The sequence below is a fragment of the Mobula hypostoma genome, chromosome 7, assembly GCF_963921235.1.
Source record: "Mobula hypostoma chromosome 7, sMobHyp1.1, whole genome shotgun sequence".
Classification (NCBI taxonomy): Eukaryota; Metazoa; Chordata; class Chondrichthyes; order Myliobatiformes; family Myliobatidae; genus Mobula; species Mobula hypostoma.
Window position 1 is genome coordinate 22,062,452 of NC_086103.1, and position 72,089 is coordinate 22,134,540.

Sequence of the window (72,089 nt, forward strand, 5' to 3'; positions counted from 1 at the left end):
TTGTAGGCTTGTCAAGTGGTGGGGAGCTTTTGCATTATACAATGCCACATCTAATTATACTTTACATTTTACAATGCCTTTCTATATTCTACAATACAATCACTATTCTACCATGGCTATTGACCTCCATCAGTATCAACATCTTAGAACTTTTATAACGAATTGGTGTGAATGACATTGCCTAAACTTAGAGACACTGAGGTTAAAAGAACAATCAACCACAGGAACACCTAAATTAAATACAATCAAACCAAGTGCTATGAACCATAAACCTTTATCTTTGAATTTTGTTTTGGTATTCATTTATTTTAAATATGCATCAGTGACAACAAAAATTGAACACAATATCCTCCCATCCACAAGGCAAATAAAGTGCTATTATTTCAGATATATCTGCACTATATTAGATTTACTGATACATTTCTTGACTTTTCTGATTGTCTCTTTTTTAAAAACCTTACTGAATGGTGCAGTGGATTCTGGAGTTACAAGATAAATATTAACATCCTGTTTGAATATTCTGTTTGGTAATGGCAAAACCAGTTTCACAGGTGTGTGAGTTTATTATTTGTAAGCTCCTTTACAAATTAAAGGAGCCAGTTAAAATTTACACTTCATAGTTTGCATAGAAATCACAGACTGCATAAAAAACTGAAGATGCTTTCTGTGTATCACAGGTAAACTGCAAGAATATTTATAACCACCATCGATATTACAAGCCATCTTCCCAAAGATAATAAAACTTCTCTTATAAATCCAACCAATAGTCCAACTCGTGCTGGATTTTTAATACGCACACAGCAATCTATAGTGGCTGTGGTCCCAAAAAAAGCTTAAGTTAAAGACCCAGAACATTCTGCATGAGGAAATGAAACCTACAAACATCTTATGAAATTGATCTAAACAGAAGTATTTATTGTAACTATAATTATGATAAAGAGTGTTTTGAGGAGCCTAACTGTAATTGCATAGAACTCTGTGGAGACTCCATCAGGAAAAGCACATCTTAAATCTAGTCTCCCTACCCAAGGAATAATACACATGCAAGAAAAGTTTATCAGATTGATTCCTGTAATGGAGGCAAGCATCATCTGTGATGGGAAATGGATAGTTAATGTGGATTGAAAGAGTGGAGGGGAGATAAGCAGTATAAAGAGAGTGAGTGGAGCAAGAGCTGGGTGGACGGAGGAGGGAAGAGTAGCAATAGTGACAGAGGTTAGGAGGTGATAGGTGGAGGGTGTGGGTTGCAAATCCTGGTGAGAACAATGGTGTCCTGCTTCAGGAGAGAGGTAAAGAGAGTAGTGTGTCTTTCAAATCCTCTACTAAATCCACCATCTCTACCACCAGTAAGGCCAAGGGCAGTGTGCACATGTGAAATATATTACTGTTCTTTCACCATCACTACATCTCTACCAACATGTCAGAAGTATCTAGGACAGAAACAGGTGGGTAACAGATACTGGGCTTGGAGTGAGTCACGGATCCTGAATATTGAATAAGTAAATAAATAAACCTCAGGCTTTGCTGCTGAGGTAAAGAACCACCTATCATCATACTGAGTGACAGAGGGGCAGCAGCAGAGCTTGACTCCCTTACAGCTATATTCATTTCTCATATTCTTATAAATAATGATTTTGATACATCAAGATTTGGCCTATTATTTAAAATTGTGTTTTCCTTACAAATTGTCTAGTGATTAAACATTAATTTGTATCCCAGTTTTCACTGTGTAATATTCAGGAATTTCACTTATGGATATCATTTTCTCCACAGCAGATGAATATGCAATTCTCATCCACCATTTTGCCAGCTCTGAAGGTCCTTATTGAATAAAACTGCATGAATTATAAAACCAATGTCATGATCTATACACTTGCTGTTGATCGCAAAGACCAACTGTTCTGAACAACAAACTAAAATAAACTCAGGTTAGTTTTTTTGTAATGTCAGTATGACCGCTTGCATCAAGGAAGACAAGTCTCACTAAGTAGCACAAACTGTTGCCATTTTGACAAAACCAATACATTTTCCAGGTATCTGAAACTGTGTGAAAATATAACAGCAACCAGCTTTTAATAAGTCATTCCAGTGGCAAGATCTGCAGCATTTTCTTTTCACAAGGAAGTGTGGATCATATTAGATAAAGTTCATCTGTTCCTTCTTCCAAATTTGTTCTTCTAAACAGGTTCACCTGAGGAATGGCAATGCATTAGTAATGTATCCTTTAAAGATACAGTGCAACATTTCTTTTAAAATTCACCTATGGCTTATAATTAGCTCAGCTCCTGAATCCACTGACACAACCGGAGACCAAGCTTGCTGAGGTAGATACTTTCAGCTTCTTTCAGACAATATAAAAAGGTTTTTTTTTAAGTTCTGTGATAAAGCTCCTGCTTGTCCATTGATCACTGTCACGTTAGTGATGTTCCTTTTGACTCTGAGTGAAGATGCCCCCATGAAATCTCCCCAGGACGCGAGCCATCTCCACTTTGCAGTTTCCAGACCAATTCTTCCTTCTCATGAAAAAGTCTCTCCTTCATCATAGCTTCCTTCTCCAAAGCCTGCTGCAGGGCCTCATGTTCCATGGATAATTTCCTAAAGTATAATATGTACAATAAGGCATCTGTTAATTAATTATATGTATTCTTTGCTATTCTTTTATCACACTACTTATTGCTAACTTGTAGTCATTGGCTTTGGCTTTGCACTGTACTGCTGCCACAAAACAAATTTCATGACACGTCAGTGATAATAAACCTGATTCAGAAAATTATTATGAAGTTAATTGCATTTTATTTTTTTAAATCACTGACTCACACGTGCAACAGCATGGAATACCCTCTTTATGGTTCCTTTGGATTTCCCGCTTCTTCTCTGGAGGAAGTCCCAATGGTGTCATTAGCTATTGGTTGCCTCAACCATAACACGTGTTATTAAATTCAAAACAATTCGCCTTTCTGTTGGAAGCTGCTCCTAAATTGTTCATTGAATTTATTCACAACCTTAGCTTTATGACTTCCAGTTTTAGATTCCCTGCAATGGAAACAATTCATCGCCATCTGCTCTCTTGATTTCTCCTCAACTTTTTACTTACCTCTTGAATTAGCTGCGACTTCTGCCTCATAATAAAGGAAAAACTCCCAAGACCTTCAGCAATTTTAGGTTCTTGTCTCATTTCAGTTCAAATACCATTCTAAATTTTTTATCTTTGCAAACTCCTATCAATTTATCATTGAATAGATTTCTTGCTTTCTACAGGACCTAAAAACATGACCTGTTTCAAAGTAACCAGTGCTTTAGAAAGGACTAGATAAGGTGGATGTGGAGAGGATGTTTCCTATGATGGGGTTATCCAGAACTAGAGGGCACAGCCTCAAAATTGAGGGTGACCTTTTAGAACAGAAGTAAGGAGGAATTTTTTAGTCAGAGAGTAATGAATCTGTGGAATGCTCTGCCACAGACAGTGGTGGAGGCCAAGTCCGCAGGTATATTTAAGGCGGAAGTTGATAGTTTCCTGATTGGTTAGGGCATCTAAGGATATGGTGAGGAGACAGGTGTATGGGGTTGAGTGGGATCCGGGATCAGCCATGATGGAATGGCAGAGCAGACTCAATGGGCTGAATGGCCTAATTCTGCTCCTATGTCTTATGGTCTTAAGTGCTTCATTATGGTCTGCCCTGCTCCTGTACCATCCGAATACTGATAATGCCAAGTCCAACAGATACATTATCTAACAATGAGCAATACTAGTACCTTGCAAAGGCCTGTTGGTTTTTCAGGCGAACTTTCAAGTCTTCATTTTCTTGCTGAAGTGTTTTAACTTTCTCCTCAAGTAAGAGGTTCCCTTCAACCTTATAGGACAATCAAGGGAAAGAAAGGTAAATCTTTGTTTTAGTAATGAAAATGAAACACAGCAAAATCAAGGAGACAGTGCTTGTGAATGTAATTCGATCAGTATTGACAGATGAATGTACCAGATTCTTCATCTGTAACACTTGCTTGTCCAGCTGATGAATCTTCTCATTCTTCATCTCCACCACAAAGTGTAAGCTCTCCAGTTCCTGAACCCAGAATAGTGTTGGTGGTCGCAAATTCTGAAATTTAAAGTACAAAGTGTGAGCTGCTCATTTACCTGTTCCTAATCTATTCAGAAAAATATTGTGAAACAGATTTGTTTATTGTATGCGCGCATCTTTGGAGAAGCACAAAAATCCTTAACTACTCAGCATCGGATTCAGATTTAATATTGTTGCATTTGCTAATATTATAAACTCTATTCTGCACTCTGACCTTTTACTTACTCTCACCTGCCTATTACTTCCCCTGGGTCCCCTCCTCTTTCCCTTTCTCCTATGGTCAACTCTCACCTCCTATCAGATTCGATCTTCTCTAGCCCTTGACCTTTCCCACTTGCCTGGCTCCACCTATCACCTTCCAGCTAGCCTCTTTCTCCTCCCCACAACATTTTCATGCTGGCATCTTCCCTGTTCCTTCTCAGTCTTGTAGAAGGGCCTTGGCCCGAAAGGTCGACTGTTTATTCATTTCCATTGATGCTGCCTAAACTGCTGAGATTCTCCAGCATTTTGTATGTGTCAGTCTGGATTTCCAGAATCTGTAGAATCTCTTGTGATAAGGCATTCTGTATGCATCTTTGGCAGTTTGCTTGTCTGTCTAATGTAAGAAAAATCCAGGCAGCGCAATCTCAGAACAGAGACACAAGAGACGGCAGACAATGGAATCTGAAGCAAAAAAAAATACACATTGCTGAAGATACATGACTGGTCGAGCAGCATCCATGGAGGCAGAGGAATGGTTAATATTTCAGGTTGAGATCCTGCAGTCCAAGAGTTATTATTTTGCTGTTGCAGGCAACAGCACACCTTTGCTTCTTTGCAAAGGGAATTCCATGGATGCTAGTGAACTTACTGGCAATGATAATGATAGGAATACAGGAAATGCTGGGCAAAATTTACAGAGATGGTTCAAATTCATGTTCTACTATTCTGGTAGTCACAGGATTCAATAATAATGTTGGTGGTTCATTGCAATGAACCCCCCCTCAATTAGATGATGGAAGTAGTACAGCACGGTATAGGCCCTTCAGCCCATGAGGCTGTGCTGCCACATGATTGCCTGATTAGATATTGTATTAATGAACAGGTGTACCTAATAAAATGGCCACTAAATATATCATCTTGTACACCTCTGCCAAGTCACCCCTCATCCTCCTTCATTCTAAAAAGAAATAAACAGGAAATTCTTATTCTACCAGAGCCTGCCGCATTTAAGATACGATATTCATATTCTCTATCAAAATGAAACATTGATTGGATCGATACTAACTCAAATCATGAAGCTGCTCCGTAAGCTCACTGGAATATTAGTTTCGAACCTATTGCCCCTCGAAGTGCTGGGTGTATTGCTCAATTGTCCACTTCCGTATTTGTGCAGAAGTTAAATCAGCCCGTCACTTATTCCTCGAGTATTCCAAACAAAATCACAACGTTTCCGTAGACTTTCTTGTTACAAGCGAGTATACATCAGAATTACATTCTCAGTTTGTAGAAGTCCAAATTTAAAAAAAATCACTGTAAAGAAAATGAGTGCATCCTGCTGGTAATATACAGGCACTTATTTGTACATGATTGGAGCATTATAGTTATATACAGACTGGGCTTGTTTTCTCTGGAATGGAGGAGGTTGATAAAAGTTTATAAAATGAGGGGGCAAAGAAAGGTATTCAGTAAAAATATTTATCCCTTGGGGTGGTGGTGGTGGGGGGGGGGGAGTGAGCATAGGTTTAAGTTGAGAGGAAGGAAATTTGGAAAGGAGTTGGGGAGGTGGGTTGGGATGGTGGAATCTTTCCAGGAAGGGGTGGTTGAAGAGTGGAATGCACTGCTTGAAGACGTGGTGGATGCTGACACCCTCAAAAGACATTTCAGAAGCACTTAGACAAGTACTTGAAAAACCAAGGCATAGAAGGCTACAGAGCTAATGAGGGTACATGGGATAAGTGTGCATAGATGCAATGGCTGGCACAGAGATGGTGGGCTGAAGGGCCAGTTTCTGCGCTATACAGCTCTCTGACTCCAAAATGTGCAGATCAGAAATTTGACACCAAAACGTAACACTGGTTTTAGTCAGAACTACAAACCGAAGCATTAATAAATCCACATACCCTATCATCTCTGTTGAGACCTCTTCTTGATATTGCATCCTCAATTTTCTTCGTCTTCATTTGGAACGCGTTGACCTGGGTTGTAAGCTCCTCTATTCTTTCCTTATTAGAACAGCAACAGCAAATTAGGTCAGCATAACCAGAGATATATTCAGATTCCTATGTATTTATCTATCACATATACATCGAAATATACAGTGAATACATCGATTGCACTAACAACCAGCACAACCCAAGGAAGAGTTGGGAGTCACACATTTCGGCACAGTGTTCAGCAGAACAACACAAGCAACAGATACAAAAACAGAAGGAACGGGAACAAACACACACACACACACACACACACACACACACACACTCACAGTTCTCCAACCCCAGGACAGGCCACACCTGGGCCTTCTGCCTACAGTGGACCCCTGGACACTGGGCCTCTGACTTCTGCAGTGGACTCACAGACTCAGGACCTCAGCCGTTGGCCCTCTACTTCCAGGTGTGCCAACTTCAGCCAAGCCCAGCACCAACTCTAATCCCATTCTGCCACCCCCAGTCCTCACAGTTATGCACGAGAAACTCATCCAGGGGAGAGGTGAATGACATAGCCCAAGAAAGAAGCCAATTACACAGGAGATCCTGCAGGAAATCCAGAATATACACAAAAAATGCTGGAGGAACTTAGGAGGTCAGGCAGCATCTATGGAAACGAATAAGTAGTCGGCATTTCTGGGCAAGTTATCAGGCAGCCAGTTTTCTGATCTTATCTGACCACTGCTAGATCTTACGATTGCCCTGAATGCACTCTGTATTGAATTGAGGGTGTTAATATAATCCAAAATTTCTACTCTTAATTACTACCTATGATTCCCCTGGATGAGTGCACGTGTCTGCTTTCAGGGCATAATCTGTCCTTTGATTCCTCCGTGAACATCTGGTCTTTCCATGCTCACTGCCCGAGTTCACACAGGAATAACAGGAACCATGATAAAGAGCCTGCGCTCCTGGAGGGTAATCCAACAAGAAACCACCTTCTCCAGGAGAAGGCGGCAAGACAGAGCCAGACTTGACAGGGGTGGATAAGACAGATGAAACACGAGCTCACCTTAAGGCAGTTGTTGGCTTTCTCAAAGGATTCAGTCAATGACTCTATCTCCAGTTTGTGCTGTTCTACAAGCTCTAGAACAAGAAAATACAGACTCCTCAGATTAGGGGTGAGCAATAGTACAAGTAAAACTTGAAATTTGCACACAATTGATTCATTCTATAACATATGTAAAATATCAATAAAATTGAAATTGTTTTATTAGTTTTATTTATTTATTGAGATACATGCAGAATAGGCCCTTTGGGCCTATCAAGCCACGCTGCCCTGCAATCCCCAAGTTTAAAATCCTAGCCTAATCACAGGACAATTTACAATGACCAATTAACCTACCAACTGGACCATCTTTGGACTGTGGGAGGAAACCAGAGCACCCAGAGGAAACCCATGTGGTCATGGGGAGAAGGTACAAACTCATTACAGGCAGTAGCAGGAATTGAACAGAGGTCACCTGTACTGTAAAGTGTTGTGCTAACCACTATACTACCATGTCACATGTACAGTGAAAAGCACATCTTGCATACTGTTCAAACAGATCAATTCTTTGCAAATTGCATTGTGGCCGTACAAGGTAAAACAAGAACAGAATGTAGAATAAAGTACAACAGCTACAGAAAAAGAGCAGGTGGACAACAGGGTGCAAGATCATAACGAGATAGACCACGAGTTAACACTCCACCTTGTTATTACTGGGGAATCATTCAATAGTGTGGTAGAAACTGTACTTGAGACTGGTTGGACATACTTTAAAGATTTTACATCTTATGCCTGATGGGAGATGGAAGAAGAGAGAATGTCTGGTGAGGGTGAGGTCTCTGATTTAGTAAGCTAGGCTTTTAGTTTGATTTCAGCCACATGAAGAAGATGCCAACTTCTTTATCAAGCCCCATCTAATAGAAAGTTAAACCCATGTCCCCAACCTGGAAACCTAATACCATCTGTCTTCCAGTATAATGGAGATGAAAAACTTTGTCTTTTAAGAACATTAAGTTCAGAACAACTGTATTCAGCCTAGACACTATTACAGGGTACTGACATTAGGTGTTCCATATGAATAAATTAATTAGTAGTTTCAAGAGGTAACAGAGTATGCTTTGGGAATTTGCAGAAAATAAATTACAATAAATGTTCAGTGGATTTTAGGGCAACTGTCTCCTGGCTGTTTTATCTCATTTATAACGCTGAAACATTGTTTATTGAAGCAGAATTACAGAAACGGCACGGCAGTGGTGCGGTTTGCTCAAGGAACTCAGCAGGTCAGGCAGCATCCAACAGGAGGAATAAATAGCTGATGTTTCAAGCCGAGACCCTTCATTAAGACTGGAAAGGGACAGAGAATGGAGCCAGAATAAGGGGGAGGGGGGTCAGAGAAGGATTACAAGATTGAAGGTATTTGGTGAAGTCAGGTGGGTGGGGGAGGGGGATGAAGTGAGAAACTGGCCTCTTTACTGGGAGCTCCTCTTCCTTTTCTGCTCTCTAAGATTGGTAGACAAGACCTTAAACCTATTATTAAACATACATTAAGAATTTGGTTTCAGTTTCGCAGATTTTTTGAATTATATAATTTTGTCCTTTCTAAAATATACCATAATATTTTTTTAAACCATCAATTTTAGATCAGGCTTCTTTTTAATTTGGAAAACCAAAGGAATAATAACTTTTTTGGATTTCAGCTATTTTTTTCAGAACCTTGGATTTGATCAGAGTCTCTCTTCTCTTGGTTTTTCTCTCAGGATGGACTGCCCAGTCTTTTTTTTCTGTTTAGAATAGTGTTTTTTTTAAATATATAAAAATTTCTAATAGTCCTTCTTTTCTTCATAAATTGATAAAAGGAGAATGAATTACATTCTTTTTTTCTCTCTATATTATACATTCTACATCAAATTTATACTTTGTAGGTCAACACTATGCGTGGTTCTGATATTGTTTATTTTACCTTCTGTATGTACTGTTACTGACATATATACCAGAGATATTCTCCTCTTGTTTGTATACACACTTTTTAAAAAAAAATCAATAAAAAGATTGAAAAAAGAAAGAAAGAAGCTGGGAGGTGATAGTTGAAAAAGATAAAGAGCTGAAGAATGGTTCTGATAGGACAGGAGAGTGGACCATGGGAGAAAGGACGGGGGGGGGCGGAAATCAAAGGGTGATGATGAGCGGGTGAGGAGAAGAAAAGGGGTAAGAGATGATCCAGACTGGGGGATGGATAAAGAGTGAAGGGGGATGGGGAGAAATTACCTGAAGTTAGAGAAATCAATGTCATTCTGTCAAAATGGAGGCTACCCAAACAGAGTATGAGGTGTCGCTCCTCCAACCTGAGAGTGGCCTCATCGTGGTAGAAGAGGAGGCCATGGACTGACATGTTGGAATGGTTCAGTCAGTCAGCCAAGACTTACTGATCCAAGGGAACTTCCTGGAATAATCTCACTAGAGACGAGAATCAGTTGCTGAACTGGGGCCGTAGTGCTGCACCCCCCTCAGTGGCAAACATACTTGATATTCTTGAGGCTCACCTCCGGGAGCAAGATCTCTCAAAATCAGCCCCAGTAAGGGCTTAGTTGTTTGGTAATAGAATAAAAATAGAAATTAATACAGTGCAACTCAGCATGTACAGTGTATGTGCTGTTACTAACCTTCCATCTTTATGTACAGTTGTAAAAGCTCTTTTATTATCCAAATATCCATTGGCTTTATGCCAGTTCTTGTTTCGGCATATCTATTTCAAGTGCTCGTGTTCATTTTCAACTTGTGTTTAAAGGGTCTCTGACTCCTTGCATTCCAAAGTCTAATTTAGCTGCATTGTGTGAGTGATGGAGTGCTTGAGGATTACTGTGTCCCCAGTTGTTCTGTTTTGTACAAACGTACAATTTGTCTGCATTTCCCTCTTAACTTGCAGCACTGTAAGTGCTAGGGTGCCTAACACTGCAGAAATTTTATGAATTGCACTGTACCACTGCCACAAAAGAAAATACATTTCATGACATATGTGAGTGATGACAAACCCATTCCTGATATGGGTTTCTGCTAGGGACTGAGAGTGGGAAGGGGGCAGGGAGAAGAGAATCATGGTTGGGAAAAGGGGAAGGGAGAAGAGAGGAAGAGAAATTCTGTAATGATCAATAAACTAATTGTTTGGAATCAAATAGCCTTGCCTGATGTCTCAGGGCTGGGTGTGTTTGCACCAGTGCCATCCCCACCCCCCACCCTGCCCCGGCACTCCTCTTCTGCCATCTGTCCCACACACCTCCTGCGGCACTCCACCCTTGCTGAGTACGGAGGGGAAAATTGATTCAGCCATGATGAAATGGCAGAGCAGACTTGATGGGTTAAATGGCCTAATTCTGCTCCTATATCTTACAGTCTTATATTGCAAGTCTTATATTACAGTCTTATATTAGGCTTATGTCAAATTATCAGCTATTTTACTTCTCTTTGTTTCTCTTAATTTTGTAATCAGAAACTTTTGCCATGGAGATAATTTTTGCATTTGCAGTTTGGGCATTAAATCAGTCATTACAGCAGTCATCCAGAGGTTACGGGCCAATTATCTGCCTTGTAAAGTGCTAGTGTCATTGAAACACACTACTATAAATGGTGTTCAAGTCCCAAAATAACTGTTCATTCCCCTCCATAGATGATGCTTGACCTGCTGAGTTCTGTTCTTTCCCCCTCAATACTTATTGTCTCGCTGACTTTTTTTTCCTGATTACTTTGACCCTAAGGGGATTCAAGGACCCATTTTTTAACGTTGGTGGGATACCAATCCATTATGTGTTCTGGATTATTACCTTTAATAGTTGCTTTTATAGAATTTCCTCTGGGTCTTACTTTCGATACTTTAATTTGGGTGTTAAGAAGCTCATTTGCGAAAGCTAATCTCTATGTAGAGTGGAGCTCGAGAGACCGGAAATGTCCCAGGTTTACTCCCTGCTCCGCACTAAATTAGCTGTTACATGTAGAATAAAACGTGTTCTATAAATGCCCCCCATAACTGGGTGGAGTTAAGATGGCGACATGTGGCTTCCCCTTCAAGCTCATCTGCGGAAACAGTTAAATTCCTCTTTTTAATGTCTCTTTTTTCTCTTGGGCACGTGGCCAAGTGGTTAAGGCAATTGGACGAGCGACCTGAAGGTCGTGAGTTCGAGCCACAGCCGAGGCAACGTGTTGCGTCCTTGAGCAAGGCACTTAATCTGCGATGACACTGGTACCAAGCTGTTTGGGTCCTAATGCCCTTCCCTTGGACAACATTGGTGTCGTGGAGAGGGGAGACTTGCAGCATGGGCAACTGCCGGTCTTCCATACAACCTTGGCCAGGCCTGCGCCCTGGAGAATGAAGACTTTCCAGGCGCAGATCCATGGTCTCGCAAGACTAATGGATGCCTTTACTTTACTTTTTCTCCCCTTTTCAAGGTGGTTGGGGTTCTATTGAGGTCCTGATCTGTAAGTAGCTCTCAAACTGCGTTTTTTTAAAATAGCGGATGAGTTCCCGTTTCTGGAGCTCGCCGATTGACAGTTTTCCGACATTCTCCAGCACGGAAGATGGTGCCTCCGGGGTGCAGCCCTGTGGACAACTGATTCCAGGCTGGTGTGGCCAACTGAGGCTCTGTGGGAGATGGAACATCAGAATTTTGCTGCGGCAGATGTATGGACAGAGTTCTCTGTAGTCAAGTGGTTGCACACTCTCTCTCTCGATGGCGGAGACAGTTTACTGCCGGTTCTCGACTTGGAGAATCGTAACAGCAATTGTCAGTCTCCTCTTCTGCTGTGAAAATGACTAATATCTCTCTCTCTCTCCCTGCCCCCCCACCCTTGTTTGCAGTTGCTTGGTAGTGGTGGGTGCTAACACTTTTTGCTGAAAGAGGCGGGGGTGGGAAGTGGGGAGGTTAATAGAACATAGAAGTTTGCTGCTGCTTCTGTGGGCTGGCGGGTAAAGAGGGAGTTCTGAGGTTCTAACATTTCTCTGTCATCCGTTCACTTGGTGTTCTTCTGTTTTTTGTGGATGTCTGTAAAGAGCAAAACTTTCAGGTTGTGTACTGTATACACTCTCTGATAATAAACGGAACCATTTGAACATTAAAATATGCAATGGAAGAGCCAACAGGGTTTGTTGTCGATCTTTGACATTTTCGGATCCCTGCATGTGTGTGCATTGATGCCGAGAAGAGTTTAGTCTCATTCACAACCCAGGACTGCTCTGTTACTATATTGAGTCACACTGCGTGAAGGATGATAAAGGCAATGTTCCGGAGTATCTGAAGCTCACGTGTCTGGGCCCCTGTAAATTTGGGAGAATTTGTTCGTTACGTGCCATGTCATATGACATGGGCGATCATGGTCTTTCCATGACCTTAACTGTTCTTGGCAAATTCTTCTGGGCAGTGTCCTTACGGGACAGGTGACCCCAGCCATTATCAATACTCTTCTGCGATTGTCTGCCCAGCAACAGTGGTCACATAACCAGAACTTGTGATATATATCAGCCGCTCGATGGCTTCACTTGACCCTAATGATGGGGGGGGGGGGGTGGGGGGGGTGGAAGACTAAGCGGGTGCTACATCTTGCCCATGGGTGACCTGCAGGCTAGCAGAGAGAAGGTGCACCTCACACCTCCTTCGGTAGAGATGCATCTCCATCCCCCCCACCCAGTGGAAGGATTACAATTTTTGAAGCAGCAAAATTGTGTTGCACAAATTGTTGGCCTGATGGCAGGTGTTCTGAGCCTGGTTTACTGTATGATGGAAACATGCATAGTGTTTGTCCCTTCTCATAAGCTGTGGTTAGAACTTGCCAAAGAATGGCTTTTACCATTTGTGCATCTGATCTGCTACCCCAGCACTGATGGCAATTAGCAGCTTTGGAGTAATTAAAACCAAGTGCCAGATCTCTTGTACTGCTCATGTTGCAAGTTTTAATCTCTGATGTTTGGGGTTGAAAACAAAAAGCATACACTGTAAACAGATTAGTGATTTGTAACTGCCACAACTTCTATTTACTCGGTCCCTTGAGGCTTTTAATTTAGGCCACTGTTATGAAACTCATTTGCAAAAACTCATCTCTGGGTGGGGTAGAGTCTGAGAGACCAGAAATACCCCAGGCTACTCCCTGCTCTGCACTGAATTAGCTGTCAACAGGCTTCATAAATCATAATCAATTAAATTTTGGAGCTAAGTGTAAGGAGATATTGAGGCAGACATCCAAAAGCCTGGTTAGAGACTTTTGATTTGTTGAGCCTCTTTGAGGATGTGAGAGAAGAAGAGGGTCTTTTCAGAGTGAAGGACATTGTCACTTGAAAGCAATAGTAGACATTGGTCAAGAATTTACATCTGCAGATTACCTAGAGGCCAGTATTAAGAGTCTGGGGCAGAAAACAAGGATAAAGGGCCACTATGGTAACAAATGGCATAACACTCGACAGCACCAGCATTAGGTGTTCAATGCCCCTTGCTGTCTGAAGGATCTTTGTGACTGTGTGGGTTTCCAGTAGCACGAGAGTGTAGGACCAGAGGGCGCAGCCTCAGGATTGAGGGATATCCCTCTACAATAGAGATGAGGAGGAATTTCTTTAGACAAAGGGTGTACATCTGTGGAATTCATTGCCACAAACGACTGCGAAGGCCAAGTCATTGGGTATATTTAAACAGGGATAGTGTCGTGATTTATAATGGCATCAAAGGTTATGGGGAGGAGGTAGGAGAATGGGATTGAGAGGGATAATAGGTTACTCATGATGGAATGGCGGAGCAGACTTGATGGGCCAAATGGACTAATTCTGCTCATCTGTCTTACAGTCACACTTGTTCAGAGACAATACAAAGAACTGAGCTTTCAGCCTGTCGGCAAAGTGCACAGTGAAACGACCATGTTTCCGTTGACTTCAATGTTGATTGAGAAGTTCCTAGAACTGGCGAGCAGGACCTCCCTATGTTAGTAATCGCATGTTTCTACAGGAAGGAAAATGGGGAAAGTAACGGGAAACAAAGTAGGGTCAGCACAGTTCCGGTTGCTCACGTCTTTAAACAGGGACTCCCAACCTGGGGCCCACGGACTGCTCCGTTAATGGTAGGGGTCCATGGCATAAAACAAAAGGTTGGGAACCCCAGTCTTAAAGGGACACAACCTTAAAATACAGTTACTACCTTTTAGAAACAATGGGATGGGTATGAAATAAACATTAAAATGGGATGACTTCATTTAACAGATTCATTAGAAATATTAGAAACATATTCTGAGCCAAGTATTACATTTGCTGAGTCTCATATTGGCTTCAGCACACTCACAGTCCAGAGGAAAACAACAAGGTTTTTTGGACGCTGTGGTGAAGATGAATTTGAACAGAAAAATGTATTTATACTGAAGGGAAGCCTAAAGGAAAGTTCAGTGCCAGTGGAATCATCAAGTTGACAATGTTGGCAGATAGATTCCATCGAAACATCCCTGGGAACATGCAAAGAGTCTGAGTATACAAGGCTTTGGACAGGATGGGACTGACCTTTACCTCAGCCGAGCAAGGTCTCAAAGGTTACAAAGCAAACCTGTCTCAGAGGAACTGGATTGAAAGAGGGTCAGCTCAGGGCAAGCTGTAAAAGGACAACAATGTTGGCAAGGATTTGGGGAGAAAAAACTGAAACTCTATGCCAATTTAATACTGATCAGGAAACTTCTTTGAAAAAACTGTACAGGCCTGACTTGTTAGTGAATGGAACTTTAACAGATGTATATTACTATGGAAACTGTTGCTAAAACAGCTTTTAGTAACCAGGATTATATGAATAGGTGTTTGCCTTTCACAGCTTTCCTTTTTCAGTTTATTCCATGTGGAAGAAGTCTTTCCTATTGATTTTATTAAATGGACATTAGGCATCCATCTGAATCTTTAAATTATCTGCAAAATGTAAATAAATACTTTTATGGATTGCACGTCTTTTTTTAAGATGGATAAGAGGTAAAGACACACATGCTCAGAATAAGTTTTATTCAAACAGAACACAAAAGTACATTACCTGCTAATGCAGTTTCACGTTCTTCCCTGAGAGACTTGACGTACTTGCTGTGGCTGGCTTTCAGTTCCACTATTCTGGAGTCCAACAACTCTCCTTCTTTCTAACAATAACAACAAATCATTACTCATAAACTTTTAAATAAGTATTTCCCCATTGCCAAAATATAAATCCAGTATCTACATTATCTAAGTATCTAGGTACCAGATAGAGATCTGAATCTCAGAAGGCGAGCCAAGGACGTGTTATGTACTGATTGAGAAACTATCTAAATCCCAGTAGTTCCTCAGACAATACTCAAATGTCCAACAGTTCATTTTATTATCAAACTATACAGCTCTGAATCTGTGAAACCAAGAAAAAAAAAGGCATCACGATCATCAACTCTCAAAATAACACCTCCCCGCAAAAAAAAAACAAACAAAAACAGGACAGGCACATCGACCCCCAAAAGATCAGGTAAACAAACACAGAATATAAAAACTAAAAGACTGACTCTATAGTCCAAAATCCAAATTCAAAACGCAGAATAAACCAGGAAAATATTCAAGTTGCTGGTGAACGCAGCAGGCCAGGCAGCATCTCTAGGAAGAGGTACAGTCGACGTTTCAGGCCGAGACCCTTCGTCAGGACTGCAGAATTCCTGTTGTTTGCGTCTGGAAAATATTCTCTGGCCTGGATGGAGCAGCAGGCTTTCTCCTCTCCAGTACTAAGCAACTGATCAAAAGACAGGCAGCCAGCCTTCACCCCCTGCACTCGCTTCGATGCTTCAGTCTCCCTCGTCGCTTTAACCGCGGAACAATGAGAGCTTTAATCGGTGAAATGAAGCCAAACATCAGCTTGCGCCCTGTGCTGCAGCCTGCCCGTTACGAGGTTCGCGCACGCTGCCTCTTGGAATCCTCCCAGAGATTGCAGAGTGCTGGAACACCCAAATGATCTCCAAACTTCTGCACTGGCCTTGATGTTCCAATCACCCTCGTCGCTTTAACCGGTGAACGATGGAAGCTCCAATCGCCGAAATAGGGTCTAACATGGGCTGGCGCACTATCCTGTAGCATCCCCACCACGAGGTTCGTTCACGCTGCCGCTGCATCCCAGAATCCTCTCAGAGGCCTGCAGAGTGCTGAAGCACCCAAACGATCTCCAAACAGCAAAACCTGGGCTCTAACAGTTCCAGAATCACATTCAAGACAAGGAACAAATGTAAAAGACAAAAGAAGTGGAAAAAAAAATGGTTTCACAATCTATTCAGAAAATGTCGACAAAAGGAGCATTGTATGTATGCGCCATCTTGACTGGAAGTTTTGTCTTTCTCTTGCACTAATGTCATTATGTTTATTTCACCAAGTAAGTTAGGCATAATTTACGTTCCTCATCCTTCTTTTGTGCCTGAGTCCTCGATGTCCTTATCTTAGCCCACCGCTCGAATGACTGTGTGGCTAACCACCATCTATAAATTGACAGACGACATCACTGTAAAATAGGGATGAAGAGGTGCACAGGAGTGAGATAAATTGGCTGGCTGAGTGGTGTCACAACAATAACTTTGCTCTCAATGTCAGCAAAACCAAAAAAATTAATTGTGTACTTCCAGTAGAGGAAGTCAGGAGAACACAGATTAGTCCTCATTGGTGGGGGCTCAACAGTGAAATTGTTGAGTGGCTTCAAGTTTCTGATTAGACCACAAGATATAGGAGCAGAATTCGGCCATTTGGCCCATCGAGTCTGCTCTGCCATTTCATCATGGCTGATCCATTTTTCCTTTCAGCCACAATCTCCTGCCTCCCCCCATATCCCTTCATGCCCTGACCAATCAAGCATCTTTCAACCTCTGCCTTAAATAAACATAAAGACTTGGCCTCCACAGCTGCCTGTGGTGAAGAATTCCACAGATTCACCACTCTCTGGCTAAAGAAATTTCTCCTCATCTCCATTCTAAAAGGACACCCCTCTGTTTTGAGAGTGTCCTCTGGCCTTCGAATCTTCCAACATAAGAAACATCCTTTCCACATCCACTCTATCAAGACTAGTCTTCCAGACCCATTCCAGGATCTAGTGATTAACATAGAAACATAGAAAATAGGTGCAGGAGAAGGCCATTCAGCCCTTCGAGCCTGCACCGCCATTTATTATGATCATGGCTGATCATCCAACTCAGAACCCCGCCCCAGCCTTCCCTCCATACCCCCTGACCCCTGTAGCCACAAGGGCCATATCTAACTCCCTCTTAAATATAGCCAATGAACTGGCCTCAACAGTTTGCTGTGGCAGAGAATTCCACAGATTCACCACTCTCTGTGTGAAGAAGTTTTTCCTAATCTCGGTCCTAAAAGGCTTCCCCTCTATCCTCAAACTGTGACCTTGAACTGTGATTCTTGAAAGGTCACTACGAATGCATCCACAGTCTCTTCAGCCACCTCTTTCAGAACCATGGGGTGTTCATCATCTGGCCCAGGTGACTTCACCATCTTCAGACCTTCCAGTTTCCTAAGAATCTTCTCCCTACTAATGTTAACCTCACACACTTCATGACTCCTGACACCTGGGACTTCCACCATACTGCTAATGCCTTCCACAGTGAAGACTGGTGCAAAATACTTATTCAGTTTGTCTGCCACTTCCTTGTCCCCTATTACTACCTCTTCAGTATCGTTTTCCAGCAGTCCGATACCCACTCTCGCCTCTCTTTTATTCTTTACGTATCTGAAGAAACTTTTGGTCTCCTCCTTAATATTATAGGCTAGCTTACTTTCATATTCCATCTTTACCTTCTTAATGACTTCTTAAGTTGCCTTCTGTTTGTGCTTGAAAGCTTCCCAATCCTCTAACTTCCTACTAATGTTTCCTATTTAAGGTATTTTTGTCTTAGCACTATACTGCTTCTGTAAAACTATAAAATTCACATCATGTATGAGTGATAACAAACCTGATTCTGAGTCTCTGAATACAAGTTCAAGTTTGTCATGTTTGTAAAGTGTTGTGCTATTGCTGATAAAACTAAAGCTAATTTCCATCGCATTAATACTCTGCGTATGTCTGCCTACGACAATAAAACTTGACCAATTAAATGCTTGATCAAAACCATGTACCTTTATCTTAGAAATTCACATCACGAGTTGAATTATTCTATAGTGTAGATGTAATAAAGAACTTATTTTCAAAATATGCAATGGAACACTGTTTCCGAGTTTGTTCCTTACTTCTTAGGGATAATGGATCAGGAAAGCGGAATAAATAATCTCAGGAATGAGTCCTCTGTATATTGACGGGACACTAATACACAGGATTGTAGAGTACTGGTACATTCGCCCAGTCAATATCTTTTAATTCCTTACTTCTGTAGTCCATACCATTTTGACTGACCTTCTTTACTCCTTCCTTAGCTAACTGACATAGTCAATGCAACTCTAGAATTGCCGTTTGCCGGTAGCTCCTTTGAGATTGACAGGTTAGCTCACTTCCCATATCTGTGCATTGCATTGTACAAGTCAGAAATAAACTGGAGATCAGACACTGGCACACTTGACCTTGGGACATCACCACTGGCCTCATTATTTAGTCCAGAGACTGCAAAGAAATGCCTTGCACTGAAGGGCCAGACGCACTTCATACTCTGAGGATCTGCTTTATAGCACTAATGGCTGGTCTGTGAGGCATGAATCCTTTCATTTAACTGAAAACTTACATGCAGGTATGGCAAAACACTGTTTATTCAGTGTGCCCTGAAGGTGCTGGACTCGTAGGTTTTCAAAACCTCTGCATGTTATTCCAATTAATACTTCAGTACGTTTTAAATTTAGTTTTGAAAAGAATTTACACAATTGTACAATATGTTTTCTGGCAAACCCCGTAAGTTTCATGAGAATTGAGGCCTCCAGTGCATTAAGGAGAGTCAGCATCTTAGGATTCAGATACCAAACCATCAGATAGCAGTTTAAAGCTTTTTTTTCTTTTATCTATATTGCTTTATTTTTGTCTTAAGTATATGTCTATTAACTTTTGTTTCTTGACATACTAATTTTTTCATTATTTAACTCAATTTGAATAGTTTTTATAATAGTTTTAAAGCTATTGAATGCCTTAAGTAGCAGTGAGCTGTCAAAAGGCATCAGGGCAGTCTAGGGCAGGACGTCAGGATGTCAGGATCCACCTTCTGAGGCCTGGCAGCTGCACACAGACTACTTAGAACCACGGGATAGCTGGAGAATCGAGGCTTTGAGATTGTTCGGAACTGCACAAAACAGCTGTGGGGAAAGCATGCGAGGGAAACTGGTGGGAGCCTAGATTTAACTAGTCTGGCCGATGGCTTTGCTCCAATGTGCCCGCACACATTCATGAGGGAATTTCTCAGTATGTTGATGAGTATTCACCTCTCAATCAGATTAACTGGGTCATCATCACGCTGCCCTTTGTGATTAGCAACAAACCTATCACGCCAAAAAACTCCATTTCTGTCTTTACAGTGGCAGATTACATATCAAATATTCAATCACCCAGAATTTCTCTCATAGAAACATTTGATATAAGTGAGTACAGAAATCACAACGCTCCGTCTGCACAGCACCCAAATCTCTGCCTGCTGTAAGACAAATCGGCTTTACTCAATGCACACAAATGCTGGAAGCCCTTGGCAGGTTAGCCAGCAGCTATGGAATAATGAAGGTTCTCAGTCCAAAACATTCAATTGTTTACTTCCCTCCACAGCTGCCTGCCTGACCTGTTGAGCTCCTCCAGCACTTGTGCGTCCTGCTCAATAGTTCCGATACTATCCGAATTAAATTTTAGTCCTTGGGGACTGAGCAGAGAGTACACCCTTTTCGGCCTCCATTTTCCACTTGCACATCAGTCACAACTTATTGAAAAATGAAATGATTAGCCAGCACTTATCCTGCTTTCAAGGTTCATACCTTTTGCTGGTCCTTTTTCAGTTTCTCAACGGCCTCTGTGTGGAGATGTTGAAGCTGTTGCTTCTCCGTGTTGTGCGTTGACCACAGGTCTTCCCTGAGTTGTGCAAGTTCCTTCTCGTGCTCCTCCCTGATCCTTTCCACCTCTTTCTCATGTAGTTCCAGAGCGACAGTCTCTGCCCCCTGCAGCAGATTACAAGCAGCTCCAGGCAAAGCTGAAAAAAAAAAGAGAGAGGGAAGAAATACAATTATTTAGTACTGGAAAGCGTAAAGGCTAGATATTCTAACAGATGGAAAATCACAGCCTGTAGGTTAGTGCGACACTGTTACAGGTCGGGGTATCGGAGCTCAGAGCTCAGTTCTGGTGCCGTCTGTAAGAAGTCTCTGTACGACCTCCCTGTGGAATTCATGGGTTTTCCCTGGGTGCTCTCCTTTTCTCCCACAGTCCAAGAGCGTACCAGGTAGGTTAATTGGTCATTATAAATTGTCCCATGATTAGGTTGTTGGGTGCTGCTGGGGCTGAGTGACTCGAAGGGCAGCAGGGCCTATTCCGTGCTGTATCTCTACATAAATAAGTAAATGAAACTCACAAAATACTACAGGAAATCAGCAGGCTAGGTAGCATCTATGGAGAGGAATAAACAGTTAGTGTTTCCGGCTCAGACCCTTGATCAGGACTGGAAAGGAAAGGGGAAAGAGGCCAGAATAAGGAGGTTGGGGGGGAGGGGATGGAGTACAAGATGGCAGGTGATAAGTGAAACCAGCTGATAGGGTAGTAGGTGGGTGGGTAGGTGAGGGAGGGAGAGAGGAAGAGAGGATGAAATAAAAAGCTGGGAGGTGATAGGTAGAAGACAAAGTGCTGAAGAACAAGGAATCTAATAGGAGAGGAGAGTGAACCATGGCAGAAAGGGAAGGAGGAGGGGAACCAGTGGCAGATGATAGGCAGGAGAAGGGAAGGGAATGGATAAATAGGGAGCCAGAATAGGGAATTGAAAAAGAGCGGGGGGAGGGGGCGCTATTACCAGAAGTTAGAGAAATCAATGTTAATGTGAGGTTGCAGGCTAACCAGATGGAATATGAGGTATTGCTGCTCCAACCTGAGAGTGGTCTCATGTTAGTTTTATGGTCTTGAAATCGTTGCAGTGGATAAGGTCATGGGCCAACATGTCATTATTTAATTGATATTATTTTCAATTCCCATTATGTCAAAGAAACCTTTTGACAAATTTGCCTTTGTAGATCAAATATTGAGTATAGGATCTGGGATGTTCTGTTGAAGCTCATAAGATGTTGGTGAGGTCTAATTTGGAGTATTGTATGTAGTTTTGTCACCTACCTACAAGACAGGTGCAAGCAAGATTGAAAGAGTAAAGAGAAAGTTTACAAGGATGTTGTTGAGACTGGAGAACCTGAGTTATAAGGAAAGATTAAACGGGTTAGAATTTTGTTCCCTAGAATGTAGAAGACTGAGAGGAGATTTGATAGAGGTACACACATAATGAGGGATAAGGGGTATGGATAGGGTGAATGCAAGCAGGCTATTTCCACCGAGGTTGGGTGGGAGTACAACTAGAGGTCATAGGCTAAGGGTGAAAGGTGACATGTTTAAGGGGAACATGAGGGGAAACTTCTTCACTCCGAGGGTCATGAGAGGCTGGAATGAGTTGCCAGTCCAAGTGGTGGATGCCAGTTCAATATTTAAGAGAAGTTTGGATAAGTATACGGATAGGAGGAATATGGAGGGCTATGGTCCGGGTGCAGGTCGAAGAAACTGGGCAGATTAAATGGTTCAGCATGGACTAAGTGGGCCGAAGGGCCTGATTCTGTTCTGTGGTTTTTTTAGGACTCTAAATATGCACAGCAGCTTGCTGGTGCTCAGCCAAACCTCTCATTAAAAAATCATCCAGCCGTTATGGTAACTAAGCAGCGAATCGCAGGGCACGTTATAAACGTTTCAGTGATAAAGACAAAGGTTTCAGTCATGTTCCCATATACCAGGGATCAGTTCTTGGATATAGATTCTAACACTTGTCATCCATTAAAGATTAGATGTCACACACAAACCACTAATGCTGAAATTACAATAGGTGCTTTGCCAGCAAAGATCCACACTTTGGCTGTGCTAAACCTCCAGATGTCAGATGTTGTTTCTCTAAAGCCAGAAAGTTGAGTGTCTATATCCCTCTAGAGAATTGAACTTGAAAATCCAGGCTGACATTCTAGAATTAAAACAGTAGTGGACTGTTGCAGGTTGTGTGTTACAATGAAACATTAAACCAATACTGCACCCCTTTTATATCCCCTACTCTTGCTCTTTCAGATAGATCAGTCCGTTTACTACAACACGAACAAAAGAGGTTTTGCAGACGCTGGAAAAATTCAGAGCAACACACACACACAAAATGCTGGAGGAATTTAGTGGGTCAGACAGCATCTATGGAGAGGAATTAAGAGTCAACGTTCAAAGTTCAAAGTACATACAAGTCACCACATACAACTCTGAGATTCAATTACTTGTGGGCGCACTCAGTAAATCCAATCACCAGAACAGAATCAACGAAAGACTGAACCAATAGGGTCGACAGCCAGTGTACAATAGACAATAAACTGTATAAATACAAAAAGAAAGAAAAAATAATAATTAAATAAGTATTGAGAACATGAGATGAAGAGTCCTTGAAATTGAGTCCATAGTTGTGGGAACAGTTCAGTGATGAGGCGAGTGAAGTTGAGTGATGTCACCCCCTCTGGTTCGAAAGCCTGATTGTTGAGGGGTAATCGTAAACACAAAATACTCTGCAGATGCTGGGGTCAAAGCAACACTCACAACACACTGGAGGAACTCAGCAGGTCGGGCAGCATCCGTGGAGACGATCAGTCAATGTTTTGGGCCGGAACCCTTCATCAGGATTGAAGAGGGAAGGAGCAGAGGCATCTACATTGGTGAAACCTGACGCAGGTTGGGGGACCGCTTCGTCGAGCACCTCCACTCCGTCCGCCACAACATACAGGATCTCCCGGTTGCCACCCACTTCAACACTACTTCACATTCCCATTCGGATATGTCCATACGTGGCCTCCTCTACTGCCATGATGAGGCTAAACTCAGGTTGGAGGAGCAACACCTCATATACCACCTGGGTAGTCTCCAGCCCCTTGGTATGAACATAGAATTCTCCAACTTCCGGTAATTCCCTCCCCCTCCCTTCCCCCATCCCAGTTTCAGTCTGCCCCCTCCCCCAGCTGCCTATCACCTCCCTCATGGTTCAGCCTCCTTCTACTACCCATTGTGTTTTCCCCTTTTCCTTCTTCACCTTTCCTGCCTATCACCTCCCTGCCTCCCCTCCCACACCCCTTTATCTTTCCCCTTACTGGTTTTTCACCTGGAACCTACCAGCCTTCTCCTTCCCATCCTCCCCCCACCTTCTTTATAGGGCCTCTCCCCCTTCCCCCTACGGTCCTGGCGAAGGGTTCTGGCCAAAGCCTGGCCATCTTAGTTGATTTTAACTCCTGAATCAATGTCACCAACTCTGAGCTGGTACTATGATTGCTGTGGGAGCTTGCTTTGTACAATTCAAACCCTGAGTTTCCTGCATAACAAGTGTAACCCCTCTTTGTACTTTAGATGCTGAAATACACCTAGGAAAGTCCTCAAGGTCTCTGCATCAGTGGAAAAAAATAGTTAGAGGATTATGATATGCAGGATTTAATATTTCCTTACAGATCTAGTGCAGTTACAGGCCCTTCCGGCACAACAAGACCAACGCTGCACAAATACATCCATTTGACCAATTAACCTACTAACCGCATGTCATTGGAATGTGGGAGGAAACTAGAGCTCCCAGAGGAAGCCCACACGGGCAGGGGATGAACGTATAAACTCCTGACAGACATTGGTGGAATTAAACCAAAGTTGCTGGCACTGTATTAGTGCTACGCAGTTAAAAGATGATGGGATTGACTAGATTTCTCGGCCAGGAGACTGTCCCCAGCTCAAGGGGCTGATTGGCCTCATATTATGTTGTGAAATTTCTACAACTCAGCATCCATAAGACCATAGGAACAGGACTGAGGACATTTGGCCTCTTGTCTTTGCTCCTCTATTCTATCCTGGATGAATCATTATCCCCATCAATCCCATTCTCCTGTCTTTTCCCCATAACCTTTGACACCTTTACCAATCAAGATTCCAACAACTGCTGCTTTAAATATACCCAATGACTTGGCCTGCAAATGAATTCCACAGAATCATCACTCTCTAGCTAAAGAAATTCCTCACTGCTGTTCTAAAGCAACGTCCTTGTATTCTGAGGCAGTGCCCTCTGGTCCTCGACTCCACCACTATAGGAAACATCCCCTCCAAATCCACTTTATCTAGGTCTTTTAATATTCGATAGATATCAATGAAATCCCCCTTCCCCCGCATCAAGCCATAGGACAAATTAGTTCGCTTTCCTGCTGATCCTGACTGTACATCTCACAAAACCTCACTATCAACACAATTCGGAGAGCTGCACCATGTGTTTGGGTTAGTGAAGTAACAGGAGTAAACAGAGTCTGCAGTTGTTGTGATAATGAGAGTCTAAAACGTAAACACGTGCCAGCTGCCTCGGCCAGCAGGCTGCACGTGACCTCTGTACACATTTTCAACCTTCTGGCACCGTCTTAGTTTCACTTCTTTTTAAAAACTAAGCAGGCAATATAAACACGGACTGTTATGTAATTATTTGATGCAAAATGGAGTTATTGGCCATTTCAGAATCTTCACCTCCCAAGATCAAGGGAAGGCTGTGGAGATGAAAAGGACAAGATGGGAAGAAAAGGGAGGGTAATGGACAAACAGAAAGGAACTTTATACTGGCTTGCTGTGTGGACAAACTGTGAAGTGAAAGCTGCTTGAAACAACAATGGAATAGGGACTCATTGCCCTTCTGTGCAAAGAGAACACACTGGGTGCTTGTCCACCTTCATTTGTGTGTAGTTTTTCACTGACTCTGTTGTGTTTCGTTGTACCTCCTATGAATGCCTGCAAAAGGATGAATCTCAGCGTAGTACAAGGTGACATATGTGTACTTTGATCATATTAAATTTACTCCTGCTCGGAAAATGATCAAATACAGAAAAGCAAAAGGTATCAGCTGTCACATGATTCTATTAAAGCTTCACTGTCCTGGCACAGACTGTTAAATTTAATTTAGTGATCTTTATACATTGCCTTCCCCCACCCCAGCCACATTGCCGTGTATTTTACTGGTGCCGGACGGTGTGGCAACACTAGCGGGCTGCCCCAGCATATCCTTCGGTGTACTGGCTGTTAACGCAGACACATTTTACTGTACAGCATAGAGCAATGAATAGACAACAACACAACATAGAAACAGGCCCTTCAGCCCACAATGTTGTGCTGAACCAATAATATTAGTATTGTAATCAAATGGCCAACTAAACTAATCTCTTCTGCCTATACAAAGTCCATATCCTTCCATTTTCCCCATATTCATGTACCTATTTAAACATCTCTTAAAAATCCCTGATGTATCTGCCTTTACCACCAACCCAGGCAGGGTATCCCAGGCACCCGCTACTCTGTGTGTGAAAAACTTACTTCTCACATCTCCTTTGAAATTATCCCCTCTTACCCTAAACGCTATACCTCTCTATAAGTGTGATGAACCAGTATCAGATTTGATACTTCCATTAAGTTTAAATTAAATTGCAATTCTAAAATTTAAAAACTTCACATGCATTTAAAATGAATAACGATCCATCTTGAAAATAAGTTTTTGCTTGAGAAATCAGCAGTCACACCTTTGGTTAAAATTAAAACATGGTGTCTCAAAAGAACAAAAAATTTTAATTGGACTTGCCCAGATTGAGACAAGTCAAATTAAAAAGGACACTGGAAATATTTATCTAAGGGGACTGATACTTAAAGTAATGATTCCATACTCAAAAGGACAGTCTGTAGTTTTCAGTATTACCTTTGAGGGCTATTTATTACTGTTTGAGACAATTCCATAAATAATACATTTCGTAAACATAATATTCTGTAGACGCTGGAAATCCAGCAAAAACACACACACAATGCTGGACCAACTCAGCAGGTCAAGCAGCAGCTTTGGAGAGGAATGATGACTCCACACCGATGGAAAGTTTATTTCCACAGGTACTGCCTGACGTGCAGAGTCCCTCCAGCACATTGTGAATAATATTCTTTTTTTCCAGTTCTGTTGTTAATTGTACTGTCTGATTATTCTCATTGTCTGAAAACCAGAAAAATCAAAACTCACTGAGAATAAAGAGTATAATAGCAAGTAGAATCAGCTTCAATTTAATGTTAGACATTTATACAGAATGATAGTGCAATGAACACAAAAAGTTTAATGAAAGTGACCAGCAATGCTGTCTTGAGTTTCACTGTCACAAATTAATTTTCAAAGACAATTCTCCTCTGCCAGCTGACGCAGAGGCCTGTACCCATTAGAGACACTACCAGCTTCCAAGATCTCATAGGAAATTTGATCATTAGCACTCCATTTAACTTAAGAGAATAGACTTTCTGTAAAGATCTAATGCTCTACAACGATAGTGCAAAATTAGCAATTAAATTTGCTGGTATCAATGAATGAAATAGCAAAGAGAAAGCTCTTCTGGTCATTCACTGCAATACATTACTGATTTGTTAGTAATTGTGAGCTGATTAATTCTTCTTTTAAATGTTAAACTCTACACAAGCTTTGCTCTCTTAATCAAGTCACATTCTGGTCAAATGATGAAACATTAATTGTGAACTAACTTTGCCACCTTTCTCACTACATAAACTCAGTGACCACCTTGTTAAATACCTTCTCTACCTAATAAAGTCATTACTGAGTGTATGCTTGTGGTCTTTTGCAACCGTAGCCCATCTGCTTCAAGGTTTGAAGTGTTGTGAGTTCGGAAATGCTCTCCTGCACACCAATGTTGTAATGGATGAGTTACTGTCACCCTCCTGTTACGTTGAACCAGTCTGGCCATTCTCATCTGATCTCTCTCATTAACAAGGCATTTTCACCCACAGACCTGCTGCTGACTGGATGCTTTTCTGCTTTTATTTGCACCCATCTCTGTAACCTCTAGAGACTGTTGTGTGGAGAACAGGAGATCAGCAGTTTCTGAGATACTCAAATTACCCTGTCTGGCACCCACAATCATTCCAAGGTCAAAGTCATTTAATCACATTTCTTCCCCATTCTGATGTTTGGTCTGATCAACAGCTGAACCGCTTCACCGTGTCTGGATGCTTTTAGGCACTGAGTTGCTGCCACGTGATTGGCTGATTAGATATTTGCAGTAATGAGCAGGTGTACAAGTGTACCTAATAAAGTGGCCACCGAGAGCATCTATAGCTTTCAAACTAACAGAGCTAAAGACTTGAAGACAGGTTGTGCTCCAAAATTTGATTTCATCTTTTGAACAGAATTCAATTTTGGAAGAGAACTACAATACAAGATTGCGAGGGGCACCTGAAGGAGTAAACAGCTGATACCTCCCCCCCACCCCCCAACCCCCGGTCAAAATGTGGGGGCAAGTTCATAGGAGATTCAGATTTATTTGTCACAAATAAATCAAAACATTAAGTGAAATGCAATGTTTGCGTCAACCGCCAGCACACCCAAGGATGTGCTGGGGGCAGCCTGTAATAGTTGCCACACTTTCTGACCCCAACACAGCACGCCACAATGTTCAGCAGAACGACACAAGCAGCAACAACACAACAACAGCAGAACAAGCCCCCTTTTCCAACCCTCCTAGCTAACACCCCCCCCCACTCATATACACAGACAGAATGTCCTCCAAACCCAGGAGACACCACCCCCAGTCTTTGTCCCCAGAATATCAGATATTATGTGAACAACTTCATCCCAGAATGTCCAACAGGGGAATGATGTGGGAAAGGCAGGTTTTTTTTTAAAATATACAGAATGTGATGAGTGCTCGGAGCATGTTGCCAGAGGTGACAGTGGAGGCAGGAGTGCTACAAGGAGGCATTTGAGAGCCTCTTAGAGAGGCTCATGCATATGCAGAGAGTGGAGGGATATGAATATTGTGCATGCAGAAGGGATCAGTTTATTTAGTCATTTAATCACTAGTTTAATTAGTTCAGTGCAACACAGTGAGCTGAGAGGCCTGTCCCTGCGTGTGTCGTTCTATATTCTATGTTAACATTCATTCGCTAGCCTGTCAGCTGAATATGAGTTTCAGCCTCGCTAGCATGATCCTTCAGTGCACTGTGAAGACAATTTAAGACTTGGTCCATAATAGTTTAACTTTGTTTCGTTACAAATTTAGCAGGTGGAGTAAGTTACCCACCATCTTATGATAATTTACAATTCATGAGAAGTCTTCTCACCATGAATTGCTGGCTAATTTTCACGTTGATAATGTCACATATCAATCGGAACACTTCTAGTTTCTCCTCTGTATCACACCCTACAGTGAAACAAATAAAAAAAAGATAGGATGGCAGAGTACTTTCTAATGGATTGATGGCTATTGTCACTTTTTTTTTGTTTTTGCAGTACTTGTTTTAACTAATTAATACACATACTTACTGAAATTCAGTTTATTTTCTCTATTTATCATGTATTGATTGCAGTTTACTGCTACTGACAAAGTTAACAAATTCCACAACATATGCCGGTGATATATAATCTGACTGATTCTCAAAGAAAGGTTGTGCCATTGTGCAGGAAAGAAAGTACCCCGACAAACAGTATCACCATTACAGAACAGAAGACTGCCACTTGGGTCTTGCTCAACAGCCTTTTCAGCCCCATTAAAAATTGGCACAGATTGATTTCTTTAATAAGATCATGCCAGTAGACAGCTCATGGAACCCAAAAATGGAATGTGCATAACTAGTTTATGCACAGCAAATAACAGCTTCCATTTCATAACATCAGCATATTTGAATAATAACAGAATTGTTTAATAAATGTCAAGAGTGTTCACTTATGGAGAAGCAGTTCCACATGACTTCAATAAACACAAAATATATCAAATAGATAGTTCCCGCAAGATACTTGTCCAGGTTTTGGTGTAGATAGAATATTGGCTGTCTAATTGGAAACAGAGTTGTCGTAAATGGGCACACATCAGACTGGCAAGGTGTCATAGCCATATTTTATTGATCCCAGGGGAAATTGGTTTTCGTTACAGTTGCACCATAAATAATAAATAGTAATAAAACCATAAGTAGTTAAATAGTAATATGTAAATGATGCCAGGAAATAAGTCCAGGACCAGCCTATTGGCTCAGGGTGTCTGACCCTCCAAGGGAGGAGTTGTAATGTTTGATGGCCACAGGCAGGAATGACTTCCTATGACGCTCTGTGTTGCATCTCGGTGGAATGAGTCTCTGGCTGAATGTACTCCTGTGCCCACCCAGTACATTATGTAGTGGATGGGAGACATTGTCCAAGAAGGCATGCATGCCATCTTGGCATCCCCGTGTAATGAGGGGATTGCCATATGATGATGGCTTTTCAATGTTTTATACTTTACATGATGAAAGCGCTGAAGCTATGGTTACTAAATTTTTTGCTGACACAATGAGAGGTGGCAAATAAGATTGAGCTGGCAGTAATGAGACTACAAAGAAATATAGTTAGGTTATGTTGATGTGTATGGGGTGTCAGGGAGGGGTAGCACCTCCAATGGGGGAACATGTCGCGTCCTTTTCAAGGTGGTTAGTCCACCTTTGGTCCCCACCTGGCTCTCATCTCTCACCTGTGGCTCCCCATAGCTGTTTTCATGCGACAGCGGCCTCACCCCGGGCAACGGCTTCGACAAGCCGGCTAAACCAGGTGAGGGTAGTCGACGGGTCTCAAACCCTCGGTGAGATAGGGAGTTGTCTATCCCAGCATGTGAAGACAGACTCCGGCGGATTGAGCGGACGCGACCAATGGAAGGTCCAACGGTCAAGAAGGCGGTCTCTGCAAGGTCGTGGAACGTGTAGAGCAGGACAAGACACAGAAGACGTCCTGGTCATCCACTGCGCCTAGTCCCATCTCCAGCCGTCTCGACTCTGTCTTGCCACTGGATCCAGATGGGAATTGGGAAGAGAGAGTGAGACTGACGCTGTGCAACTCTCCCTCACTTAAATCCAAATCACGCGCTAGTCTCAACACCATCAATAATGGTGTCGAGGTCCTCATCGACGTTGACGATGAACGAACACACATTTAGGTTATGTTAGTGGACAAAGATTTGGCAAATGGAGTATGCTGCAATGCTTGTAATTTCCCACTTTTGGCAGGAAAAGATAAAGCTGAGTGTTATTTACTGTAAATGGGTGAGAGATTGCAGAATTCTGCAATGCAAGAGGGATCTGGGTAACTTGATACATAATATACCAACGGATAGCAACTGGGAAAACTTGGAATGCCGTTTATTATCATAGGAATTGAACGCAAAAACGAGGAGGTTCGAGAATTGACAAGATCACTTCTAGAGCACACAAGACACACGCAAAAATTTTTGTTGGCATATGGCATGCAGAGCCACCCCTCTATTCTTTAAACCCCACCCATAATAAAAAAGATAGACGGTTATCTTTGCGGCCAAATGAAGCAGCAAATTACTTGTTTAGAAGCTGAGAGCAGCAAGATATTCTCCAAGGAAGTGTCACACACCGGTATGGCACCAGGTTGCAAGAAGTCGTGACACTGCAGGATACATTTTGAAGTCCTCACAGACCTTGGTGTACCCATCAGTATTTGGATAGTGAAGGATTATAATAACAATACTAGTTAGAAATTATTTTCTTTTTCCAATTGTCTTTAAGATTAATGTTAATAATTTGAACAGGTTTTCAAAAATGATTTAGTCTACCTTAGTTATACTTTTATTAATAGTAAAGCAATGAATACATGTAGATAAATAAGACTCATCCTCTTTCCTTATCAATGTCCATAATTATTGTTACTAATTAATTAATGAGAATATTTGTTCAGATTTACCACAGCACGTAAGAGAATTTTATTTTACAAGATTATTGCTAATTTGGGCACACACTCTCAAGAAGGGTTGCAATCCCTGTTAAAGTATGGGGCTTCTTATTTAAATAGAAATATTAATTGGCAGCATTTCTAACCTAGAACCAAGAACAGAACTTGATAAACAATCCTTATGTAGCAAGAACTTTAGTGAACTAATGTCCTTAAAACCATAAACTATAGGAGCAGAATCAGGCCATTTGGCCCATCGAGTCTGCTCCACCATTTCATCATGCTGATCTAATTTTCCTCTCAACCCCAATCTTCTTCTTCTCCCCATATCCCTTCATACCCTGACGAGTCAAGAATCTATCAACCTCTGCCTTAAATATACATAAAGCCTAGGCCTCCATAGTTGTCTACGGCATAGAATTCCAGAGATTCGTCACTCTCTGGCTAAAGAAATTCCTCTTCATCTCCGTTCTAAAAGGACACCCCTCTATTCTGAGGCTACGTCCTCTGGTCTTAAGCTCTTCCAACATAGGAAACATCCTCTTCACATCCACTCTATCAAGGCCTTTCACCATTCAATAGATTTCAATGAGGTCACCCCTCATTCTTCTGAATTCTAGTGAGTGCAGGCCCTGAGCCATCAAACACCCTTTACAGGGACAAGCCATCCAATCCTGGGATCATTTTCATGAACCTTCTTAGAGCCCTCTTAGAAAGGATGTGCTAAAACTGCAAAGAAAAGGGGCCCAAAACTGCTCACAATGCTCCAAGTCTCAACATTACATCCTTGCTTTTATATTCTAGTCCTCTTGAAATGAATGCTAACATCACATTTGCCTTCCCCACCACAGATTCAACCGGCAAATTAACCTTTATGGAATCCTACACAAGGACTCCCAAGTCCCTTTGCACCTCAGTTTTTTGTATTTTGGGAATATTTTTGTATTTAGAGGTGTCCAGCTGCATTAGACCCTGGCCTCCCTCAAGGTCTGTGGCTTAATCTAGGAGCAGTGATGTGGGAGTGCTGTGTACTGGTTTGGTTAACACTGCTCATATCATTATCTCCCCATAATAAAGGCTGAGAAGGCAGAGACGTTTTGGGAAAACAATTAAATGAGGACTGTAGCTGGCCCTAAGTTCTTAAAAAATAGCTTTAAAGTGTTTGAGTTTCCACTCCCTCCCTAGAAACAATTGAAAGGGAAACCCACAGTGATGTCTCTCAGCTCTCTCCTGTGTGTATGAAACCCCACTCCAAAAAGGGACATAGCCAAGAGAAACTTCCATATCAAACGCCCGTGTGAACAAGGGCTGGTCACACGGCCTTCTTTATATGCCACTCATCAAAGAGACAATGTGTAGGGTTGGCCCATCAAACATGGTCAGGGACTTGTCAATGTCTGAGAAACAATCCAAATGCAGCAGGGACCAATTTGTTTTGCTAATATCCTTCAGGGATGCAATGTATAGGAAGTCATGGGTGGACATCCAAATGGATGATCTGGTTCAGTGTTTCCGTTTTGTTAGTCAAAGTCAAAGTGCATTTATCAAAGTACTGTGCATACATGTCACCATATACTGCCTTGAAATTCATTTTCTTGCAGAAATTTAAAGAAAAATAAAGATATACAATAGAATTTATGAAAGCCTATACATAAACAAAGACTGACAAACAATCAATGGGCAAAAGACAAATTGTGCAAATTTTTAAAAATAAATAAATACCCCCAACAGCATGAGTTGTACAGTCATTGAAAGTGAGTCTGTAGGTTGTGGAATCAATTCAGGGTTGAGCTGAGTTAAGTTATCCATGTTGGTTCAGGAGCCTGATGACTGTAGGCTAATAACTGTTCCTGAACCTGGTGGTTTGTTTTTGACAGGATACTAATATAATGTAACAGGCTTCAAGAGACAAATCTAATTCTGTAACAAAGGCCAACAGCACTGGAGGTGGCGTACTGAGTCGTATAGCTAATGGGCAGTTAGATCCAGACCAATCTGCTTCATGGGGTTATGTCTTACAGAAAACATCATAACCTTATCATTGAATCAATTTGAATCCAAATCACAAGATGGACAATTATCATTTCGCCAGTTAAATTAATCTTAAATCGGCTTCAGTTTTACTGGCAGATATACAACTTGCAAAGTTAAAAAGCATGAAGTTTAACGACTATATCAAGGCATTTCAGGCCTTCTACTCCAACCCTCCATCCTACAACACCAGAACACTTCATTGCCACCAGTTTCTTACCACCATCGCCACGAAGTGCTGCTAATTCGTGAGAAACTTCTTTGTGTTGTTTTGATTGGGCTTCTTTCTGTTCAAATCAAAAATAAACAATATTACTCATCCTATGCACACTGCAACTTCTAAATAAAATACTGAAATAATAATTTGTTCAGATTTATTTGCACATGATGGAAGAGTCTGCAATAGACAATGCTAAGAAGAATTAGAAACAGGAGCAAAATTCAAAACTCTGATGTGCAAAGGGACTCAGGAGTCCTTGTGCAGGATTCCCGCAAGGTTAATTTGCAGGTTGAGTCTGTGGTGAGCAAGGCAAATGCAATTTTAGCGTTCATTTTGAGAGGACTAGAATATAAAAGCAAGAATGTAATGTTGAGGCTTTATAAGGCACTAGTGAGGCCTCACCTGGGGTGTTGTGAGCAGTTTTGGGCTGTTATTTAAGAAAGGATGTGCTGACATTGGAAAGGGCTCAGAGGGGGTTCAGGAGAATAATTCTGGGAATGGAAGGCTTATCATACGTGGAGTGATTGAAGGCCCTGGGTTTTTACTCTCTAGAATTTAGAAGAATAGATGGGGATCTCATTGAAACCTATTGAATGATGAAAGGCCTAGATAGAGTGGATGTAGAGATGATGTTTCCTATGGAGGGGGAGTTTGGGACCAGCAGGCACAGTCTCAGAATAAAGGGACGTCCATTTAGAATGAAGATGAGGAGGAATTTCTTTAGCCGAGGGTGGTGGGTCTGTGGAATTTGTTGCCACAATTGGCTGTGGAAGCCAGGTCATTTGGGTGTATTTAAGGCAGAGGTTGATAAGTTCTTGCTTAGTCAGGGCATCAAAGGTTATGGGGGAAAGGCAGGAGAATGGGGTTGAGAGGGAAATGGATCAGCCAAGATGACATGGAGCAGATGCATTGGGCCAAATGGCCTAATTCTGCTCCCAAGTCTCATGGTATTACCTGTTCCTTTGAGCCTGCTCCATTTTTTAAAAAAAAGTCATGGCTAACCTACCGTGCCTAACCTACCGTGCCTCCTGCAATATTGCAAGATTCCTTTAATACTCAGGTATCTATACATTTCTACTGTGAATCAGTTCAATCAATGAAACTTCGCAGCCCTCTGAAGTAGAGTTCTAACTATTTATCAATATTTAAGTGAGGAAATGTCTGTATATTTCTGGTCTAAATGGCCTCCTCTTAGCAAAACACACAAAATGCCGGAGTAACTCAGAAGGTCAGGCAACAATTATGAAGGGTCTTGGCATGTCAACTACTTATTCCCCTTCGTAGACCTGCTGAGTTCCTCCACCATTTTGTGTGTATGTTGCTCTGGATTTCCAGCATTTGCAGAATCTCTTGTGTTTATGGCCTCTTGTTGATTCTGAGACCACGTGATTTGAGGTTTGTCAGCTAGTGGAGAACACCATCCCTGCACTAACACTGTTGAATACTTAAGGCAATTCCATTTTATCCTCATTACAACTACAATCTTCATTGACGTTGTCTTGTCATTGTTATCACCATTCGCTGAGAACAAACATCATCAGCCTGCCTGCTTGGGTAGAATCGGTGCACATTGGCCAAATGTCACTTCATGGAAGGTTCAACCCTCCACATTTACCGTCTTGCTACCCGATAGATGTTGAAGTGTGACAGTCAATAAAACACATCAACCATGTCAAAATACCTCCTAATTTAACAGATTAAGACCCCATGATGACTCTCAATATTGTCATTTCCAAAGGCTGAGCCAAGTGAATGCTTCAAATTCCTTGAACTCCTTGACACGTTGCCAATGACCAGGCTCCCTATGTGCTCCATCCAAGCCAAACAAGCTAACCATCAAAGCCACAGAAGTCAGATTAAAGCCCTTCAGACACTGACCCTGTGAAAAATCAAAACAAAGGAGGAACATTACAGTCCTCCCCAGTAATCATCCACAAGTCCAGCCGCTCAGTAGAATATACTGCGCTGTGCACACATACATGGCTGGGTGCCTATAACTTGCATTCACAGGCATGTTGTACTGAGAACTCTAAACAATGCATGAAATGTACTTAGTTTTAATCCTTACTGGTCCAGAGTTCAGGAAGGGGTCAGTTTAAGATTAAGGATACCTGCCAATTTGGAATTGTACCATTTCCCACCTGTTCTTGTATTTACCAGCATGTGGAGGAGCCATGCACCCGAAGCATAAATACATTTATCTTGGGGCTTTATGCCATCAAAAAAAATCCCCCAAAACATCTTCATTAAGAAGCAACTGGCCTACTCCCATCAGCAAGCACCCCGACCAGACTCCTCCGTACCCCTACTATCCACGTGTCTATCAAACTTCGCTTAAATGTGGAAATCTTAATTATCAACTTAATGCATAGAAGCATGCAGACGTGGTCAAGAGGTTCAGTTGTTATTCAGGCTAAACATCAGAATAGGGGAAGAAAAGTGATTTTGACCATGGAATGATTGTTGGTGCTCAACGGAGTAATTTGAGTATCTCAGAAATTGCTGACCTCCTGAGATTTCCACAACAGCCTCTAGAGTTAACAGAGAATGGTGCACAAACAAAGAAACATCCAGTGAGTGCCAGTTCTGTGGGTGAAAATGTCTTGTTAATGATAGAGGTCAGAGGAGAATGGCCAGACTGGTTCAAGCTGACAGGAAGTCAACAGTAACTTAAATAATCACGTGTTACAACAGTGGTGTGCAGAAGAGCATCCCCGAATGCACATGTCAAAACCTACAGGGGATGGGGTACAGCAGCAGACGACCACAGCGGGTCCACTCCTGACCCTAATAAAGTGGCCACTGTGTGTATGCCCTTTCCCCACACATTTTAACCTTTTGCGCTCCAAGTACTGAAGGACCAGAGCAAATTAGAAATTCCAGAAAGGATAGTTTTACACTAAATGTGAACCTCTATCCCAGTGTGTATAATTGGAAAAGGCTGGCGTTGAATTGTTGAAGGCAAAGTTCATCTGACCAAACTGATAAGAGTTTTGAAATGAAGTAACAGTGAGGGCTGACAAGAGAAATGTGGTTAATGGCATACATGGATTTCCAATGTGTTTGATAGCATGATACATGATAGGTTTGTTATGAATACCTCCAAATTTGGACTTGAGGCAAAACTTGGAGGAAGGATCAACTATGAGGAGAGAGATGGACTTCACGGAGATATATGGGCACCATGGTAGCGTAGCGATTAACGTGATACTATTACAGCTCGGGGCGCTGGAGTTCGGAATTCAAATCCAGTGCCATCTTTAAGGAGTCTCTGTACGTCCTCCCCGTGGAATGCATGGGTTCCTCCAATAGTCCAAAGACATACCAGAGAGGCTAATTGGTCATTGTAAACTGTTCTGTAAAGGTTCAGTCGGGTTGTCGAAGTCACTGGAGCATCACGGCCTGAAGGGCTGGAAGGGCCTACTCCACACAATCGGTAAAATAAAATTAAAAAATAAAAATAAGCAGGCTGATGGAATAGGTGGTGAGGACCAGGTGAAATTTCAAGCTGAGAAACGCTAAATGTTACATGTTGGTAGAATGAAAATAGGCACTGAAGCTAGAAAGCACGACTCTAAAGTGATGCGAGAAAGGAACGATCCAGTAGTATATGTGCATAACTCCTTCAGAGTGGCAGGGCAAGCAACTGGAGTGTGAATCATAAAGACAGATATTGAGCACATAAACAGGAAATTCTGAAAATCCTTTATAAAACAATGATTTGTTACAACTGGAATAATCCTTCCGCTTCAGGGTCCACACTTTCCAAAGGCTTCAGGAAGGGTGCAGGCGATCTACCAAAGTGATTCCAAAGAGGAATGAATTTACTTGTATGGATAGGCAAGAGGAGGTGATTTTCTTCTTGGATGAGAGGGGACCTGATAAAAAGCCCTTATAATCATGAAAGGTACTTGTAAGAAAAGATAAAGGGAAAATGTTTCCGATCACAGACAGAAAAACACAGTGGACATAGAACACAAGAGATTCAGCAGATGCTGGAAATCTTCAGCAAAATGCTGGAGAGACTCAGCAGGTCAGGCAGCACCTCTGGGGGGGAAATAAGTGGTCCGATGTTTCGGGCTGAGACCTGTCATGCGGACTTATCAGATGAATGGTCACAGTCGACAGTTCATTTCCCTCGACAGGAGCTGCCCGACACACCGAATTCCTCTAGCAGTTTGTGCATTGCACAGGACATAGCACACTGGCAAAAGAACCAGAAGTGAAAGGAAAAAAAATATCTTATGCAACAAATATAATTGCTTGCTTAATATTATCACATATACTGAGAAACAGCATGGTGGGGTGGAGATACGTCTCTACCAAAGAAGTTTTAAGCCACTCCCTCCCTCCCTCTGCCACCCTGCAGTTTACCCTTGGGCAAGGTGTAGCAGCCACTTAGCCCCACCAGTCAGGGTCACAAGAAGCCACTGAAGTAGGTCTTATGAGCAGCTGGTGCACATCACAAGTCCTGTTTATGCAGCCACTGATGCCAGGCAGACAAACTTTAAAGAATATTGATAATGACTGGGGTCTCCCGTCTTGCAAGGACACAGCCCAGAAGGCAGTGGCAAACCACTTCTACAGAAAAAAATTGCCAAGAACAATAATGGCCAAAAACCATTGATCACACATGTCATTCGACATGGTACATAATGATGATGATATTTGAGGTACAGTGAAAAGCTTTTGTTTGCATGACATCTAGACAGATCATTCCATACATGACTACACAGAGGGAGCGTAAATGATAAAAAAAATTGCAGAATACAGTGTTACAGCTACAGAGAACGTCCAGTGCAGGTTGACACGTAGTGTAAGAACTGTGATGGGGTATATTGAGAGATCAACTTTAGCATACAAGAGGTCTGTTCCAGAGTCTTATAGGGCGCCTCTGTAGTATCGTGGTTACCGCAACGCATCACAATGGTAGCTGTAAGATCGGGGTTCAATTCCCACCACTGTCTGTACATTCTCCTCCTGACCGTGTGGCTCCAGGTACGAGCTGTGTGGTTAGGCTTAGAAAGTGGTGGTGCCGGACGCATGGCAGCACTGGCAGCTGCTCAACACGGTCCTCGCTGATTTGTTTTCAAGCCATTGGCACATTTCACTGTGTGTTTTGATGTAAATGTGACAAATAATGTTAATCTTAACAATCTTTATAACAATGGGAGAGAAGCCATCTTTGAGCCCCCTGGTACTTGATCTCAAGCTTTTGACAAAGCACAAAACATTTTGCAGAGATTGGGAGACCGCTTTGCCGAGCATCTACGCTCCATCTGCCAGAACAAGCAAGATCTCCCAGTGGTCACCCATTTTAATTCCACTTCCCATTCCGTTATGTCCGTCCATAGCCTCCTTCAGTGTCGGGATAAGGCCACACTTAGGCTGGAGGAACAATGCCTTATATTCTGTTGGGATAGCCTCCAACCTGACTGCATGAACATCGATTTCCTGGACTTCCAGTAATGCCTCCACTCTCCCTTCAACATTTCCCATCCCCTTGTTCCTCTCTTGTTATCTCCTTGCCCAAACATTGCCCCCCCCACCCCAGTGATCCTTCCCCCTTTCCCTTTCTTCCATGGCCTTCTGTCTCTTTCATGAATCAACTTCCTAGCTCTTTGCTTCTTTCCTCCCCCTCAAAGTTTCCCCTATTGCCTGGCGTCTCTCTCTACCCTCCCCCCACTTTTCAAATCTACTCCTCAGCTTTTTTTCCCTCCAGTCCTGCCAAAGGGTTCCGGCCTGAAACGTCAACTGTATTTTTTCCCCCCACAGATGCTGCCTGGCCTGCTGAGCTCCTCCAGCATTATGCGTGTGCTGCTTGGATTTCCAGCATCTGCAGATTTTCTCATTTGCAGAGCTTTGTATCTTTGTAGTTTTGGGTTTTGGAATATGTTGTCAGGAGCTGGTAGCGGAGACAAATTCAATGAAGTATCCAGAGCAAAAGGATGTACAGAGCAGTGGGGAGAGAGCAGAGGAGTAGAACTACCTGTAGCTGGATCGATCTTACATCGAGATACTAAGGACTCAGCTGTCCCGGTGACTTACTTGTGTGTTATAATTCAGATATTAATGGAGACTCTTTGTCATGAACTATGACATGGCGCTAACTTCTGACCTCTATTCTACATTGTCATCAGCAAGCCCCTGCTTGTCCTAACTTTGTGAACTGTTACCAAAGTTCAAATTAAACATATATTAACATATACAATCCTGAGATTAATTTTCTTGCAGGCATACTCAATAAATCCATAACAGAATGATAACCATAATAGAATCAATGAAACACCACACCAACTTGAGGTTCAAACATTGTGCAAATACAAAAAGAATGAAATAATAATAATAAATAAGCAATAAATATTAAGAACACAAGGTGAAGGGTCCCTGAAAGTGGACCCATTGGTTGCAGGAACATTTCAATGATGGGCAAATGAAGTTGGGTGAAGTTATCCCATTTGGTTCAAGAGCCTTGATGGTTGAGGGGTAATAACTTCCTGAATCTGGTGGTGTGAGTCCTGAGGCTCCTGTATCTTCTTTCCAATGACAGCTGTGATAAGAGAGCATTTCCTGGGTGGAGTGGGTTCCTGACGACAGATGTTACTTTCCTGAGACAACGTTTATATAGATGTGATCACTGGTGGGGCAGGCTTTACCTGTGATAGACTGGGCCATAACCACTAATTTTTTGTAGGATTTTTTCTGTTCAAACGCACTGGTGTTTACATTTACCAACCACAACAGTAGGGAAGGAGCAAATGAGATGACATGATATAGAAAAAAAGGGACTTGACAGAGACGAGATTATTTAATGATTTTAGAAATATTAACTTTATTTGTCACACGTACATTGGAACATAACAGTGAAATACATCATTTGCGTCAAATCAAATTAGCGAGGATTGTGCTGGGCAGCCACACAACTGTCGCCACGCTTCTGACCCCAACATAGCATGCCCACAACTCACTAACCCTAACCGCATGTCTCTGGGACCTGGGAGGAAAGCCACAATCTCCTTGGAGGCAGTGGTGGGAATTGAACCCCAATCGGCGATGGCTGGTGCTGCAACAGCTTTACGCCAACCGCTATGCCACGGTGCTGTCTGCACCATTGCAGTGCCGTGACCAGTTTGATCAATAACACGGATGGATTATAAATATATTCACTGTTAACTTCCGTCAGTGGCATCAAAATCTTTGGAATCAATTATACATGCTTTAAATAAAACAAGCGTCTGTGAGTGTGGGTGCCTGAGCGAGTTATTTTGAAATGATTGTTATTGGGCTATCAAAAAGACTCAAGGCCAATGGGCTTAAATCAAAGATGGATAGAGACACTGACATTAATTATTCTGTGTGTATAATTTCCTATTTTCATGGTTCTTATACATTTACAGACAATTTGTGGGCCTTATAAATGCTGAGCACACAGCAGGTGGAAGGATGTGCAAGCTTAAAAGATTGTACATTGATAAGGTGCTCGGTGTTTACTTACAAAGAAGAGCATTGTGTATGATAGCATGGCTTGCACATACCTCCGTTTAGCAGCAAACAAGAAAAAAAACTCTGCTGCTGATGTTCGTGAAGTCTACAGCTAACAAAGGTGGAGGAAGGCGAGGCTTAAGCAGTGGAGAACTTTATAATCTTCGATTTGCTTTCTTACATTGACCAAATACTCAGTCTTCTTTAGCAAAGTTGCTGCCATTCCCAAAATAGTTCAGTTCTTCAGTAAAGCAGACCTGAAACACTGCGTAACTTAAAAAAAAAGACCTCTAAAGACTGCCGGATTAAGTATCATGAGTTAACTCTGTGGAACACCTTATTTCACCATGCATGGGTGGTCCCAAGCTTCCCGTAGCACCCTGCTTGAACTCACTTTCTGACCAAATACAATCTTTCAGACTCAAAATGGAGGTCTACAATTTCAGGTAATCAGAGGTTCCAAATTTTGCATGTCACTTTTCTATTATTTGTACCTTTATTCTTCCAGTACACTGAAATCTCGTTTGACCTCTCCTACTCATATCACTTCCAAATTAAGGACTGTACAAGCAGCTTTTGAGTCTATGGGGGCTTTCAGAGCAATTCCCCTCTTCATTGCAAATTGCCTCATTCTTTCAGATACGTCCCTGCACTGACCTTTTGCTATTCATTAATCCTTTACCACCTTTTCTCAATCATCACATCTGTACTCTTAACACTCAATTGCAAATGTTCCCCATTATTCTCTTCCCCCAACCTCCTTTCCATCTCGAAATTTGCTTTAACTTTTCCCACTTCTAAAGAAAGATCAACCTGTTTTTTACTGCTTCTCTCTGCAGAAGCTGCCTGATCACCACTTACCAGCAATTTATCACAATTACCAGCATTTGCTTTTCTTTCGTGCTTCTCCAGCAACTGTAAGATTTGAAACGTTGCTTCTTCCCTGCACTGAGTCCAACAGACATGCCAAATGCTTTCAGTAATTTCTGTTAACATTTTTTTCAGTCTGGCTTCACTTTTTGCCCACTGTCAGCACCTACCTGATCAAGCAAACACCCAAGTTGTCTACAGTGCACCAGGACCAAGTTCCACCCAAGCCAGATGGGAAAATTTTCAAAATACTTCTGGCCCAATGAACTCTCCCACAACTACATGCATTGACTCTTGACAAGATGCCCAATGGTGATCGCAATCCCTTGTAAAGGTAATTTATTTCAACAAATATAATTGAATTATACACATTTCAACTGAAATCAAAACGATCCAAGATTGAAGATTGTTTATTATAAGAACGTAAGAAATAGGGGCAGGAATAGGCTATCTGGCCCATCGAGCCTGCTGCACCATTCAATAAGATCATGGCTGATCTGGACATGAACTCAACTCCATCTACCTACCTTTTCCCTATAACCCGTAATTCCCCAACTATGCAAAAATCTATCCAACCTTGTCTGAAATATATTTACTGAGATAGTCTCCACTGCTTCATTGGGCAGACAGTTCCAGAATCACCACTCTGGGCAAAACAGTTCCTCTTCATCTCCATTCCAAATCTACACCCCCAAATCTTGAGGTTACGACCCCTAGTTCTAGTCTCACCTACCAGTCGAAACAACTTTCCTGCCTCCGTCTTATCTATCCCTTTCAGAATTTTATATATTTCTATAAGATTTCTCCTCATTCTTCTGAATTCCAGCAAGTACAGTCCCAGGCAACTCGATCTCTCCTCATAGGTTAACCCCTTCATCTCTGGAAACAACCTGGTCAACCTCCTCTGCAAAGCCAATACATCCTTCCACAAGTAAGGGGACCAGAACTGCACGCAGTACTCCAGGTGTGGCTTCACCCGTACCCAGTACAGTTGCAGCATAACCTCCCTGCTCTTAAACTCAGTCCTTCTAGCAATGAAGGCCAACATTCCATTTGCCTTCTTGATAGCCTGCTGCACCTGCAAACCAACCTTTTGTGATTCATGCATAAAATCCATCACTCTTTAGTACACAAGTGTAAATGAAGATAAATACTGAAAACAAAAAAAAATGAATATAAATACATCGCTTAGTTATGTACATAGACTGATAGTATGTTCTTAAATTGTGACTAGGTACCGGAATGTCTGTACATTAGGTGACTGACAGGAAATGATGTAGTGGTGGTGGTGGTGGTGGTGGGGCAGGTTAACGGGCGGAGGTGTTGATCAAACTGATGGCCTGGGGAAAATAACTGCTTTCGAGTCTGGTGGTCCAGGCATTGATTCTGCGTAGCCTCCTCCCTGAAGGGAATGGGGCAAATAGGCGATGAGCAGGGTAGGCAAGATCCTTCATGATATCGCTGGCCTTTTCCCGGCACGATTCTCTATACACAGTCGGCTGGTTGCATCCGCACCAGGCTGCAGGGCAAGTGGTCCTGGGCTGGAAACCAGCCAGCTCCTCGCACGCTTTTCATCCGTGCTGGGTTGATCATCGAGCTAGCAACTCGGCCTTGTAAAGCAGCGAAATGCTAAAGAAATGGCAAGTTTGCCGCTCGATGCACCAGTGAGGCACGGGAGTATTTTTATTAATTATTATTTCTCCATAGATGTCTTTGGCGGTGGGTAAGCTGGTGCTGGGATGCCTTGGGCAGTTTATTCTACCTGATGTAGAGCCCCTCTTTCTACTGCAATTCGGTTTCTGTATAACACAGTGATGTTAGGATGTTTCACTTGTCGCATCATGAAACTGTTCCCACAACCTATGGACTCACTTTCAAGTACTCTTCATCTCATGTTCTCAATGTTTATTTATTCATTCTTTCTATTTGTATTTGCACAGTTTGTTGTCTTTTGCACACTGGCTGTCTGCTCAGTTGGTGCGGTCTTTCATCGATTCCATTATAGTTCTTAGATTTATTGAGTGTGCCCCCGCAAGAAAATGAATCTCAGGGTTGTATATGGTGACATATAGTGTGTATACTTTGAAAATAAATTTACTTTGAACTGTGCATTGGAAGAAGCATGTGAGCATTAATGTGCGTAGTCCAGCTCTCTTAAGCCTCCTCGGAAAGTAGAGGGGTTGGTGAGCTTTCTCGAAGTTAGAGGCTGCTTCCTGGGACCATGAGAGGTTGTGCGAGATGTGCACTCCCAGGAGTTTGAAACCGCTCACAGTCTCACAGTTTCCACTTCTGTGCCATCGACGTAAAGGGTGGGGGTGGGGAGGCGAGAGTGGAGCGAGTTTTCCTGAACTGTCTGCTTGGTCTTGTTGACATCGAGGAAGAGGCTATTTGCCAGGCACCAGGCCTCGAGCTCGGCTGATTACTGGTCATGGGCCCCATCAACGTTGTGTCATCAGTGAACCTTACAATGTCTTTTTACACTTGCCTAGTTGTTACTTCCAATTGTTGGCTCCTGCCCATAAGTAAATGAGAGAACTCAAATCTCTTTATGGAGAAAGAATTCAAGGCACCCTTTAAGTTCTACGTTAACTTAATGCCTCTAGAACTGGAGGCTAGATAGGCTATGATTCCCTCCCCCGCAACCGAGTGAAGCTGGGGGGTGGGAACTGATAAGGTTTTATAAAATCATGAGCAACATAGATAAGGTGGAGGTCCAGTCTTTGCCCCAGAGTAGGGGGACCCTAGACTAGAAGACATCCGTTGAAAAGTGAGAAGGTAGAGGTGCAGAAGCAAGGGGCAACTATGTCACACTATTCATAGAGGGTGTGGGTGACTGGAACAGATTGCCAGAGGAAGCTGTAGAGGCACATAAAATTACAACATTTAAAAGACATTTGGACAGGTAGGTGGATAGGAAAGGTTTAATGGGATATGGGCCAAACGTAGGCATATGGGACCAGCTCAGTTAAGCAACTTGGGCCAAAGGGGTGTGTTTCCATTCTGTGTAGCAGGTTTCAGTGTGAGCTGCTCCATGACTATGACTTTGGTGATTTCATATCTCTCTCGATTACTTGTAGCCAAGCAATTATACAGTAGATTGTATAACTTTTTGAGGCCTCCGATTCTATTAGTTTACTCATGGTGTTAAGGTCAAAACTATGAGCAGAAGAGCAGCAATCAGCATTCATGGCCTAGACTCTAGGGGTTCCCCAACTTTTTTGTGCCATGTACCCTACCACTAACTGAGGGGCCTGTAGACCCCAGATTGGGAACCCCCTGACCTAGAGGTTTCATAGTATTGCCCTCTGATAGATACCATGCATTCAGTGTATTCAGTTCCAAATGTATGTCACTAGGGGGTCTAAGGTACAGAACACTTCAGTTTATTCCTGAGCTAGGTGTTTCTAGAGTGCAAGATGACACTCCAGAAGGATACCAAAAGCAGGTGTACTAAGTTGAGGAGAATTCAGTGCTACAAGGATCATAAAGTGAGCTCAGGCCTCAGGCTTTGGGAGTGAAGTCAAATTCGTGCATTTGTCAGGGTCATTTATCGTATCCAGTGCTCCCAGTGAGGCCTCCTTTGCACTGGTGAGACCCGAAGCAGATTGGGGAACCACTTTGTCAAGCACCTTTTCCACCTATCCCCTCCCAGCTTCTTACTTCATCCCTCTCCTCCACCTACCCACCTTTCCCCTTCACCTGGTTTCAGCTACCACTTGCCAGCCTCTAAGACGTCATCTTAACCCCCCCCCCCCAACCTCATCATTCTCTTCCACAGATGCTGCCGAACTTGTGGAGTTCCTTCAGAATTTTGTAGGTGTTGCTTTGGGAGTGAGGGGATGTCTCCCACCAAATGGGCCACAAGTCAGCAACGGTACTACCTTAACCAAGACTCTCACTCATGAATTCCAACATGGAAGGTCATCATCATCTTTCCTTTCCGGTTCCGCATAAATGAAGCAAGGAAGCATAACCCGGCAACCCATAATTTTCCATTCACCAAACTTTTAATAAACAGATTCCGGGATAGCAATGAGGGTCATTACTGAGGAAGTGTTGAAAGACCTAAATATTTACCCACAGAAGGGGAGGGGTCCAGTGATGCCAATCTCATGCTTTCTTCAGGCCCCCAAAAAGTACCACCTTACCCCTGGACTCAGATTTCCCCACACTAGAACCTCCTGGATCAGAGGACTCAGCTATGGGTCTACATCCATGCTTACTGTTGTCTGGGAAAACTTTAAAGCTTTACTGAGTGACAGCGGAAGAGTGGGATCTGCTGAATTACTCTTGCATGGAAATGTCAACAAGTTATCAAAGGACTCAAGAGACTAAATTGGCTCCTTCCATGCCATAACCCTCTTTTTGATCTGCGATCCCGAATGATAACCAAAATCAAGTCAGAACCTTCTTCCCATTTATGATTTAATTCTCCACAGAGCTATAAAAATTGAGTTTCCTCCAATGAACCGTTGCTGTGAATGCCTTGACACAATTCCAAGGTAGCAGCTGAATGGCAAAGCAGAAATGTGCTTTAACATGATAAGAACTCAAAAGAGGCAATAGAAAAATCATTGCCTGGAAACCAAAAGAAATATTTACACTTGTGGTTTAATGAAGTGTGGTATTGCTTCATATGCACTGTTAGCACAGCTCCAGTTTAAAACACTTCTGACAAATTATTCACTCTGCTTTCCAATCCCCACTCTATTAGCTGTAAACACAATGTGAAATCTGCGGTAACATTTATGGAAGCTAGTTTTTCAAGCAACACCTCATCAAAGTGGATTGTGTCTCGTCTAACCTGGAACAAGAGATTCAGGTATAAAAGTGTGGAAGTAGAATCTAGTCAGATGAGGGGAGAATATACAGAAGACCAAATCTTAGACACAGAAGGTAGTGCAGCTGCCAGAAACCTACAGCAATATACACAATGTGCCAGAGGAGCTCAGCAGGTCAGGCAGCATCTATGGGTAGGAATAAACAGTCGATGTTTTGGTCCAAGACCCTTCATTAAGACTGGAAAAGAAGTCAGAATAAGAAGGATGGGGAAGGAAGGAAGAAAGAAGGAGAAGGTGGCAGATGATAGATGAAATCGGGAGGGGAGATGGGGTGAAGTGAAGAGCAGATAAATTGATTGGTGAAAGATATAAAGGGCTGGAGAAGGGGGAATCTAATAGACAAGGATAGAGACCATGGAAGAAAGAGAAGGGAGAAGAGCACCAGAGGGAGGCGATGGACGGGTTAAGCAGAAAAGGTATGAGAGGGAAACAAGAATGGGGAATTACGAAGGAGTGGAGAGGGGAAGCAATTACCGAAAGTTTGAGAAATCAGTGTTCATGCCATCAGGTTGGAGGCTACCCAGAAGGTATACAAGGTGTTGTTCCTCCAATCTGAGTGTGGCCTCATTATGGCCAAATCTTATTTCAGCTTACAACTCCAATTTACAGTAAATTTTGATTCAGAGTTATTGTTTATTTCAATAAGCGGTATGTATGGGGCGTCAGGGAGGGGTAGCACCTCTGGTGGGGGAACATGTCGCGTCCTTTTCAAGGCAGTTTGTCCACCTTTGGTCCCCACCTGGCACTCAGCTCTCACCTGTGGTTCCCCGTAGCTGTTTGTATGCGACAGTGGCCACACCCCGGGCAACGGCGTCAACAAGCCGGCTAAACCAGGTGAGGATAGCCGATGGGTCTCAAACCCTCGGTGAGATAGGGAGTTGTCTTTCCCAGCATGTGGAGACAGACTCCGGCAGACTGAGTGGACGAGACCAATGGTAGGTCCAACGGTCAAGAAGGCGGTCTCTGCAAGCGTTGTGGAACGCGTAGAGCAGGACAAGACACAGAAGATGTCCTGGTCATCCACTGCGCCTAGTCCCATCTCCAGTCTCGACTCTGTCTTGCCTCTGGATTCAGATGAGAATTGGGGTGAGAGCTGCGCAACTCTCCCTCACTTAAATCCAAATCAAGTGCTAGTCTCAACACCATTTAGATGCCGGCTGGTGGCGCAGTGACATCAGCGCCGGACTCCGGGAGCAAAGGTTCCCGAGTTCGAATCTAGTCGAGCCGCTCTCGGGCACGCTTTCCATCCGCGCTGGGTTGAGTGTCGAGCTGGCAACTCGACCTCGTAAAAAGTACCAATGGTGTCGAGGTCTTCATCGATGACGATGGACAAACCTTTATTTCAATAAGCAAGTCAGGCAATCTCTCAAGGCCCTTCCTGTTTTAGGACTTTTTAAAAACTAATTGCACAAATTTTACGAACGAACAGCACGGTAGCATATCGATCAGCGTAATGTTGCTGCAGCACCAGGTTCAATTCCTCCGCTGCCTGTAAGAAGTTGTACATTCCCCGTGAGCTCCTGGCTTTCCTCCGGGTTCTCTGGTCTCCTTCCACGTCCCAAAGACGTACGGGCTAACAGGTTAATTGGTCACATGGGTGTAATTGGGCAGGGCAAATTTTGGTACAGAAGTAATCTAAAAACTGCACATAATTAATGACTCAAAAATAAAGTCACAAAATTAGCTGTGGGAAATCCACCAGTGCGAAAATATACTATTTATTTGAGTAACAAGGAATGGTCTTGACTGCAAGGAGGTTATATATCATTAGGTGGATTTGGTAGCCTCATGCATGTAGTGTAACTGCTCTTGGATGGGGCACGTGGTTCTTCAGGGCTGCGTGCCAACAGAATAAATTCTCGGTATTCTACAGAAAGGTGGGGCTCTGAGCTCAACTTCAAAATATCTTTCATTTAAAAGTGGATTCTGAGTTTTTCCACAATTTATATTGGCACAGTTCGCCCCTGTTCAACAGAGTTTGAGACACATTCACGGAGGTGAATAGCATAGATGTAATTAAAGAGAATCGAGATCAGTGTATGAGGAATTGAATGATATGTTATTATGGTGAGATGAGGGTGAGGTAAATGAAATAAAGTGAAAGGATTTACTGTACCTGTGGAATATTAATGGTTGGTTATTGGGTTTATTTTCCATGTTGTAAAATTCCCGATTCACTGCAAACAGGCCATTTATCTTGTACACCCAAGCATTAATACAGGCACAATTGTGACTTGGGACTTTAGTGTCAGCAAGAGCAATGTGATCAGGGGAATTAATAAAAACCATTTATAATTCAAATAGAGGCAGGGTCTCTCATTGCAACGGATCGAATACTGAAAGGACTAGATCAAGTGGATGTGGAGACGATGTTACATGGCCATACTGGGGGAGACTAGGACCAGAGGGATAAGCATCAGAATACAAATAGAACAGAGATGAAGGGGACCTTCTTTAGCCAGAGGGTGAATTCATTGCCACAGATGGCTGTGGAGGCCAAGTCATTGGGTATATTTAAAGCAGAGATTGATAGGTTCTTGTTTGGTAAGGGTGTCAAAGTTTAAATGGAGAAAGCAGAAGAATGGGGTTGAGAGGGATAAGTTGGCCTAATTCTGCTCCTATGTCTTTTTCCATAATTAACGAATCAAAATAAAGTCACAAAATTAAGGTTTGGTCCTGAGCTGCACAGACGTATTGGGGCAGGCAGTGAAAGGGTTATACTCTTCCAAAGGGGTTGAAGCACTTCAGCCATTACATCCTAATGTTTCCTGAGACACTTGCTCTTTAAAGAGAGAGGCTTGACAGTCTGCTGTGCAATATGATGTGGCTGTTATGACTGAACAACTGCTAGTGTGCACAAACCATAGGCTGTGGTTACCTTCTTTAAACTAGTGTTAAGTTTGAGAGAGTCAGGGCAGACATAAATATTCGGTATTCATAAGTTTGACGCCATTGAAAAACTCAGCTGTTCTTGCTCCAACCCACATGAAACCTGCACTAATCATCTCCATTTTACATTGGCCTTGCTTAGACAAGAGCCTGATTTTCCTTTCACATGTCATCCATTTCACTGAAATGTCACAAGCTTCAAAACATTTCATTGTATGTTTGGATGCACGGGTGACAAATAAAACTAGTATTTCTTTCTTCTTCATCCAGCGCACATCATTCTCTATGGCCAGCTATTGTTTAATCTATGAAATAACTATCATCAACATCACTTTACAGAACCACATGTGGGAGAGCCACACCTCCTTCATTAACAAAAAGGTTCGGCAGAGGATGGACTTCTTGTGACAAGTGGTAAACTTCCATCTTCCCCAGAAGCTTCCGGTACAATTCTGCTCTGGCATCCTCACATCAGCCATCACTATCTGATCTGGTGCGATATCCTCTCACCATATAGGAAAGCTGCAGCAAGCTGTCAGGACAGCAGAAAAGGTCGTTGGCTGCAGTCTACAATCACTGCAGGACTTGTACGTGTGCAGGACAAAGAAGCAGGCAGGAGAAATTATCGCGGATGTTGCTCATCCAGCACACTGACTACAAGCACCAAAACTTCACTCCTCCTTAAAAGTTCCCTCCCCTAGACAGTTAATCTGCCAAGTCCCCCTACCACCTCTATCTATGAACTCAGTCATTACACTGTCTTGTAAACACTTGAAACCATTTAATATTCCTGTTTTACATTCTAAATACATGTTTGTATTTATGCACATTTTATTCCACATCTGTACTTCTATTTTTGTATAATTCTTTATTCTGTTTAATTGTTGAGGGCTGCTTCCCCGCCCCCCCCCCCCCGTAGCATGTAGCACCACACACCACAGCAATTTCCTAATATACGTAAATGTTGATGGTGAATAAAGTTGATCCTTGAAAAGTATATTCAAAATGAGCTCTGCTCTACTAAGCATTGGGCACACAGGCTAGCCTAGTGCCGTGCTGGCTTCTCACAATATTGGGCCAACGCAGTCAGTCAATTACATAGAGAGCATCAAGTCCATGAGTTTGAGAGTCACCCGGTCTTAGGTTGTACAACAATGGCCCACTGCTTTTACACTATCAATCACCTGTTTGAACTAAAGCCATTTTTGCCCCCCATATTCCTCCCTCAGGTTCTCTCACTCACCCGCACACCAGAGCAGGGGTTCCCAACCTTTTTTATGCCATGGACCAACAGGGGTCTGTCGACCCTAGGGTGGGAGCCCCTGCACTAGAAGCAATGTACAATGGACAGCTAACCTGCATGTTCATGGGATAGAACATAGAAATCGACATCACATTACAGGCCCTTCGGCCCACAATGTTGTGCCGACCATGTAGCCTACTCTAGAAACTGCCTAGAATTTCCCTATTGCATAGTGCTCTATTTTTCTAAACTCCATGTACCCATCTAAGAGCCTCTTAAAAGACCCTAATGTACCTGCCTCTACCACCATCACTGGCAGTGCATTCCACATGCCCACAACTCTGTATGAAAAACCTACCCCTGACATCCCCTCAGTACTCATTTCCAAGCACCTTAAAACTACGCCTCCTCGTGTTAGCCATTTCAGCCCTGGGTAAACGCCTCTGGCTATCCACACGATCAATGCCTCTCATCATCTTGCACACCTCTATCAGGTCACCTTTCATCCTCCGTCACCCCAAGGAGAAAAGGCCGAGTTCACTCAACCTATTCTCACGAGGCATGCCCTCCAATCCAGGCAACATCCTTGTAAATCTCCTCTGCACTCTCTCCATAGTATCTATATCCCTCCTGTACTGAGGTGACCAGAATTTAACAAGTGGGTATGGGAGGAAATCAGAGTACCTGAGGCAGCCGATGAAGTCAAGAGTGAGAAAGTACAACCTTTCTATAGACAGTACCAGAAGTCAGAATTGAAACCAGGTCACAGGAAGCGTGAAGCCACAGCTCAGGTAGCTGCGTCACAGAATCAAGTTAATGAAAGCTGCAGGGTGGGAACGTTTACAGGAGTACACTGGAGTAACAACGTACTCCTGTAGCTCCATTCAGTAACAGTGACTTACTGGAGCTCTGTCAAACATACACTGGTACGATGCTACACAGGAAGATGGAGCGGATAACTTGAGCTTGGACATCTTGAAGGAAGATGGAGAAGCAGAGTGGCTTAAGGAGAGAACGGGCGTGGGTGAAAGCACATTCCACAATAGAGAAGGGAAGAAACTTGGGAAATGACAGGAGCACCAATTTGCAACAGGAATAAAGAGCGGAATGTGATCACAGAAAAATATAAAGTCAGGAGGGATCAGAAAACAAGGGCAAGCATTTTAAAACAGCATTGCTTAACCGGCAAGCAACATAAATCAGCGCAGGGGTGATGGATGCAAGTTTGGACGCAGGCAGCAATGCCCTTCAGGCTTACAGAAAGCTCCAAGCCCGTCTGCAACATTTTTGCCCAGTCGTCTCATGGTTTCATTAGCAAATAAGCTGAGTTGGTGGGGAGTTTGGACCAAGTGACAGAGGTAGAAATAGAAAGTCTTAGAGCAGGTACAAGTACATGGTCGGGAGTCAAACATAATCACCAGATCTGTGAGCTATCATTAAGGCATTAATTTAGTAATTCATTAAGGCATTTGTCTGGAAGCAGAATGGAGTTGCTGGTTACAAAACGGAAATTCAGAGCTCAAAGACAGTGGTCTCCATTTTCTAAATATTTAAGTTCAAGTTTTCAAGTTTATTGTCATTCTACCATACACATGTATACACAGTTGTTCCTCTGGGGCCATGGTGCAAAACACAGTATATACAGTCCCACCCAGCATGTATAGTTACGAACCAGCACTTACAGTTACAAAATTATATTAGCACAAGCCTCTGAGTGACATGGCCTGAAGGCTGATGGGTTAAGATAAATATTAAGTACCTTACTGGTCTACATTTCCCCCTCTGCATCATCTCCCTGGCCTGCTCAATTTTCCTAACATTTTCCGTTTGCATTTGAACAATTTTCTAATTTACTGTGGACCTTAATGAGGTATGGAAAAAAGCCACCAACTGGTTATCAGGACGTTGACAAGGAGGGAGGGCCAGCTGTAAGTGATTTTAGGGCCTGGAGAGTGTAAAAGTAGAAAATTTAAAAAATACATCAACATGACACAATTTTACTAATTGTTTCAGAATTGTTTGCCTGAAAAGGCAAAGTTAGATTTTTATATAAAATTATCTGTTTAGGCTGAATCTTTGAATTAAATATTGGTTCCACACTTGTGGGATGTCAAATGCAAAGTTATTGCTTCTATTTCCAGCCAGTTCCAGCGGTTACCTATAGCAACCTTCATTCCTGATTGCTTCCTATTTCGTTCTAGCTCTGCATCCAATCAAACTCTATTTTTCATGTTTCCGTGCTTCTTTAACCCCTCTGAAAAAAAAGACTTGCATGTCATCTAAAACTTAGTATGAGGAAGCTCCTCCTGTTTCACCCACCAGTAACTAATGAGGCTCCAGCCTTTGATTTTTCCAGGACCTACATGCAAGAAGTTTTCAATGACAGTCCAACACTGTAACAGGAACTCCATTTCAGAAACTATATCAAATCTTAGCTGCTTTAGCAATACAAATCTTTTTTTTGCAACAAACAAAATGCTGAACTTTCTGGTTAAGGCAACATCACTGGAGGAAAATGCAGAATCAATGTCTTGGGTCAAAAGGTCAACTGTCTACTTCCCCTACACAGACGCTGACTGGCCTGCTGAGGTCCTAGCACTTTATATGTTGCTCCAGATTCCAGTATCTGCAGTCTCTTGCTTCCCTCATCTTTTCCTCTATCCTGTTTGAACCGCGTTTGATTCATTCTGCCCCTCTCTTCATCCTCACTCAATGAACTTCCTCTGCCGGCAGTACTCTGAAGCAGGCTTGCAAACAGGAAACCTTAGCAACCAAGGTTTCACTCAAGAAAAAAAATTAAAGCATTCTTTAATTGGTTAAAAACTCATCTCCGGGTGAATTAAAACTATTTATTTTACAATCAGTGATGCACCTTGTAGTTTCCTACTTGCTTACGCCTGGAAAATGCACATGAAATTTTGCAGCTGTACACAATTCTGTATGGCTCCCAAAAGTAGTTCGGGTGGGTCTGCACATTTACTCAGACAGATAACAGCCAGATAGATGTGAGCAGCTAAAACTTCTCAGAAGTTTCCCACTCAGTGGCCACTGAATTCTACGAACCGACAACACAATCGCTTGGCTTGTTTTTCCTCGGTTGAGGAACAGTTCCCGGAGTAAAGGAATTTGAGGCTTACCTTCTCTCTCGATTTACAACAGCACAACTTGCTGTAGCAGCTGCCCATTCTCCACTCTGTGAAAAGTCTGCTGACTGTAACGCTGCAGGCGAAACATTAAACCTTCAGCACTTAATCACCCAATTGGTTTGAACTGAACCCGGGTCTACAGTGTGCACTTGTAGTGGATGGTTAGGGGTTACCGTATTCCCTGTAAAATACACGCCTTCGAAAATGCTATAAAATACCAACGGTTCCTGTCCGACAGCTGACTTGCTGATTTCCGCCAATTAAAAGGAACGAAAATTAAATGCTACTTTTAATAGTTTTGCAAGCAAATTTTTCTGCATACATGTAAAATATGAATTTTTTTTTGAATTTTCATATTGCGTGCACGAAACGATTGAGGATTATTTCAGATTTTTTTTTAAAAAGTTTGCCCGAAGTGTAAGAGCAACGCACTCAAAATGCTGGAGGTACTCAGCAGGTCAGGCTGCGTCTATGGAGAGGAATGAACAGCCGACGTTTCGGGCCGAGACCCTTCATCAGATCGAGAAGGGAAACGGGAAGAAGCCAGAAGGAGATGGGAGCGGGAAGGAGTACAAGTTGGAAGGTGATAGATGAGACCATGTTAGGGAGAAGGTCCACTATACTCGTTTCCATAGGTGCTGCCTAGCCTGCTGAGTTCCTCCGGCATTTTGTGTGTGTTGCGTGGATTTCCAGCATCTGCAGGTTTTCTCTTGTTTGAGAAGGTGGGGGAGAGTGGGTTGAAGTGAGAAACTGAGAGGTGATAGGAGGAAAGGCAAAGGACTGAAGAAAAAGGAATCTTCATTGGTGTGGTAAATTAACTTTGCGCTTTGAATCTGAGAGGAGAGGAGAGTGGACCACGGGAGAACGGGAAGGAGGAGGAACTTCTCGGGCAGGTGAGGAGAAGAAAGGGATAGCAGGGGAACCAGATGGGAATGGAAAAGGAGAGAAGGGAGAAGGACGAAAACTACCCGAAGTTGGAGTGTAGAGCAGTGTCAGGTTTGGTGCTGCGGTCACTGTCCAAAGAATGAGTAAGGACAATGGGAATTTCTAAGTTTAAAACATGTACTGTACAGAGAGATGAAATGTTTACTTGATTCTGGGAAAACACTTAAGCAAAGAAGGATCATGCATAAAGGCTGGAATCTAAGAGAGTTGACATTTCTGTTCAAAGCCCTTCGTCAGCATTCCTGATGAAGGGTCTCAGCCTGAAACGCCGACTGTTTATTTATTTCTATAGATGCTGCCTGACCTGCTGAGTTCCTCCAGAATTTTGTGTGTTGCTCTGGATTTCCAGCATCTGCAGAATCTCTTATGTTTATAGAGACCAAAAGAGCTATGGCATGATTTAGCAAAGGATCCTCGTGGAGATGGATGGTTGCTGACAGCAATGGACAAATTTGGAATTAGACTTCAGAGAGAAAGATCAAAAGTGCGCAGAGCAACACACAGAAAACGTTGGAGGAACTCAGCAGGCCAGGCAGCATCCATGGAAAAGAGTACAGTCGACGTTTCGGGCCCAGACTCCAGCAGGACCGGAGGAAAAAAGATGAGGAGTAGAATTAAAAGGTGGGGGGGAAGGGAGAGAAAAACACAAGGTGATAGGTGAAACCAGGAGGGGGAGGGTTGAAGTAAAGAGCTTGGAGGTTAAGAGATACAGGGCTGGAGAAGGGGAGACCTATAGGAGGGGTCAGAAAGCCATGGAAGAAAGAAGAGTGGTGAGGAATGCCAGAGGAAGACGATGGGTGGGCAAGGAGATAAAGTGAGAGAGGGAAAAGGGGATGGAGAATGGTGAAAAGGAGGGGGCATTACTGGAAGTTCAAGAAATTGATGTTCATGCCGTCAGGTTTGAGGCTACCCAGACAGAATATCAGGTGTTGTTCCTCCAACCTGAGTGTGGCCTCATCATGACAGTGGAGGAGGCCGTGGATAGGCGTATCGGACTGGGATGTGGAATTAAAATCAGTGGCCACTGGGAGATACTGCTTTTTCTGCCAGAAAAGCATCCCCCCCCCCAGTTTCCCCTATCACCTTGTGTTTCTGTCTCCCCTCCTCCCCCTCCCCCCACCTTTTAACTCTACTCCTCATTTTTTTTTCTCCAGTCCTGCTGAAGGGTCTCAGTCTGAAACGTCAACTGTACTCTTTTCCATAGATGCTGCCTGGCCAGTTGAGTTCCTCCAGCATTTTGTGTGTGTTGCTTGGATTTCCAGCATCTGTAGATTTTCTCTTGTTTGTGAAAGGTGTGCGGAGGACTGGAAGGAATGGTGGAGATGATCAGGAGGGAGAAAAAGCTCAGAAAGCTGTAACCTGAGAGAAGGCCTGTGACCGCAAATACCAACGAGAGAGAGAGAGACGCGAGAGGCTACAGGTGAAGGGGAACCAGTGCAGCAAGCACATCAGGAAATGAAAACTGAAGGGACAAAAAGGCATTTCCTGTTGTACAGGCTAGATGTAAGCGTTGTAAAATGGAGATTAAATTTAATCAAATGAAGTTGAAGTAACTTAGATTTGTTATGTCTTGGAAAGAAACATAGAAAACCTACAGCACAATACAGGCCCTTCAGCCCAAAAAGTTGTTAGCAATAAGTATAGTTAGTAATAGTATCATACACAAAATGCAGGGGTATCTCAGCAAGTCAGGCAGTATCTATGTAGGAACATAAATATGTATTTAATATTTCAATAATATTTGTATGTATATTGTTTGATTAAGCAGCCTTGTTTGTTTAAATAATTCATTATGGGTTATATGTATAAATACATGAATTGCATATGTCATCGTGCTACCACGTGACATGTGTGCGTCTCACTTAAACATGAAGTTAGACCCACATTCTTGGACGCCTTTGTCTTCCTTTGAATTAGTTTAATATTTTGAAGTTACAAATCCTAACACCAAATAGTCGACATTTCAGGCCGAGACCCTTCATCAGGACAGTCAGTAATAGGATACACATAAAAGTTTGCAGATACTGTAAATCCAAAGCAATACACACAAAATGCTGGAGGAACTGTTTTTGCTACTTGGTGACTTCACATACGTGATATTTTTTCAGCTAACTTTGCTGAGAAGTTCACTCTGATTAGTTATAGGAAAGGGATCCAAGCATTGCATTAAATTTGCTTTGTGGCAATTCTTCCAAGAATTTAAACACACCTCCTTTAGTCAATTACTCCCCTGTAACATATTCCCCTTCTACCAGTATTGGAGGAGCCAACACTGATCATTATCTAGATCTGCTGCTTCTTCTACTTGACATCAGACACTCAAACCAAGCATTATGATGGTATTTGGTTTGCTGTCCATGAAGTTCTGAACTCAAATGAAGATCTTAAACCCTATCGGATATAGATAGCTGTGGGTACCCTTACTGCCTTATCCAATATAGAGAGCTACAGGTACCCTAGCTAAAGGGAGGTTATACTGTAGTCACCTACCCTTCAAAAGTTAGACCACTTCCCTGTTCATCCTCCACTGTGTTTAGCTGTCAACGCCCACTATTTGAATGCTGTGCCTCCCTCCCTACCAAGGAGGAGAAACTTCCAGCTAGCAAAGCAGTTTAAAAACAATTCATTTATTTTTAGTGATACATGCTTCAGATAAAAATCTTAAAACACGATTAAAATTCACTGAGGTTTTCTATCTTACAAAAGATTGCTCCATTACAAACTATTTCTAAAACACAAAAGATTTCCGAAGCATAACTGCAGTTCCTACAGTATAAGCTAAAAAGACATAACAACAAGTTGCAGATAAACAAGTCGTTTGCCACAGAAATAGACAGCAGAGGAATGGACTCTAATTACCTTGTCTTTCTGTCATTCTTCTTGTCATTCCTTGACCATTCCGAACAAACCAGACTGCTTTCTTAAATTATGCTGTTTTTTTTGCTACTTGGTGACATCATGCTTGTGATTTTTTTTCAGATACCTTAACTGGGAAGTTCACTCTGATGGTCTAAAATTGTCTGGGGTCTTTGACCCCAGACACCCAAAATTAATATTAGGGTTGAAAGGTGAAATATTCAAGTGAAATCAGAGGAGGGAATTTTTTTTCACTTAGTGGAAAATGGTCACTTCCTGAGTCTCAAAGGTGACTGGATATTTGCCTTCTCAAGTATGGATGCTGTTTAGGTGCAGCTGACAGCAGACACTTGAGGTGTTCCACCAACTTGAAAATAGGGCAGATTCTTTGTAGTTATGCATGAATGAACCAACTCATCTTACTGCTTTCCTCTCCCTTATACCTGCATCAGATTTTTACTTGGGAAAGCTTCTGAGGGCACTGAACGTTTTAAGTGTATTTAATGTGCGGCTGTGGAAGAATTCACTTTCAGAGTAACGAGGAATGCTGAAACTTTCTAAAGAATTAGGAAATGTCTTTAGGGACATTTAAGAGACTCAGAGATAGGCACATGGATGACACAAAAACACAGGTCTCTGTAGGAGGGAAGAGTCAGATTGATCTTCGAGTAGGTTGGAAGTTTGGTAAAATATTGTAGGCTGAAGTGCCCACTGTACTCTGCTGTTACATTCTATGTTCCCAGTTCTATTAAAATAAATTAAGATAAAACTTTATTTATCCCGAAGGAAATTATTGCTGCAAGGTTGCTCAGTCAGAAATATATACTTTAAAATATAAAATGTAAGCATTGAGATATGAAAAAAATACAAAATAATTCTACCAGTTTTCCAGTGTGCTTTATTATTCCTGTGTTTTGCTGCTGTTTCAGATGGTGTTTTAATGCACTAAGAGTTAAAAAAAAAATGTTTTTGATCTTTTTCTTCAAAAGGCCCTTCATAAAACTAATTATTTATAAATCACATAATGGCAAAATTGCAAGCACAGTCTGAAGTTCATATTTACTTTACCTGCATATTGAAACTGTTGCACTTTTGCAAAAAATGAGATTGTGCCTATCAATGAACTGCATTTAATAAAAATTTGAAATAAAAGCAGAATATTCTGGAAACTCAGCAGGTACGGTGGAAAGAGAAGAAGACTTAGTGCTTCAGATTGAAGACCCATTGTCAGAAGTGAGAAAGATAAAAAAACAAGTTAATTTTAAGTTGTAGTAATGATGGGGGAAGCAATGTACTGACGAAGGGTGTGGGAATAAGCTGTTGATGAAGTTATCAAGTTGATAGGTTTATGGGGCTGTTATATAGAAAGAATATGAATAAGAGAATGTAAAAAGTAGGCAATAAGGGCAAATAGTGAATGAAATAACACAAAATGAAATGTAAAATCTGGTGGTGCGCAGGGCTCGCTGAAATGCTAAGCAGGTGAGCTCATGCTAATGGAAAAAGAGAGGAACAGAGCCAATATGACCTTGGCCAGAACTAGCAACTGCAGATTCAAACCGAGAAAGTGAGTTACAAGAAGCTGTAGAATTTGATATTGAATCCAGGAGGCTGCAGTTTTCCCAGACAGAAAGCTAGATGTCCCTCAAGATTTACATTGGTCCTCACTATAATAGTGCAGAAGGTCACAAAGTGATGCAAAAATAGAGAAAGGATAGCAACAGGGACGGTGGACTGAATCCAAGAGCTTCACAAAGTGGTCAACCAATCAGTTCCTCCAAGGTAGCAAATCATGAACACTAAATGCAGAAAGCTTGATTGAAATAGGTGGAAATGAATCATTGCCTCACCTGCAAAGACTATTTGGCTGCCTGGATGGTGGGAAGGGAATAGTTTAAAGGACAGGTGTTACATCAATCTTCGTTTGTATGGGAAGGCGTCTAAGGAGTCGCTGTTGGAAACAAAACCTAGTGAACCGTGGAGAGAACAGTCCCTTTTGAAGAAGAGGGAAAGGAAGATGTGTCTGGTAGTGAAATCTTGCTGAAGATGGCTGAACTATGATTGTTTTGTCAATCCTTTAAATTGACTTTTGACTTCATTCCAAAGGTAACTTGAAAATATGTTTAAAAATTTTCCAGGGCAGGGGTTCCCAACCTGGAGTCCTCGGTTAATGGTAGGTGTCCATGGCATATAAAATTTTGGGAATTCCTGCTCTAAGTCAAACCAAGGAACTTTTTAAAACCTGATAAGGTATCATTAATAATTTAGTAGAGTCCCATGTACTTCAGTTAAACGCTCAACATTTCCTCTGGACATGCCTTGCTGCAGCAGAGCAGTTAGAATACTGGATTAGCATCCAGAATTCTGCACCTTTGATTTAATTCCAGAATGGAAGTTGAGGATAATAAAATTAAGTAATTTTTTAAAAATTGGATTTAAAGCCGGTCTAAATTCTGGAAGGGTCTTGATAAAGGGTCTTAGTCCAAAACGTCGACTGTACTCTCTTTTCCCTAGATACTGCCTGGACTGCTGAGTTTCTCCAGCATTTTGTGTGTGTGTGTCGCTTGTACTTCCAGCATCTGCAGATTTTCTCTTGTTTGGGGTTTGTGGTGCTGGGGTTAAATTTCAGCTTTTGTTTTTCATAACAGAAGGTGGAAGAGGCACGAGGGGCCGAATGGCCTTTTCCAAAGATGTACCAGTTGGTAGGTTAATTGGTCATTGTAAATTGTCCCATGATTAGACTAGGATTAAGTAGAGGGATTACTGGGTGGTGCAGCTTGAAGGGGGGGAAAGACCTATTCTGCGGCTCGTGTCAATAAATAAATAAAATAAATTTTAAAAATCCAAGAAGCACACTAGAATCAATGAAAGTCTATACCCAATAAGATGAAAAAACAACAAATGTGCAAAAGAGAACAAATTGAGATAAATAAATTAATGATCTTTATTCGCTTCAACACAATAAAATTGCAACGTCTTAGCATTAAGATACAAATATATGTCTGTAATAAAACTTTGATGTGCTGTGCTGAATGGCTCTTTGTGTCACTCAATTATCCCCCACTCTAAATGTAAATCATGTGACAGACTCAGTAAAATGGGAAACTGAAGAACACTGGGTGACTGCCTGGTCCTTAGCCTCTCTTTGATATCCAAGATGACATAATGGAGAATCCAAATTGTCTCGTATCAAATTGCTTCCTGCAGGAATAGATCAGAAACAAACGTAATTTACAGACTTGAATAACTTGAACAATTTAGTGAACTTAGCCAAACAGCTCTTGATGTAATTTGATTCAGATTCCAGATGGTTGAGTTTTATTCTTCATAGTCCACCCAGAAACCAGTTACTTTAGTTAACTAATGCTACTTCTTTCTAATGCCTCAGCCTAACTTAACATAGTATAGGAAGACAGAATTTGCCAATATCTTACCAATGATTCAGGGTTGGGTTCTCTGTACATCACAGCCTACAAAAACACCAGCTGATCAGTGTGAATGACAACCTTATGTACAGACACTCATGTGCCTAGTATCACTTTATAGACATAAATCAACCTATGTATATGCTATCTTATGTATTTATATTTATCATGATTTTTTGTTATTGTGTTGTTTATCTTTTTTCTTTTTTTTTGTGCTGCATCAAATTCGTTTTCCTTTACACTGTCCTGAAGATGACTTTTAAACAATATTGAATCTTATTTTCTAAGTTGGATCTGTCTGTACGGATACAGAGCAGAGCAATTGTTTCCTATTTTCTATCCTTGTGCGTTAAGCTTGTTGGAATCTGTAGCTGGCAAGGAAGGACATTGGCTTGCTGGCTAACTCTGACAGAAGCATGCAACAATGGAATTTGTACCCTCTTAGACATTTGTGAGAGTGCTTGCAATTAAGCACCATTTTATAATCGCACACTGTGCATTAGTTAGATATGATCTGCTTTAAGCTGGAATCTCTGCCTGGTAGTGAACTGCAAACGGAGAGTGGCGTGGTCGCGTAGCCGTCTGCGCAATGCTTTAAAGAACTAATTCCAGGTGCTGTGCATTTCTCCCACATTCCAAAGATGTACATGTTAGGGTTAGGGTTAGTGAGTTGTAGACATGTTATCCAGGCGCCGGATGTATGGTGACACTTGCGGCCTGCCACCGGCAGAATCCTCGGACTGTGTTGGTTGTTTCACAGCATGCTTCGATGCACAAATGACAAATAAAGCTGATCTTTTGAAGATTTCTGTACACACTTCCGTTCCCCTCCTAATGTACTGCAACACTTGTTTGGGAGAGTGAGACAACATGCTTGTTCGTCCTCGAGAGACCTCTGCTCCCCGTCTATCTTCATGGATTCAACACCTTTGGTGAATGGGAAGTGTCTAGGATGTTAGGTGTGTGAGTACACATTTCACTGTACTGATCCCATCATCCAGCATAGATGTTTACAGTTCATGTCAGCTTTCACCTATCATCTTCTTACTTCACCCCCCATCTTTCCTGCACCCATCCACTTTCCCCATCACCTAGTCTACTCCTTCCACTCCCCCCCCCCACCTTCTTATTCTAGTTTCCTCCCCCTTTCTGTCAAATCCCGATGAAAGGTCTTGGCCTGAAACATCGACTGTTCATTTCTCTCATAGATGCTGCCTGACCTGCTGAGCTCTTCCTGCATTTTGTGCACTTTCCTCTGGATTTTCAGCATCTGCAGAATGTGTCAGGAAGAGTGGAGAATGTTATCATGGAAAGAGTGATAGTACTTGACACCACAGTGCTCTGAAGATTTTCAGAGAAAATGGCATGACCATTAATTTGGGATATTTACATTAAAGCCATTCTTTAGTAAATAAACCGTTCTGAAATGGGAACTGAAACGTTAACTCTGTTTTTCTCTCTCTTGGTACTGACATCATCTGGTGAGTATTTCTAGCATTTCCTCTATTTATGATGTAAACCATTAAATGCTTCCCATGTTTCCCACATCTTTCAGTTCTGAAAACAGTTAGGTGTAAATACCATGGAAGCCAGGATTGTCAGAGCACATGGGGTTATGAATGTGAGATTCGAAGACCAGTACTGCAGGTATACTGAAAGGCCTGGATAGAATGGATGTAGAGAGGATGTTTCTTTTATTTATTTAGTGATAGTTTATTTACAGATCTATTTAGAGATAGATTATTTGGTGATTTTCTTTAGAGATCCACACAGTAACAGGCCCATTGGGCCCAACAAGCCTGTGCCTCCCAATTATACCCATGTGACCAATTAACGTACTAACCCATAACGTTTTCAAATGTGGGAGGAAACTAGAGCACCTGGAGGAAACCCATGTTGTCATAGGGAGAATGTACAAACTCCTTACGCCAGCAGTGGGAATCAAACGTAAAGTATTACGCTAACTGCTGTACAACCATGTCACCCACTAGCAATAGAGTAAACAATTGAGGGTACAAATTTAGAACAAAGGTTCTAAACTTTAAAACTGAGATGAGGGTGAATTTCTTTAGCCAGAGAGTGGTGAATGTGTGGAATTTGTGGAGAGTTGTGGGGGCCAAGTCCTCGAGTGTATTTAACACAAAGATTGATAGCTTCTTGATAGGTAAGCAAGTTAAGGGTTACGTGTGACAATGGGGTTAAAAAAAATCAGCCATAATGGAGGAGCAGATACGATGGACCAAATGGCCTAATTGGTGCTCCTAAGTTCTGTGGTCTAACTCCCGGGGAAAGGGTTTCTTGGGGCTGTGGTTTGCAGGTCAGTCATCTAAGAAGGCAGAATCTGAATTATCTGGTGGGAGAAGGGAAATGCAAAGTGTCATGAGATTGTGAAGGGTCAACACAGAATAAATCAGCCATGATCGATTGGCAGAGGAGACTAAATGGCCTAATTCTGCTCCTGTGTTGTATGGTCTTAACACCATTTTTCTGAGTTGCCTGGGTGGAAAGAAGTCTGGGGATTTACTGTACCTTAGAGGTAAATCTAGTTGAGTCCTCACTGTGAACCCATGATTGTCCCAGAAGTGCCTGTAATGGTCTCTTACCAAGCAATTATGGACCAATTTCCTGACTAACAACACCATAGGGAAAGATGCCTATGTAATAAACCACACTGTACAATCAAGCTTCCAGGCCTAACTCTGACCTTTGACACAAATATTAAGAAGATGGTGTCGGAAAGTGGTGGTTCTTAGTGTGCAGCTCTGAAGGGAATCACCAAATATTCTCATTAGTGATGACTGCAGCTGAAATCCACAGTCACAGCCATGAGTATTTCATTAAGATGTATACTTCTTATTGTAATTTATAGATTTTTATGCATTGCACTGTACTGCTGCCACCAGAAACAAATTTCACAACGTACAGTACGTCAGTGATATTGACATTTTGCAATTCCTGATAAAGGGTCTTGGCCTGAAGCATTGACTGTTTATTCATTCCCATCAATGCTGCCTGATCTGCTTCAGGATTTTGTGTGTTCTACTCTGATTTCCAGCATCTGCAGAATCTCTTGAGTGCCAGTGATGTAAAGCCTGATTCTGTTTCTGCTCCTCTCCCGTTTGGCTCAGTATTAAACCTTCCGCGAATAACCCAAAGGAAGTGATAGCAGAGCAATTTGACACATTTCTCAATGAAATCCAATCCTGAAGTTGTGAACATTCCATATATAAACTGTTAGGTAAACAACATGAAAGAAAATGGTTCATTTTTAAAAGCCCAGGAGACAATGAGTAGGTGAGAAGCGTATAAACTCGGCAAGCAAATGCGTCAGTAGACAGAGTTCAGAGCAGCAGACTGAATAATTCCCAGGGACGCTGTGAACAATCTGTTGTTACATTTGAGATCAGTTATGTCAACACTAATCAAAGGTTAAAATTTCAGCTTTCTCAATGCATGTAGCTCAATGCCAAGTTCTCCATTTACTCAACAAACAGTTAAGGAATAGTTTATTTTGATGGATTGGATTAGCTCTAAATATCAGAATATTTGCCTTCCTTGTATCATGTTCATTCAGAGAAGTAAAATCAGAATTAGAATCAGGTTTACTATCACTGGCATATGTCATTATGTCACAAAATTTGTTAATGTATGCAGCAGCAGTACAATGATAACAGAATACAAAATAAATAAGTAAATCAATTACAGTAAGTGTATATACACACAGAATCTCCATAGCTTCCGCCCAGGCTTGTGATGGTCGTCATTATTAGCCATTGTCCTTCGAGACAACAGATGCCAACCACCACTATATTCGTATATTAAACAGTTAAATTTAAAATAGTGGAAATAAATGTGCAGACTATTTTCTAAACGGGGAGAAAATCCAAATCTGAGATGCAAAGGGACTTGGGAGCCCTTGTACAGAACACCCTAAAGGTTGAGTTGGTGGTGAGAAAGGCGAACGCAATGTTAGCATTCTTTTCAAGAGGTCGTGAGTACAAGAGCAGGGATGTGATGCTGAGGCTTTATAACACACTGGTGAGGCTTCACCTTGAGTACTGTGAATAGCTTTGGGCTCCTTACCTAAGAAAACATGTGCTGGTATTGGAGAGGGTTCAGAGGCAGTTCACAAGGATGATTCCAGGAATGAAAAGGTTTCGTATGGAGGATGTTTGACACTTCTGTGTCTGTACTCGTTGGAATTTAGAAGGATGAGGGGGAATCTCATTGAAACCTGTCAAATGTTGAAATGCATAGACAGAGTAGATGTGGAAAGGATATTTCCCATGGTGGGGGAGTCTGGGACATGAGGGCACAGACTCAGGGTAGAAGGGAACAAAGATGTGGGGAAATTTCTTTAGCCAGAGGGTGATGAATTTGTGGAATTTGTTACCACAGGCAGCTGTGGAGGCTAGGTCATTGGATGTATTTAAGACAGAGATTGATAAGTTCTTGATTGGACAAGGCAAAAAAAAATTATGGGAAGAAGGCAGGGGAATGGGATTGAGGAGGAGAAAAAAGGATCAGCCATGTTTGAGTGGTGGAGGAAACTTGACGGGCCAAATGGCCTAACTCTGCTCCTATATTTTGTAGTCTTATGGTCTTATGGTCTTATAGTCTTATGGCCCATGGTCTTATGGTCTATGGTCTTATGGTCTTATCATGATGCTAATTTGAACTACACATCTTCCTGCACGTGGTCTATATCCCTCCATTTGCTGCCTGTTTGCGTGTCTGTCCAAATGACTCTAAAACGTTGCTGTCATATTTGCTTCCACCACTTCCCCTGACAGAATGTTCTAGGCTCCAATCAAGCTCTGTGTAAAATCTCCCTTAAACATTCACCTTCTCAATAATGGGGAATGGCAGAAGAGCTCAAAATTCATTAATGCGGGGAGAGCAATTAAATTGAAATCTCTTTTGAGATCATTCGAAACCAAAGAATGGAAGATTGCAAGCGATCATGAAAAGTCAACAAAGGTTGGGATGGGTTGTAGAATCTGTTCCTGTAACTCTGGTTGAGGAGCAATTATTGGCAAGACCTCTGAGAAGTAATTTGCTGCTCTGTTTCAAAGTACTGCCATGAGCATTTTTACATTCTCTTAAGAGGACTTAATCAATGAGAAAAATTACACTTCCATTAGAACAGTGGTCCCCAGCCACCGGGCCGCAAAGCATGCGCTACAATAGTGAGGAAACAATATGAGTCGGCTGAACCTTTCCTCATTCCCTGTCACGCACTGTTGAACTTGAACATAGGGTTGCCAACTGTCCTGTATTTGCCGGGACATCGAGTATATTGGGCCAAATTGGTTTGTCCCGTATTTCCCCCGCTAAGGTAAAGCATTACTATGAAACCTTTCGTGCCGAAATGGTGTGAAGCGAAGAAGCAATTACCATTAATTTATATGGGAAAAATTTGTGAGCGTTCCCAGACCCAAAAAATAACCTAACAAATCATACCAAATAACACATAAAACCGAAAGTAAGTAACAACTAATATATCGTAAAAGCAGGGATGATATGATAAATACACAACCTATATAAAGTAGAAATAATGTATGTACAGTGTAGTTGGGAAAATGAAGGCAAAACCGAGAAAATCGGCACATACGCGCATGCGCACATCACGCATACGCACACAGGTGCCCGTGCAAGGCCTCATGATCATAGTAGTCTTTCTTGGGGTAGAGTGTCCTGGGATTTGACAGCTACTTTTGCTCTTATTTGAGGGTGAGAAAGTTGGCAACCCTAACTGTAAAAGACATGTTGAGGTGAGTTTAACCCTACTTGAACACTCCCCCGGTCGGCCGGTCCGCAAGAATATTGCCAATATTAAACTGGTCCGCTGTGCAAAAAAGGTTGGGGACCCCTGCATTAGAAGACTGTTGATCTTAATGTTGTAATGTGTTCTGGATTCTTCCATGTTTTCAAATTGAGATTTATGTAAATTCAGTAAGGCTGAGGGCATTAGGTAGACACAAACTTAATAGTGGCAGTTGATCTTCAACTGAATAACAAGCATTATACAAATAATGTAATAAGATCTAGACACGTGACAGCCTATTACTCATGAAGAGTCCACTGACGTTAAAGTACAAAATAAATTAATTATCCAAGTACACATGTTCCCCTTCACCTGGTTTCACGTATTACCTGCCAGCTTGGACTCACTCCCATCTCCCTATTCTGGCTTTTTCCTCCCTCCCTTCAAGTTCAAAGTAAATTTATTATCCAAGTACATATACATAACTATGCTCCCCCTCTCCTAGTTTCACCTATCACCTACTAGCTTGGATTTCTTCCCCTCCCTCTACCCTCTTATTCTGACTTCTTTCCCTTTCCTTTCCAGTTCTGACGATGGATCTTAGCCTGAAACGTTGACTGTTTGTTCTTCTCCACAGATGCTGCCTGACCCACTGAGTTCCTTCAGCATTTTGTGTGTATTGCTCTGGATTTTCAGCATCTGCGGAATCTCTCGTACCATAAACTACTTGCAGATGTTTTACAGAGGGTGAGGCCCTGCTGGTCAGGGTCGACCATGAATGTTGCATCCTGGCTTTCTAGGTACTCAAGCCTGTTCAGCACAGTATGGAGAGCAAGCTCCTCCTCTTCACACATCTGATGAACCAAAGGAATGGCAGAGACGGATACAGTTTGGCACCAGCAGCATTACAGGATTTAACAGTCAGCTTTGAGCTTAACATAGGACTGCCTTAGGAACTTTAGCTCCAGACTTTTTCCCTCGGGGTTTACTTCCAAAGTCTTCCCCATGAGTGGGTATAGCCACAAGGCAGCAGAGGTTTGAGATCAGAGTTTTCCTTCTCCTAGGTGAGCTACCAATCATGGCTGATGAGCTCCATCTGCCCAAAGTGACTGATCTTAAGGCACCAGTAACCCATCTTTGCCCCTCCTTCTGTCAGTAGGAACAGTTCCATCGGGCTTAGTAGATAAGCCACACGTGAAGGGCAGGGGCTGGACTTAGTTGTTAGAGTCTATTTGAGGTGCACGCATTGGGAGCATTTAATAGGCAGTGGGAGCTTGTCCCCATTACCAACCCCAGCTATAAGAAACTTAAGGATCCTTTTACAGTAAACATAAAGAAATACAATAGAATTTATGAAAGAATTTTTCTATTATAGAATTTCTCCTTTTGCTCCTCCCATTTCCTCCAAACTAAAGGTGTAGCTATGGGCACCCGTATGGGTCCTAGCTATGCCTGCCTTTTTGTTGGGTTTGTGGAACAATCTATGTTCCGTGCCTATTCTGGTATCTGTCCCCCACTTTTCCTTCGCTACATCGACGACTGCATTGGCGCTGCTTCCTGCACGCATGCAGAACTCGTTGACTTTATTAACTTTGCCTCCAACTTTCACCCTGCCCTCAAGTTTACATGGTCCATTTCCGACACCTCCCTCCCCTTTCTAGATCTTTCTGTCTCTGTCTCTGGAGACAGCTTATCCACTGATGTCTACTATAAGCCTACTGACTCTCACAGCTATCTGGACTATTCCTCTTCTCACCCTGTCTCTTGCAAAAACGCCATCCCCTTCTCTCAATTCCTCCGTCTCCGCCGCATCTGCTCTCAGGATGAGGCTTTTCATTCTAGGACGAGGGAGATGTCTTCATTTTTTAAAGAAAGGGGCTTCCCTTCCTCCACTATCAACTCTGCTCTTAAACGCATCTCCCCCATTTCACGTACATCTGCTCTCACTCCATCCTCCCGCCACCCCACTAGGAATAGGGTTCCCCTGGTCCTCACCTACCACCCCACCAGCCTCCGGGTCCAACATATTATTCTCCGTAACTTCCGCCACCTCCAACGGGATCCCACCACTAAGCATATCTTTCCCTCCCCCCCCCCTGCATTCCGCAGGGATCGCTCCCTATACAACTCCCTTGTCCATTCGTCCCCCCCATCCCTCCCCACTGATCTCCCTCCTGGCACTTATCCGTGTAAGCGGAACAAGTGCTACACATGCCCTTACACTTCCTCCCTTACCACCATTCAGGGCCCCAAACAGTCCTTCCAGGTGAGGCATCACTTCACCTGTGAGTCGACTGGGGTGATATACTGCGTCCGGTGCTCCCGATGTGGCCTTTTATATATTGGTGAGACCCGACGCAGACTGGGAGACCGCTTTGCTGAACATCTACGCTCTGTCCGCCAGAGAAAGCAGGATCTCCCAGTGGCCACACATTTTAATTCCACATCCCATTCCCATTCTGACATGTCTATCTACGGCCTCCTCTACTGTAAAGATGAAGCCACACTCAGGTTGGAGGAACAACACCTTATATTCCGTCTGGGTAGCCTCCAACCTGATGGCATGAACATTGACTTCTCTAACTTCCGCTAGGCCCCACCTCCCCCTCGTACCCCATCTGTTACTCATTTTTATGCACACATTCTTTCTCTCACTCTCCTTTTTCTCCCTCTGTCCCTCTGAATATACCTCTTGCCCATCCTCTGGGTCACCGCCCCCCCCCGTCTTTCTTCCCGGACCTCCTGTCCCATGATCCTCTCGTATCCCCTTTTGCCTATCACCTGTCCAGCTCTCGGCTCTATCCCTCCCCCTCCTGTCTTCTCCTATCATTTTGCATCTCCCCCTCCCCCTCCAGCTTTCAAATCCCTTACTCACTCTTCCTTCAGTTAGTCCTGACGAAGGGTCTCAGCCTGAAACGTCGACTGTACCTCTTCCTAGAGATGCTGCTTGGCCTGCTGCGTTCACCAGCAACTTTGATGTGTGTTGCTTGAATTTCCAGCATCTGCAGAATTCCTGTTGTTTTAGAATTTATGAAAACTATACTTAAACTGCCCGGGAAAGAACAACTGCAAAATAAGATAAACTGCATATCAAAATAATACCAAGAACATGAGTCGTAAAGAGTGCTTGAAAGGTGAGTCTGTAGATCGTGGAATCAGTTCAGTGTTGTATTGAGTAAAGTTATCCACGTTGGTTCTGGTGGTTGTAGAGTAATACAGTTCCTGAACCTGATGGCATGGGCAGAAGGCTTCTCCATCTCTTGCCTGATGGTAGTAGTGAGAAAGGGGCATTGCCTGGATGGTGAGGTCTTTGATGATGGATGTTGCTTTCTTGTAGCAGTGCTTCACGTGAATATACTCAATGGTGGGGAGAGTTTTGCCTGTGATGGACAGGGCTGTATCCAACACTTCCTGTAGTCTCAAGTGGTCCTGCAGATGCTGAAAACCTAGAGCAATACCCACAATGTGCTGGAGGAGCTCAGCAGGTCAGGCAGAATCTATGGATAGGAATAAACAGTCAAAGTTTCAGGCTGGAGTATTATGGAGATTATGGGAGTTAGCAGTGCATCCATACTGATAACAGAACTGGCACATTCTGAACTTTGGTTTGTCTTGGTTAGCAGGTCTGAAGACAGCTGATGGCTTATGCTACAAAAAGATTAAATTTTTGAAATCATGAATTGTTCAATGTAACATTGTGGGCTTGCAAAATAGAGAAACTCTGCTGCTCAAAACAGGTTTATTCAAATTTTATGCTTGCAGCATAATAACAAAGACAGTTACTACTAACAACTTCCCCGAGCTGTTAGACTGATTAACGCTTTCAGTCTGTAGTCTGCCCCACCTCCCCCCACCACCGCTACATACACATCACCTACCATCACTTTATATACATATATTCAATCTATGTATATAAGTTACCTGTACATTGTGTTTTATAGGATTGTATTAATATTTACTGTATACAGTATTTATTTTTTGTTGTTGTTTTATTGTGATCTTTATGCTTTTCATGTTTTATTTATGTTGCTTTGCATCTGGAGTAACAATCACTTTGTTCTCCTTTACACATGGGTACTGAAGAATAACAATACGTAATCTTGAATCTTGAAGAGCCTTGTTTAAGGGAAATATAACTAGCTCAGTTGATTTCTCAGCAAGTGTTAAGTCACATGCAGCAGACGATTCCACACTTGGTCAGTGATTCAATTAATCTGCTTTGCGAATTCACAAGGACACAGCAGAATGTTCATCCAATAATCTATCCTGTGGAAGTCGCTGTTAATAATTTGGATCAAGTATCTGGCTCCAAGTTCTTCCTTTATCATTTCCATTATGTTTCCTGTTATTTCTAAAGGAGATTCATGGCTGTTTTGTTTTTTTTAAGTTGAAGCCTGTAATCGTCCACAGTTGTTCCAGTAATGCTACATCAGTATGGAGTTAAACACAACTGCAGGGCAACACTCAGCATGCTGAATGAGTGGCAACAACCACTTAAATGTGGCATGTGACTTCTGAGAGAAAGCCGAGGGAAAGGAAAATTTGACATGGTGTGTAACACACAACCATTCCCCTACGACAGAACATTGAGCTGATGGCAAATTGTTCACTGGCTCTCCCCCTGGCCTTACCTACATCAGTCTGCTGTTTATTGATTACAGCTCAGTGTTCAACACCATCATCCCCTCAATACTAATCAATAAGCTTCAAAACCTGGGCCTCTGCACCTTCCTCTACAATTGGATCCTTGACTTCCACATTGGGAGACCACGGTCATTATGGATCTCCTCCTCCATGACAGTCAGCACAGGTGCACCTCAATGATATATGCTTAGCCCGCTGCTCTACTCTCTACACCTACTACTGTGCGGCTAGGCACAGCACAAACACCATCTATAAATTTGTTGATGGCATAATTGCGGACTGCAGAATCTCAGATCATGAGCGGGAAGCATACAGAAGTGTGATAGATTGGCTGGTTGGGAGGTGTTGCAACTGAGCATCAGTAAGACCAAAGAATTGACCGTGGATCTCAAAGTCTATCCTGGACCCAACATATTACTGCAATTATGAAGAAGGCAAATATGAGAGTCCATATTTCATCAGAGTTTGAGGTGATTTGGTATGTCACCAAAGACTGGCAAACTTATAGAGATATATTGTAGATAGCATTCAGGGCCCACTGTACAAGATCGGAAAAAAACT

At 42.4% G+C, this 72,089-nt stretch overlaps 1 protein-coding gene across 1 annotated transcript; it reads right to left on the reverse strand.

Annotated features, from left to right (window-relative positions):
* Positions 1-272: 272 nt before the first annotated feature.
* Positions 273-54,059, reverse strand: ccdc69 (coiled-coil domain containing 69). The gene is made up of 9 exons (XM_063052656.1): positions 53,883-54,059; positions 33,421-33,487; positions 20,182-20,393; positions 15,278-15,377; positions 7,275-7,348; positions 6,179-6,280; positions 3,975-4,094; positions 3,754-3,851; positions 273-2,595 (listed from the first exon to the last, which is right to left on the reverse strand). The coding sequence occupies exons 1-9, from the start codon at positions 53,928-53,930 to the stop codon at positions 2,412-2,414; spliced, it is 1,005 nt and encodes a 334-aa protein (XP_062908726.1). The 5' UTR covers positions 53,931-54,059; the 3' UTR covers positions 273-2,411.
* Between the last annotated feature and the right edge of the window lie 18,030 nt (positions 54,060-72,089).

Coding starts and splice junctions, on each gene's coding strand:
- ccdc69 (XM_063052656.1), bottom strand. CDS start 53,930: ATGGGCAGCTGCTACAGCAAGTTGTGCTGTTGTAAATCGAGAGAGAAG. Junction 6,281..7,274: donor AAGCCAACAACTGCCTTAAG/GTGAGCTCGTGT, acceptor TGTTCTAATAAG/GAAAGAATAGAGGAGCTTAC. Junction 2,596..3,753: donor AACCAACAGGCCTTTGCAAG/GTACTAGTATTG, acceptor ATTATACTTTAG/GAAATTATCCATGGAACATG.